This window comes from Juglans microcarpa x Juglans regia, chromosome 1D, assembly GCF_004785595.1.
Source record: "Juglans microcarpa x Juglans regia isolate MS1-56 chromosome 1D, Jm3101_v1.0, whole genome shotgun sequence".
Lineage (NCBI taxonomy): Eukaryota > Viridiplantae > Streptophyta > Magnoliopsida > Fagales > Juglandaceae > Juglans > Juglans microcarpa x Juglans regia.
In genome coordinates this window covers 6,661,403-6,733,491 of record NC_054594.1, presented here as the reverse complement: position 1 = coordinate 6,733,491, position 72,089 = coordinate 6,661,403, and the positions used below count along the sequence as shown (strand labels likewise).

The 72,089-nt window shown below is 34.9% G+C and overlaps 5 protein-coding genes and 1 long non-coding RNA gene across 7 annotated transcripts; 2 read left to right on the top strand and 4 right to left on the bottom strand.

Annotated features, from left to right (window-relative positions):
* Positions 1 to 12,299: 12,299 nt before the first annotated feature.
* On the bottom strand, positions 12,300 to 19,240 carry LOC121264827 (homeobox-leucine zipper protein ANTHOCYANINLESS 2-like). The gene is given in 10 exon segments (XM_041168134.1): positions 12,300 to 13,033; positions 13,780 to 14,147; positions 14,242 to 14,419; positions 16,344 to 16,556; positions 16,663 to 16,764; positions 16,991 to 17,680; positions 17,781 to 17,898; positions 18,000 to 18,081; positions 18,084 to 18,213; positions 18,373 to 19,240. Coding segments are annotated over 10 exon segments (2,469 nt in total). The 5' UTR covers positions 18,565 to 19,240; the 3' UTR covers positions 12,300 to 12,637.
* An 18,610-nt stretch (positions 19,241 to 37,850) lies between these two features.
* LOC121253706 (probable pectin methyltransferase QUA3) lies at positions 37,851 to 52,382 on the bottom strand. Of its 2 annotated transcripts, XM_041153722.1 has the most exons (8): positions 51,774 to 52,382; positions 42,653 to 42,856; positions 42,359 to 42,569; positions 41,911 to 42,172; positions 41,373 to 41,747; positions 40,562 to 40,657; positions 38,204 to 38,443; positions 37,851 to 38,085 (listed from the first exon to the last, which is right to left on the bottom strand). In XM_041153722.1, exons 1-7 carry the CDS (start codon positions 52,197 to 52,199, stop codon positions 38,221 to 38,223), a joined length of 1,797 nt encoding a protein of 598 aa, XP_041009656.1. In that variant the 5' UTR covers positions 52,200 to 52,382; the 3' UTR covers positions 37,851 to 38,085; positions 38,204 to 38,220. The 2 variants fall into 2 exon arrangements, with proteins under 2 accessions (XP_041009656.1, XP_041009652.1); XM_041153718.1 differs by having other exon boundaries at positions 37,851 to 38,443.
* Positions 44,999 to 50,494, top strand: LOC121253727. The gene is made up of 3 exons (XR_005938455.1): positions 44,999 to 45,176; positions 47,354 to 47,356; positions 50,274 to 50,494. It is a non-coding gene; the product is annotated as an uncharacterized LOC121253727 (long non-coding RNA).
* Positions 52,383 to 57,009: 4,627 nt separating the features above from the next.
* LOC121257859 lies at positions 57,010 to 59,524 on the bottom strand. Its single transcript, XM_041159142.1, has 3 exons — positions 59,410 to 59,524; positions 57,895 to 58,047; positions 57,010 to 57,806 (listed from the first exon to the last, which is right to left on the bottom strand). Exons 1-3 carry the CDS (start codon positions 59,522 to 59,524, stop codon positions 57,010 to 57,012), a joined length of 1,065 nt encoding a protein of 354 aa, XP_041015076.1.
* A 1,562-nt stretch (positions 59,525 to 61,086) lies between these two features.
* On the top strand, positions 61,087 to 66,490 carry LOC121257781 (plant UBX domain-containing protein 9). The gene is made up of 12 exons (XM_041159048.1): positions 61,087 to 61,214; positions 61,378 to 61,513; positions 61,948 to 62,009; positions 62,157 to 62,577; positions 62,661 to 62,741; positions 62,807 to 62,920; positions 63,373 to 63,513; positions 63,621 to 63,824; positions 63,909 to 64,007; positions 64,877 to 65,020; positions 65,128 to 65,184; positions 66,057 to 66,490. The coding sequence occupies exons 2-12, from the start codon at positions 61,430 to 61,432 to the stop codon at positions 66,162 to 66,164; spliced, it is 1,515 nt and encodes a 504-aa protein (XP_041014982.1). The 5' UTR covers positions 61,087 to 61,214; positions 61,378 to 61,429; the 3' UTR covers positions 66,165 to 66,490.
* Positions 66,491 to 66,682: 192 nt separating this feature from the next.
* Positions 66,683 to 71,832, bottom strand: LOC121255222 (probable methyltransferase PMT15). The gene is made up of 6 exons (XM_041155502.1): positions 70,927 to 71,832; positions 69,193 to 69,403; positions 68,792 to 69,089; positions 67,871 to 68,266; positions 67,379 to 67,456; positions 66,683 to 67,291 (listed from the first exon to the last, which is right to left on the bottom strand). Exons 1-6 carry the CDS (start codon positions 71,602 to 71,604, stop codon positions 67,042 to 67,044), a joined length of 1,911 nt encoding a protein of 636 aa, XP_041011436.1. The 5' UTR covers positions 71,605 to 71,832; the 3' UTR covers positions 66,683 to 67,041.
* Between the last annotated feature and the right edge of the window lie 257 nt (positions 71,833 to 72,089).

Genomic DNA, 72,089 nt, shown 5'->3' with positions numbered 1-72,089 from the left:
ATGAAGATGAGGCAGATGAGCATAGATCGGTCATTAGGATTCGGTATATGTATATTAAGAATATAAAAACTAAAAAACATACGAGCAAAATAATTAGATACTAAAATATGATATAAAATTATAAATGCAAAAAACAAATAAAGGACAAATTGTGCAAACCATGGCAATGGTTGGTCCAATACAAAGTCATACTGCATCGGACGTAGCTGTAGACGTTGTCTCATGTATCACTATAACAATAAAATTTGAAATGAAATTAATTAATATCAATTAAATGAAAATAAATAAATTAATAAAAAATTAGAAAATAAAATTAAAATAAATACCAGATCCAGGTTAATCACCACCCTCTTCCTCGACGTCGGCCTCCTCATACTCAAAAACATCCAGAACATGAATTGGAGTTCCTTTGATCCAATTCTGCATGCAAATAAAAGCCTCAACAGTGGTAAAAACTAATGAACTCCGAATGAATCAAATACACGCCCTCCGGTGCTAAAGGCTAACTCTGAGGCTACAGTGCTAACAAGGATGGCCAAAAGACTGCGGGCTATCTCTCCAAGGATGGGATATTTCACGGCATTCACCTTCCACCAACTTAATATATCGAAGTCTCGTGAAAGTGGTATTACCTCCGCTGCTAAATATTTGTCTATCTCTAATTGAGCCTCTTCATAATTCCGAATTAATGGGGTCTGCTCAAACCTCTCATCCCAGTCCAATCTACGTCTTTTCCCACTATCGACTTCTTGAACCGATGGGGGGTAGGTGTAGGTGCTGCAATATTACCACCTCGTAAGACGGTAAACTTGTCAAATAATTTACTAAGAGTTTCCCGAACCCTTACTGCAATGAGCTCCGCCCATGCTTGCCCGTACACAAGGCTCAATCCAAATATCATGCCATCCACCTTAAACATCGGGTCAAGGACGACAGCTACAAATAACAAACTATTAGCCCTAGTAAAATCTCCACAATACTTGTCGTACTTTAACCTTATAACCAATACTATCTCCCGGAGCCTATAGTGACCACCCGCGACCATATCATCTAATTCTTATTTTACCCTACATATTTGCTGACAGAATTGATGGGATGTAAGGTACAAAGTTCCTGCAAATGCTAGCCTATATTCTTGGGCTGCCTCCAACATAAAAAATGTTGAGTTACATCGTGTAGGCATATCAATACAAATGCCCTTCTTGGATGTTAGGCTCGCAGACCTTGAAGTAATCTTGAATTTCTCCAACCTCGACGGAGAATATCTCACCCATCTCACAGCAGTCCTGACTCGAGCAATCGAGTCATGAAGATCTCTCAAATCATCAGTAACAATAAGATTTAGAATATGTGCCGCACATCTCACATGCAGACACTCACCACTCAAGATTGTCTTATTTGCCTCTCTAAGATAGGTCTTCAGATGTCTCAATGCAATATCATTAGACGAGGCATTATCAACTGTGACTGTAAGAACTCGGGTCAACCCCCACTCCTTTATTGTGGCCTCTAAGGCCTTCCCATTTGTCTCACCCTTATGATGGGGATTTGACAAAATTTTATAATTTTCTTATTCAATGTCTAATTACAATCAACAAAATGCGTAGTTAAAGACATATAATTAAAATTTTAGACTGATGTCCAAGTATCAGTGGTAAGGCAAACATATTGATCGGCCAATTCACCCTTCAACTTCTCTTTTTCAGACCAAAAATATTTTTTTACATCCTTTGCCACCTTGTGGTGAAAAGGAATATTAAACCTTAGTTCCAAATAGCGAGCAAACGCTAGGAACACTTTCTCATTAACAACTTGAAAGGGTAGCTCATCCATGATAACCATACGAGCTAGGTGTCTTCTACACTCATCGGGATCATACTTAGTATACCCCTCAAAGTTGCACCCCCACTAGTCTCATCCGCCATTTTTTGAAATCCAATTTCTAGCCTAGATTGGCTCTTCTCTTGTAATGATCTTAATATTTGACTTTTTTTACATTGCTCTTCTAAGTGCACTTTTAATTGTGAGGTATCATATTTCTTATAGTGGCATCTATAAATTTTTTCACAATGGTTACACTCGGCTTAGGGGTTACTGGGTCACCACCCTTTGATTTGATGAAATGAGCTCAAACTATAGAAGCAGATTTCTTGTTAGGTTTGGGGGCGGGGCAAGGTGCCGTAGGGGTAGGGGTAGGTGGTGGGCCAGGGGTAGAGGTAGGGGTAGGAGTAGAAGTAGGAGTAGGGGTAGGTGTAGGGGTAGGGGTAGAGGTACCCTAGGCATGGAAATGAGAGCTCGCACTAGAATCTACTGGTATATTCATGAACTCAAGCAAACAAGAAATCTGAAATTAAAGCAAACATGGCAACATGCCAAACAATTATCATCCAAGCATTAACATATATATTGGAAGTTGAAAGATCAAATATCAAACATAAAAAAAAAATGAAATACCAAAATTAAAAACATCAAACATAAAAAAAAAAAAAAAAAAAAAAAAAAAAAAAAAAAAAATTAAATACCCAATTAAAATGAGTTATAAAAGTTGTAAAGAATTTTTACATAAAAATATAAGAATGTGAAAGTATATAAAAAAAAAAAACACTCAATTAAAAACACAACCAAATCATGCTATGACTACGCTTTTGAAACTAAAACAAATTAGATCATTATTTAAAAACATTTAATCATCTCAAATATTAATAGATCATACAAAGATGTTTTTGGGGAACTAAGCTACAATTTCTACTGGCACTAGAATCAAATCTTATCCCACATTAATGTAAATCCTCAAAATTTAATTAATAGCTTAAAGAGTAAATTGATAATTTTGGTAAAAAACTAAAAAAGTATTGATAGTAATTGGAATGTATAATATATATATTTTTTAACCTCAGAACAGTTTAATAGCTCAAAATTTAGTATTGATAGTAATTGGAACCCTAATCCGAAACCCTAAAATAATTTAGGGGTTTCAATCCTTGAAACCCCTAAATTATTTTAGGGTGAATCGAAAAAAATAATTTAGGGATTTCAAGGGTTGAAACCCCTAAATTAATTTAGAGTTTGGATTGGAACTCTAAATTAAAAAAATGAAAAAATCAAACCAATTATGAAGAGATTCACACACGAAGACACTGTACACATTGTTCATCAACCATTCAAACCAGTAAACCAGATGCACAATCAAGTCTCCACAGCACACAATTCACAAAATCTCATCCTTCATCTCCTATTAAACCCCATCCTTCCTCCAATCTCCATTCCATAAAATAAATTTCACAAAAAATTGTAGTAGATTTAGGGTTTCTTACCTTCGGCGACGGAGATGAAGACGGAGTCATGAAAGGCTGCGGCGACAGCTACGGTGACGGCGAGCGACGGTGCGAGACACAGAGAGCGCAGAGACTGGCAAGAGAGAGAGAGAGAGAGAGATTCTGGGTGAGTGAGAGGGTGGTCTCGCGCAGGGGGGATTCTAAACAAAAAACGAAACTACACCGTTTTGCCATTGATGAAACATCGTCATTTCGTTATGAGTATATTTAAAAAAAAAAAAAAACCCAGGCATGAAACAATGTCATTTCATGTCTGGGTTATTTTTTGTTATATGTATACTTTTATATATATATATATATATATATATATATAAAAGGTGGATGGGTATTTTAAAACTATCCATCCACCTTTAGAAACAAAAAAGGTTATTTCTCAAAATAACTTTGTGAATCTTGCTCATCATACGATCGGACAACAGTTAGATCGGATTGAAGAAAATGTTGAAAAACCTGATCCTATTCTTTTGGTTTTGAATATAGATCAACCAAAGAAAATGATTGAAAAACCTTTGATTATCTTACCTGAAAGTCGAGCCAAAATTGAATTTAAAAACCCTCAGGCAAAGACTTTAGACAAGATTGATCAAATGCTTACTGATCTGAAAAAAGAACAGCCTTCTACTAGTGCTTTGTCCAACAAAGAAATAGAAGAAGAAGTTCTAATTGAAACTACAGATGAGTCTTCTAACGATCACTCTTCTGAAGAAAAGGATCTTGATTTACTTGAAAAGAATTTTCAAGATATTGTTTTAAAATCTGAAATTGCCAGATTCTCTTCAAAAGGACCCAAACCAATGAGTCTGACGAAGAACTGGTATTCCAGGCCTACTCCTCCTGATTTACAGTTTGAAGAAAAAGTTTTTCAAAGCCAATCTTCTTACTCTGCAGACAAGGTTTACGAGTGGAATATTGATGGTTTCTCTGAACAAGAAATCATGAATACCATGAGTAAAATGTCCCTTGTTGCAAATGCTTATGTGAACAACAATATCAGACAACCTGATATTGTTAAGATTTTAACACAAGGATTTTTCGGTGTTTTAAGAAACTGGTGGGATAAACACCTAACCAGAGATGCCAAGGAAACCATTCAGAACGCTGTTAAGTGTAATGATGAAGGGTTACCTATTTTTGATGAATCCATTGGAACAGCCCAGTCTGATGGAGTTAATACTTTGATTTATACAATTTTAAAGCATTTTATTGGCACACCATCTGATATAACTAGTCGTATCAGCGATCAGTTAAATAATCTCAGATGTCACCAGATGTCTGATTATAGATGGTACCAAGATGTTTTTATTTCCAAAGTAATGCTTTGGGATGATAGTCAGAAGCCTTACTGGAAGAAGAAATTCATTGATGGTTTACCTCGTTTGTTTGCCTACAAAGTGAAGGATGAACTTACTATTGCTGGGTCTCTTAATTACGACACATACACTTATGGTGATATTTGTGCAGTAATCAAGAAACTTGGTATTAGTATGTGTAATGATTAAAGAATGCTTCGAGAGCAGATGAGAAATAGCAAGAAAGCCAAATACGAAATGGGAATATTTTGTGAACAATTTGGACTTCCTGCTATAGCTCCCTAAAAAATGAAGTACAAGTTTTCTAAACCTCACGGCGGTATCAGGAGAAAACCCCATGATCAATTTTATAAGAAAACTTACAAAAAACCATTTTCCAAGCCATTTTCTAAGAAAAAGAAGTCCAAAGATTCTTCTCAAGGAAAATGTTATATTTGTGGTAATCCAGGACACTTTGCCAATAAATGTCCTCAGAAAGTCAAAAAAGACAAAAAATTTAAAAAGAAGCTTAATCAGTTGAATATCGATAACAATGATAAAGAAGAACTATTTCGACTCCTAGAAATAGCTTCGTCTTCATCATCTGATATCCTTTAGTTCAATTCTAGTGATTCAGAATATCACTCAGAAACTGAATCTCTAGATTCTACTGGTCCCAAGCTAGGTTGCAATTGTAGATACTTGTTGCCAGATAAAAGGTAAGACAATTCATGTCTTAACCAAATCTGAAGAACAAGAAAATTTATTGCTAACCTTGATTTTCCAAATAACAAATCATGAGCTTAAAGAAGAATATATTCTTAAGTTAAGAAAGGTTATGGTTCGCCAAGAACCAGAACCCCCTAAGCAAAGGATTAGTTTTCAAGAAATCTAGGAAAGATTTCAAAAGAAAAAACCCAAGGAAATTTCTACAAATGATTTACAACACGAAATAAATCTTGTCAAAAAAGAAATCGTTGATCTTAGATCTGAGGTAAACAACCTTAAGTCTGAAAATGAGATCTTAAAACAACAATTTTTGGTGTTAAAAATTGATAAACAACTTGATCAGGATATTCCTTCTGACAACGAGCAAACGAATGATTCTGGTTCTAGTCAACATGAGTTAACTACTGATAACCAGATTTGTTTAATCCATCATACCATTCCTCCAAAATGGTTTTCAAGGGTTACCATTGTGGTCGTTCATGATTTTCAGTTTGATGTTGTTGCTATGATTGATTCCGGATCAGATCTGAATTGCATTCAAGAAGGACTCATTCCTAGCAAATATTTTGAAAAATCTTTTGAGAGATTATTTTTTACTAATGGATCTCAAATGAAAATTACTTATGAGCTTAACAACGCTCATTTTTGTCAAAACAATGTTTGCTTTAAAATCCCTTCTGTTTTAGTCAAAAACATGTCTGACAAAGTGATTTTAGGCATTCCATTTATTTATGCTTTATATCCTTTTTTGACTGAAACAGATGGTATTACCACTGACCCCTTTGGTCAAAAAGTCAAATTCAAATTTGCATCTCGACAAGAGATTGATCAAGATAAAGGTTTGAAATCTTTGTTTTTTGCAAAACAAAAGCATCTGAATTTCTTCCAATAGGAAATAAGATATAAAAAGATTTCTGAACAATTATCTTCGCCAATTTTGATTTCAAAAATTGATGAACCACGAGTGGCTCATATCTGGTGCCTGAAAAAACATGAAACGTCTCCAGACAGTTATGTAATCAAAATAATTATAGCTCAGTGCAGAGTCTGAGAGTCTTTTGGGTTAAAATACCCATCCATTCACAAGATTCACCTTTTATATATATATAAAAGTTTGTTAAATCACTAGATCAATTAGCTCATATTTTTACCAAGCCATTGCTCAAGGGTCCATTCAAGCAACTGCAAGACAAATTTGGCCTCTGTTATCAAACACAACCAAGTTTGAGAGGGAGTATAAAGAATGAAGTCAAAGATCAAATTGCCAAAGATCAAGCAAAGAATCAAAACAGTCTAGCAATCACATCAATCAACCATGATTTTAGGGACTTACCTAATGCTGCAACATGATAACTGATGTATAAATTTAGGAAGTTAAAATCTACCCAGTTGTGTACAGTTATTATGTAATTCCTTTATTCTAGCATACTTTCTATATTATACATAATAACTCCTTTATTCTAGCATACTTTCTATATTATACAGATTCCTGAGAATAGAAGTAGATTATACTTGGTCCTATACAGTTGTAAATGATTCAATGTATATGCATGAAAGCACACTCTCTCACTCAGCAGGTGAGATTGTTCTTTTCTCAAACTTCTTTAATTGCAAATTCATTAGTAGTTAGAATAAATATTTGAAATGAATAAAAAATATTAAAAAAGAATATTTAAATGATATAGAAAAAAATTGATAAGTTGATGTATAACCTATTGTAAAAATTAGTATATAAAATATAAAAAAACGATTTTGGTGATGTATTTGTCTCGTTTGTTTTTATTGATAAGATGAGATGAATTGATATGAAAGTTAAAAGTTGAATAAAATATTGTTAGAATATATTTTTTTAATATTATTTTTGTTTGAGACTTGAAAAAATTTAATTTTTTATTTTATTTTATGTAAAAATCTCAAAAAAATTATAATAATTATATAAAATAAATTGTAAAAATAAACAAGACAAATAAAATAAAAAATAAAAAAAAAATTATTGAGAATGCTATTACATCAATTGAACTTTCACGTTATATATATAATTTTTCTTTAAAAAAAAAAAAAAAAAAAAAAAAAAAAAAAAAAAAAACCTCAATCCGATGCTGAAAGATGTGATGTGATTTGATTTGATAAAACAAGAACTTGCAAGCTGCTTCCCGATGGTTTGAGGTGAGAGGAAGAGTTGAAAAAGGTATCCTTTACACGTCATTTGAAGTCACTTTCAATTTAAAGATGGATACTATTTTCTACGTTGAATTGTACTATTCAATTCTATTAATTTGTAATAAACTATTACAACATTAAAAGTATTGCTTCTACATCGAGTTGAATTCAAGTGGGTATGGTAATTCTTAAGATGTGTGAGATCGAACTGAACTACAAATTAAATAGTACTAACTTACCAAAAGTATTTAATGAGGGAGAGATTTGTGTCAACGTGTATACACATGATTGGCTGCATAATCTAAAAGATCTTGGAGTTCCCGACAAAAAAAAATAATATTCATAATCTTAAAGTATACAAATCTCATATAATTATTTTGAAATGATAGAATAAATATAAAATTTATATAAGAAAAATTAATTTTTTAATAATAAAATTTATATTTTTTAAATTAATTGTGCAATAATTCTACAACAATTGTACATCTCTCAATAGGACCCAGCATATGATACCATCTGCAATTGCCACGTAGGCAATTTTACTTTTTTATCTAGCATTAATAATAAAAACTGAACAAGCTTTGAAACTGCCCTTTGCCCTATTGAATCTTTGTCCTTATCGTCGTGTTCTATATTCTGGACATCTTTGGTATGCAGCCATTCTATTGCACATTTGCAGAGAAATCGGATGTGTATATCTCATACAATAATCAGACTTTATATATAGCTAGTGATCTGTATATGTATGTATATATATATATATAATATATATATATGCGCGCGCGCGCAAGTGTTACTTATATTTTCATGAACTTGGATGCAACTTTTTATAAATGTTTATTAATATATTTTATGTCATGTCTAGATTGATGGAAACTGATCTTATTTAAAAGGCATGCATGTTTGAAAAAGATGTTTTTGTCCCACTCCTAAATATATTCTGATCATATCCGATTGAAGATTGTGACAGAAAAAAAAAACAGCTTGCACTTAGCCTAATTTGATCTGTCAACCAATAATAACAACAAAACAAATTAAGAAAACTCCTCCGAATGACATGATCTGTGTCCTGTTTATCAATTAGGTTGAGGATTTGTTTGTACTACTAATATGGTAAAAGCTGATTTTTACACCTTGAAGATTTGATTTTTAAAGATATTTATCATCTTTTCTCTCTACGTAGTCTTTTTAAATCAATACTTTGTATTCAATTATAATTGAGAATAATAAAGATGTAGTACTTAAATTCTTTCTTTCTCTCTCTCATTTTATTTTAAGAAATGATAATTATAGTCATGAGTGTATAAACACAGTACAATCACTTTAAAAAATGAATAAATACAAGATCTATATAAAAAAATTAATTTTATAATAGTCGACCTCATTTTTTTCAAAGTGACTGTACGATGCTTGGACATTCCACGATTATATGTAGCATTACTCTTTTATTTTCTCTGTATTCTTTTATATTATATTGTATTTTCAACCATTCTTTTAAAAGTTTAAACTTAAAAATTTATGAATAATACTAATATGTCCTCTCATTTTATCTCATCATTTTAACCTTTCATGTATTTAATTTTTTTAATTACTGATTAATAAAATGATTATTAGTGTATTGATTTTTTTAATTTTTTAAAAATATTTAAAGATATTAAAATATATAAAAAATAATAAAAAATTTTACCTAAACGGCATGCCCAATAGCCACTATTGAACGACACATTACTCAAAATTTATTGGATTTGACTTATCATATTTCAAATCGATTTGCAGATAAAATTGTTCATTATAATACGAGTTGTTAAATTCGACAGCTGAAACTGGATAATTTTTTTTCTACCATCCTTGATGGTCCATCTTCTTCATGTTAGCCGGGATAAAGATACGTACGGAGTTAAATCCTAGGAATATAGCCAGCTTGCATGCAAACAAACGAGTGCCTTTTATTTTCTGGGGAACCAAACAGAGCGAACACCTTTCAATGCCAACAATTTTATTTTATTTTATTTTTCCCGTTGGATTGGATGTCTCTCAATCTCATACTCAGAATAAGGCTAGCGTGCCCTCTAAAATCTAAATATACACACAAGTGCAAATAATTTTTTAAAAAATATTTTTTAAAAATTCTTAACCATTAAAAAAAAATATATACAAATTGACTAATAATCAATTTCTTAACTATTTAAAAAAATTAAAAAAAATGAATGAAAACATTAGTAGACACATTTAAGATTATAGATAATGTTACATATAATTGTGAATTACGTAAGTGCCGTGCTAAAAAAAATGAGATTTACTATTAAAAAATTAATTTTTTTAAATAAGTTTTATATTAATTTATTTTTTTTAAATTAATTACGCGATATTTATATATTCACAATTAAAAATATAATTTTTTTAAGATTAATTATACTAACATTTTTCCAAAATAAATGCATGTACATATACATATATCTTCAAAAACCTGCATAATTATTCTTCCGTCCGAATCAGAAAGATTTGGCAATTATCCAAAAATCCATAAAAACAAACTTGTCAATCGAAATCAATAAAACGCCGTGAAGACGGCCACTTTTCACTAAATACGAGTAGGGGGCATGATGCCAAGAATCTCCCTCCTCCCCATTGGTGAATCGTGACCTACAAAAGTCCTAAAAGCTCAGACCGCATTAAATATATTTTGCAACACTTTCTCCCAAACCCAACACCATCTGCCTCCCCTCACCCTCATTTAATACTCTTACACCGCACCCAGCCCCCCTCACGAGACCCTTCACCACCACAATTATTCTTAGCGTTCACGAGACACATCCCGCCCTTCAAAATCCCACTTGCAATAGAGTATAAAGATGTCCATGTATAACATCATCCGTGAATGCGACACAAAATAAATAGATTTAGATTAGAATTTTATCGTCTGACCTGTTTAATTAAATTATGAGTCGTATTCAAATTAAATTATATATTTTAATACTTATAAATTCACACGATACAAATACGAATTGTCGCACCTAACTTGCATCAAGTCATGCTTGAAGATTTAAAAATACTTTTTATCTTAAATTTTAGAAAAAAATCTTCTTGCAAACGAGTTCTCGCACTAAATTATCAATAATGACATGTAAGATATCTATTTAATGAAACAATATGAATTAAAAATAGAAATAATTTTCATGAGACAAATGACACTATCTTTTGTCAAAAAAATTTTTTCATTTTTCTTTTCAATAAAAAAAGTCATGTCAGAGTCGATAGATTCGATACGCGATTTGATGCGCCAAACCGCTTGTACCTAGCAAAGCTCAATAAATTTAGATTTGATGTTAATGGATTCGGATAAAAAAAAATCCGCTTGACCTATTAGTGATCCGTTAAGATTTTTATTAAAGATTACATTTATATCGTCCTTAAAATCTAAAAACTAAAGAGTTTTACTATATACAAACAAGTTTGCATACCAATCTGCATACTAATATTGTTGCCTTCATATTCTAAATTCAAATTAGCATTATTTTCAATAAAATCTATTTTCTGACCAATCATATTGAATAGGTACGTGTATTAATACGCATAATCGCTTACAATTAGATTTTTCCAAAACGAAAATACCTCAACCCTATTATAATATTGGATTTTAATTTGGATTTCTGTTTTTATTTTTTGATTGTAGTATTGATTTTATTATATTTTAAAATCTGAAAATATTGATATTTTCATTATTAGTTAGTCTTATATTTTTGGGAGTAATTGTGATTTTAGTTTTTATGTTAAATTATGTTAATCAGGTCAAATGGATTATTCAGATCAGTTCAATCAATTTACATAAAATGGATTGAAATGAATCGAGTCATGTCAATCTAATTTTAAGTAATTAATAATGGATCAAAACGGATCGTGTCATGTTAACTTATTATATTAATGAGTTATGTTAATATTTAAAAATCTAGCCTGTTAGATTTAACGAATTGTGTTCAGATTAATCTATATAATATAATAATATATATTTATATTTATATGACTTTACAGGATACGACCCGTTAACACAATTTATCATCCCTAATTTTTAATTATACTTTCGAGTGATTTATTCCATCTATCACTTAAATAACAACCTCTAGAAAATGCTACAACATAGCAAGTGAGACAAGGCGATAGAGAACATCACTGCTCGTGTAAAAATAATAAGTAACTTTTGAATTCTTTAATCATTGAGTGAATAAATAATAAAGTTACAGAATTTACAAGCCTAATACCTAACACGGTATTTATTACTAAGTCCCATTATATTTATAAAAAGTATCGAAATACCATTATTTTTTAATGCAAGTTAACATAACATGAGTGCTGCACAGTTGGCCATGTCCGCTAGTATAAATTCCACATTCTATTTTATTTTATTTTTTCATATTTTTAAAAGTCGTTAAATATTTTTAAAAAATAAAAAAATATATCAATATACTAAAAGTCATCTCCTTAATTATTTAACAAAAAATTAAAAATAAAATTTAAATACATAAACATGACGGCCAAACTCACGGAACATACTAAAATTTTCGTATATCATTCTTATATATTATTGGTGTATTTTGTGTGAATAAAGATGCTTAAAAATAAATTTATTCTCCACATTACGAACAAAATAATGGTTAGGGGGGTGAATAGCGCCATTTCTTAATTAAAACTTGCAACACTTAAAACACCTAATTTCTGGAAAGTAACAAAAATATAAATAATAATCAAATTTAATAATTAAAAAAAAGACCCATCCTGATTTTTTCTTTTTGTTCTTAGTTTTTCTCAAAGTTATTTAGCAACCTGAGTTAACACGATGGTTGACCTGAGTCAATACCCGAACCACCACCCTTGCCTTGCCTTTGTGTTAAGAACGTGTCCTATGATGCCCCCTTTAGCCACAATGCAAGGAGCTTTCACGCGCGGTTCGTTCTTGACTCAACACCCACCGAACTCACTGAGTCTCACTCACTCAATCAATCCACTCGCAAACAAACTGCTACCCACCCCTATAAATAAAGAAATAGAAAAACTAAATTAATAACGACATCCACAAACGTTGTTACAACAACGTTAAAATAGTAAAAAACACGTGAGTCTCAACTCCCGTCAGCTTTCACACTGTAAAGCAGCCTTGATCTTCTGCACCGTGCAGGAGATCAGATTGTTGACAGTCTCCACCGATTCCACCGTCAATTTAGCCGTAGGAAGACTATTCACCAGTATTTGAAACGCCACCGTCAGGAGTGACCCACTCACCCTCACCTTGTGTGGCCCCGGCCCGGCCCCACCGCTTCCATTGGCGGTGGCTGTACCTGGCCCACGCGACCCAGGTCCATCCGGAACGATGGCGAAGCCAGAGGGAAGCAGTGCCACGTAGGCCGAATCGCCGCCATTCATTACCACGTGCATGGCCGGAATGTCCACCGGCGCGTAGACTACTAGCGATCCAGCCGCGTCTATGCACGTCTCCTGCAGTATTAACATGCTGCTCTGGTTCGTGGCCTGCATCACACAGTTGCACGCAGAATAAATGACCCTCGCTATCTTCAAAATTTACAGGCAACGCCATTTCAGGGTTTTTAGTTGGGAAAATTTCTATTATTTCTATACAGTTCGTTGATGCAGTAAGGTTTAATTTACAAAAAAAAATCATAAATTAAAATTAGAAAATGCTAAAGGTACTAACTTACTTCTCCACGTATTAATTATTATTATATATACGTTAAAAATCATGAAAATTAAAATTCAAAATTTAAATTTAAAATAAATAATAATAAAATAAGTCTTATAAGTACATATGACACGTTAAATTTGCAACATCAATAATATAGACGGTATTTTCCTATAATTATTTATATTTTTAATAAAAAAGATGAGGCTTGAAAATACATTAAAAATAAGTAAATATATTTTCTAGATAAAATAATCTGAAACGTCAAATCACAAAAGATTTAAATCAGTAAAATCTTTATAAAGATATTATTTGGTGAATGATATGAGACAACTATCCAAAATTGACTCTTTTTCAAAAGGGTTAACGAAGCGAGCACCGGGCCTTTTTCTGATCCAAAAATTGTCCTCGTAGATACTTCCAATTTCCAAAACGGTCCTTTTGGGTTCACCTTTATCGCTAAACGACAAATCGTTTGACCTTTTCACACGGGGACCACATTACATTATCTTTTGCCAGCAACATTTTCGAGAAAATAAAGGACATAAAAGTGAGAGAGAGAGAGAGATAGACTTACGCCAGCACGTAGGAGAGAGACGCAGTTTCCGTGATCTTGGCCTTTGGCTATGTGGGCCATCTCCTGCATGGGTCCACCGTTTGATAATATGTCCCACTCGCTTCTCAGCCGTTCATCGCGTAGAAAGTCAAACAGTCTCTGTGGCGAGACCGGTAACCAGACCGATGTCGCTGCGCTCAGCACGATCCCCGGCGGCTCCCCTGGATCGTCCACGCTCTTCCTCGTCATCACCCTAACGTCTTCGTCCACATTCCCGGCTAGTAGTTTGTTCCATTTGTGCACCGTCGACGCACACACGCCAGCGCAGAAGTTGTCGGTCATTCGTTGCGCCAGCTTCAACATGCTTCGTCTCCCACCGGCAGTTATCGCTACAGAGCACACCACAAACATTATGGTTTAGTACGACGAACGTATGCATGCGAAAGTCCGAAAGCAATGGTGGATGTGTTTTCCGTAATTTACCGGCCGTGTGGTCTCGGGCAGGGACTGTGGACGACATGAGGATGGCTAGGCACTCGCATTGCCGTTGAAGGGTTGCGATCCAGCGTTGGGCGCCAAAGCCCATGCCGGAGCTTAGCAATGGCCGGTAGAGCTGATGCACTTGGCTCTCATCGTACTCTGCATGCTCGACCCATGTCACCTGTTTTTGGATTACACCGAATATTAATCGCAAAAACGGAAAAGGAATCAAAACAGAAAAATAAAGAACGCTTGGGGCCTTTTATTATTTTGCTTTAAAAAACATAAAAAGAACTACATGGATTGGAATTTTTCAAGAAATAATACAGCTGAAAATAAATGCTAGAATCCCATTATAAAATCATAGACCCTTCCTGCAGAAGAAGCTGACAGTCAAACTGTGTATGCTGACACATGGCGGGAGACCAGTGATGGAGTGTTGAAATTGTTGTATTAAAACTTAGTTCAATAATTTATTTCAAGAAATCGATGCATAATGTCAACAACCCAAGTTAATTTATATTATATATATAAATATATCTAAGGCAAATCTGAGGAATGGATCAAGAAGATTGAACTCAATCAGACAGACAAGATATCACACAGACCTCGAGCACAGGCATATACAATAATGCAAAAGTGGAAGCCTCGGAAGATTTTCAGAGGAACGACGTGGGAACTGTAGAGGGTGACATCGAAATGTGTACTGGTTTGTGTCTAGCTCACTCTAGATAGTCAGTCATATAACAACAAATAAGCCAGTCCTGGAGGTTTGACTTCGAGGTCTCTCCACTGATAGGTAAAGAAAACTCTTTTTCTTTTTTCTTTTTTTATGGGTGAAAAAAGAGGATGGGAAATGGACATATCAACGGCTGGAACCAGGTCACATGCAGGAACATGAATAGAATAATGATAGGGCCGGGGAAATAACCAAGGCAGCATCAAAGATTGGAATAGAAGCATCAAATATGTATTTTATTCTACCAATGTTGTTTGAAGATTACAAAGCGATTTTGTTAATAAGAAGGATATGATATTAATGTGTCCAGGGTACAGAAATTTTGGGTAGTACGTAATAGCAGCTTCTGTTGATAAAATAATATGTTCTACCCTCGGTTTGGATGCCGTTAGATTGTTGTATAGTAAGTACAGATAAGCAAGTCTAGTTGTTGAAACTAGAAGCTAAATACATAAGTGAGAGTAAAAGCATTACAAGAAAAATGAATTTTTATGACTATTTAATTGTGATGAAAAGATCATTTGTGACCAAAACACTCATTTTAACTGTAAATAATCATATCGCAGAAATTAACTAACCACAAATAAATAATTTTCTTATAATAAAACAGCATCTTCATCCAAGTCAATAAAATTATTAGCCTTTGGAAAAGTCCAGAAAAGCACGAAAATCGAGTTCAAAAGACAAACGATGCAGTGATATTGTAGTAAGTAATCGCTAGACAAATAATGATCACTATTGCATGAGAAACTAAGCGGGCTTTGGAACACGATTGCCTATGATTTTTGATCAGCTGTGCTAAGAGCTCTTTGCATTTACTTTAAGAACTGATTTAAAAAAAAAAAAAAAAAAAGACCACAATCACTGCAAAAAACAAAACATAAAAAGTAAAGAGAATGAGTCACATTATTAAGTAGACACTAAATAAATCCACAATCGGATGTGGTTTGATATAAAACGTCAGATTATAAAATTATTTTTATTGTAAAATAGATCTAACGGATCTTATAAAACTATATCAATTTATGAGTTTACTTTATATAATCTCTTTGCATATGTAGCAGTTCTTTATGAAGTATTTTCGGATTTAGCCATATTGTATGACATTTTGTGATAGAATAAGAATATCAAGTCATTCATCATCCGAGAGTACTTCGAAAATACTCTCGGAAAACTAGCCGCGAACTCAGAAAAGTAGGTAGAAAACTATCTTTAGGAAAAAATCCTAGTTGTTTAATTGTGCAAACACAATTTAAACATAATTTCCTATACATAATTATCATGTTCTAGCAAAATAGATATAAGAGGGAATATATGCAGAGAAAATATTTGTTTTCCAAATTAAGAGTGTAGGTTGTTGATTTACCTTGGAGTACCCATTGGGCATATCTTGCACAACACACCCAGAAGGAAGCCTCCTGCAGCTTACAAATATGGGTGCAGCCGACGTTTCTCGGATGCTGTCAATGGATACATCAACCACAGCCCACACACCCTCTGCGTGCTGCTTGCAGAATCGGAGGAAATTGACCTCTCGAACCGGAACCAAAGGCGAAAGAACTTGCAGCTCAGCATGCATCTGAAATCAAAATTGCAAAATTATCAAGTACAATTGTCAAGTGTGTGTGTGTGTATATATATATATATATATATATATATATATAGACTGACATCAACTTAATTACCAGTTGAAGTGCTCCATTTCTGGTTCCACCCATACCACTAGATATCACATCAGTGGTAGAGGTTCTGGCAATCATACAAGGAAACATCTCTGCCCATCGATTCTGTGAAAATTAAAAAAAAAAAAAAAAAACACTAGAATTAATCTCTATAGAATGTGTTCAGAACTAAATTCGAAGTAAAGATACATGCACTTGATCAAGTACTACTGGTATTGCATGGTTTCTTAGAATTCACCAATTATCAAAGAGATAAAACAAAAAAGAACCATAAATTAAGCAATTTCCCTCACTAATTTTCTCTAGAAAATCGAGCAGGTCTACTGCTTACCGAGTCCATGAGTGTCTCAACAAGAGCCAAACTGTTGATAATGACCATACCAGTCTCCCTAGAAGCCTCGGTGACAAAACCATTTGGTTTCATGCCAATGCAAGGTGTGAAAGTTCTCATATATTCCTCGAGGTTCAGCATTTCTCTCCTACCTTCCAAGCTCCTGACCCAGAGATTCTCATCAGCCTGTGCCATTTTAACCAATTCATCCATGGCAGCCAAGGCCAGCTCTAGAAACATAGACCTCTCGATCGATCTATCAAGGCCAGTCAAACTAGATGGGGGTCTAGCCGGAGGCACCACCGGCAAAACACCGGAAATCCCAACACCGAAATCGGGTCCCAAAGGCAATGTTGTGGGCACATGGCTTAAACCAGCAAAGCCATTGCTCCCTACTCCGAGTTCCAAACTTGAACTTGGCAATGGAGGGCCAATTGCGTTAGCCAATGATGAAATGGGACGTCCCAGAAACTTGCCTGCGAGCGCACAGACACGGTCTAGCTCATCCTTTAACCGGGCGTTCTCAATCCTAAGATGCTGCTCTTCAAGTGAAATTTCACCAACAATTGCCGGACCACCGCAGTTTGAGCAAATCGGATTCCTCATTGCATCTCTGATAGACATGTTTTCGGCCCTAAGCTTATCGTTTTCTTGTCTAAGCAACGAATTCTCGTGACGTTCCAATTGGGTCTGGTGCAAATAACGACAAAATCAAGTTTCATCGATCTAAGCAAAAGTCTCTTGCTTAGCCATGGAGAAAAGTGACTGTAAGGTTGTTCTCGCGGATTACCTTCATTTGGGTACGGCGATTCTGGAACCAGAATTTGACCTGTCTGGTTTCCAAGCAAAGCCTCTTGCTAAGCTCCAATCTTTGTTTCTCATCAGGATGAGGACACTCCTTAAATAGACTGGTAAAAGAAAACGAAAAAAAAAAAAGGCATAAAATCAGCAACCTCTCATAAACTAAAGATTTCTGAAGAGTGGAATTAATTAGGAAGGAAATACAGACGATTCGAGTTCTTGGATTTGCTGTGGCGTGTGTCGGTGGTAACGCTTTTTTCTCGGAGGATTGTCGGCCGCGTCCAGATCGTCCCAGAAGCGCCGTCCATGTTATCGCTGCCAGATCTGCTCTCATGCTCTTCGTCTCTGCTCCTCCTCCCAAGATTAACTTCAAAATTCTCAGCCATTCTAGCCACATCTGCTTGCCCGTCGATATTCGGTTGCTGCACCAAAAACAAGACATAAAAATAGAAAAACAAACAAACACGCCGCCCAGAGGAAGCAAACATCAGTTTTTCGCTTCTTAAACTCGCGAGAAAGAACGATAAACGATGTCAATCAGAGCAAGAAGATCCGAGTAAGAGAAGGTTTGGCGTACGTACAAGACCGAGAGAGAGTCCAGGGCTGGAGTTGAACATGGATTTGGTGAGAGGCGGAGTGACAAGGCGGGGATGAGCAAGTGCACCGGCGGGCATGTTGTGGTTGTTGTTTCCGTTGCTGTTGTTGTAAGAAATATCGGCCACGATTCTCGCACCGCCACCGGTAGTATTCTCGAGGAAACCCCCAAAACTCATCAAAGAAGTTCCTTTTCTTTCTTTTCTCTGCTGTAATCGCTTATCTCTCTCCCTCCTTTCTCTTTGTGGATTTGCTTTCTATTCCTTCTCTACGAATTTACAAGGAAGCGCTACAATCTTATTGACTGAGACGCTTCATTCTCCCACAGTTTTGCTCTCAGTAAACCAAACCAGGAATCACAAACACAATAATGCTTAGAAAAAAAGACCCGAGTCTCTCTCCAACAACCTTTTTAAGCAGGCCAAGTACACAAGTATAAAGAAACAATGAAAGGAAAAAAATCAGAGAGGATAGAGGAGACAAAAGGTTTAAGCCCAAATGTCTCCAACTCCCTCTCCGCAAGAGAAATTGGTTTTAGATTGGAGAGAAAGAAAGAGAAAGAAGGCAAGCAAACACTTTATTCTAAGCTTAGCTCTTCGTTCTCTATCTCTCTCTCGCTGTATCTAAAAGTCTGCTCTTTTTTCGGTTCCTAGGTCTGCAAAATGGTCCAAAGAAGGACTAAAACGAACTGGGTGGGGGCTGGTGGAAAACGGGGAACCCTAGTTTTGAGTGAGTGTTAACCCATTCTCTGCATGCTCGACCAAGCTGAAGCTCCTGGGATTGAAAAATGAAATTAAAATAAGAGAGAGAAAACGAAAGGTTTCGTTTCCACAGAGGAGAGAGGAGAGGGAGAGTGTGAAGATAAAACGCACTATGTGGAGTCTTCGAAGCCTTACAAATATATACCTCCAAAAAGGGATCGGTTGACTATGTGATCTGCGAAAACAAACGAGGTCGTCACTGATCCGTCTCAAAGTCTTTAAGGAATGCAGTGGGAAAACGCACTATCTTATTAACCCCGCTGTTTATAGAGCGCTGTAAGAAAAAGGAGAGATACAATGACAGAGATTCAGATCCATGGCCGATGCCTCTACCCCCCTCTCTCTCTCTGGACTTTCATTCTTGGGATCTGCGAGGAATAAGACCACAACTTAGGTGAAGATTATTCATTATACACAGAAATATTCTCTTATATGAAAACTATACTTCTTCGAATGATACACACGATCAAACGTCTTGGAGCTGACCAAATAAGCAAGAGGTTTTGGCAGTTTAGTCGATTTTGGATGCACTTGGTTTCCCATATTTGTTTTTTCATTTGATTTTTTGCAACTCATGCAAGCATTGTAATCAGTCTATATATGGCTATTTTAAAAGCAAAAATCGCAAATGCGAAACAGCATACTAGAAATGTAGATATATGGATCAATTTCAAGTTCAAATCACAAATTCAATGGTTCAATTATGGTTACTTAATTTTTATTTTTAAGTGTGAGTTCACGCCATATTCTTGTACATAATTTTATCAAAAGTAAAGTATTAATGTTATATATTTATAATTTTACGTACATAACAATATGTACTGACGTGTCAGTAATTGAAATTATAAAGATTTTAAAATTTAAAATTCGAATTGATAAAATGGAGTGGATGCTAATAAATATAATATTATGTATAAAATTATATGTACATATAGCAATACTACTATATTATATTTTATCATTTTAATAACATATATCGTGTCTTCAAGACTACTGAATGTGGCACCAAACGGAGCGGCGAGTAGCCCGCACATGCGGGTCGATGTTCTGGCATCGTTCGGCGCGTGGCCTTCACGCACTACTGGGAAGCCCTCTGCCAACGCCACGTGCGGCGTTTCTGGAGTCTATGAGTCTGGGATCTTCAAGATCGACTGTCGGTTCTCTTCCAAGAGTGGCGCGTGTACTGCATGCGCCACAACAGCCTCTATGCACTGCTTTTCCATTTTTATGCAATGTTTTATCTTTGTAATTTTTTTTGTGTAATGTTGTTTCTAGGAAAATAAAAATCCAAAAATAAATAGTGCTTACGAACTTTGGCCCGAATGGAGTAGTGGTCCCCCCTCCGCATTGACGGGATTTGGTGAACCCTATCCTGCTTAGTCGGGGTAGGGGGCTTTGTAAATTCTGTCATGAACAGATGTGGTATTTTTCTAAGACTTAGGTCTTTAGAGATTTACTGTCTGGACTAGACCATGTCAATCACGAAAGTGTACTGAGAAGCTACTAACGATTGTAATTAGTTTATTTTTCAAGTCAACTTTGTAAGTCCTCTCTTAATGAAAGGTTATCATCCGTTTTATAAAAAAAAAAAAAACATATACCGTGTTAAGAGCATAATTTTCTCTTAAATGATATATTCTTAATATAATCACGTTACTACTTTTATATTAAGATAATAATATAAACTTAAGAAAATGTATAAGTTTTCAATAATGAAATTTATTTCACTGAAGAAAATAATTAATCGATCAACAAGCTAGTGAATATGCTTGGGTTTGTCTAAAATTTAAATGAATTAATCATGAAAACAAAATGTGATTCAGTCACGAGCTCGAGTTTAACTCGTGTTCAAATAATATAATAACGTAACTTAAATATTCCACATTCGATTAAAGTAATTTTGTAGATTAAAGTTGGCTCAATCGTAATTTGACCAGTTTATTTTAAAATAATAGTTGGAATTTAATTAAACTCATCAAGTACATTATTCTAGAAAATCATATATAATAAAAATCAATCCGTACTAGCTAGTAACTTCAGCTCCACATGTTTGCTAAATATAAAATATGTTTTTTTTTTCAGGATAAAGATTTTGAAGAAATTGAATATCTTTCAACTATTTTTTTTAATTCTTTTGAATTTTTATTTTCAGCGCGGAAGAAACAAATTTGTTGCAGTAAAATTAATTTTGTTCAGTTAAAAAGAATTAAATAACTCTAGCTTAATGTGCCATTTCTAAAAAACAAAATCCCAAAAGATAGACAAACATTTGCTACCTGGCTTAATATATTTCAATTTTTTTCCTTTTTGAGACATATAAATATATCTGGTTTGTTTTTGTAAATGAGATGAGTTGAAATAAAAATTGAAAGTTGAATAAAATATTATTAGAATATATTTTTTTAATATTATTTTTATTTTGAGATTTGAAAAAATTAAATTGTTTATTTTATTTTATGTGAGAATTTAAAAAAATTATAATAATTAGATGAAATTAAAAATTTTATAAAAGTGAGCGAGGTCTGGTGAGTACATAAAAACTGAATTTATGTATTATATGAAATCATTTTATTAGAATTACGTAATAATTTTAACTAACGATAGTTTGAAATACAAAGAAAAGCAATGCTACTCTCCACCTTTTATTTTATTATTCTCAGTCACAGTTGCTAAAGTGATATATTTTAAAGTAGATAATATATAAAATTATTTATAATGCCCGACATAAATACTGTGATTGAAAATGATACAATTAAGAATGAAAAACATCATTTCTTTATAAATTAAATCAATTATGCGAATCAGCCTAATACTTATTGGCATTGGTATTGGCATTGGAAGAGCTTAGGCTAGATTTGGATACAAGAATGTTTTTTTAACTCTTCTCATCTAGTCATTATAATTTTCTTAAATTTTCATACAAATTATAATATAAAAGTCACATTTTTCAAATTTTAAAATAATAATAATATTAAAAAAATATATTATAACAATATTTTATTTAACTTTTAATTTTCATTTCAACTCACTATCCAAATCTCGTCAGTATTCTACATATTATCTTATCAATATTTATCATGTATCAAAGATTATTATAATTTCAGCCCCAGTTTAGGCAAAAAATAGTTGAAAAATCACAAGTCTGTTTTTACTATCTGCGTCATATGTTCTTCCATTAATGGCTCACTTCATCAATTATGGTAATAATTCTTGAATATAACAAAATTTATATAACCAAGTTGGTCAGAATGTTATTTACGATTGATATATGTGACACACTGACATAATAATTGGCTGGCTAGCAATTACATTCAACTAATTAAGAATATTGTGTGTGTGTGTATATATTAAATCACAATGAATTAATTGAATGTCAGCTGCTATAAGATTAAAATCTTTTTCCTTTGTAGTAAATAATATCATCCAAATAATAGCCTACTAATTAAATACAAACATATATACATGCTTCATTTATAATATTTGGAGTTTATTAATATTCCAAATTAATAAAATTACTGCTGTAATTATAAGCCTCGGTTTCTCAATCTTTTAGGTAAATAATTAATGATCATACATAGAAGTAAAATCAATGTCCTTACATTATTAGAGCATAAAGTCCCAATGGATTGAACTCTTTATCAATCTTTACTTGTGAAGAAATGAAATCATCTTCTTCTTCTTCTGACATGGTTTAATATAGACCTGTGTAGAAAAATCGCAGACCTGACCTACCCGAATAAACCGACCCGACTCGCCCGATAAATACGGGTGAAAACTATTTTCGGGTCGAACCCGTAAAATGCCGGTTTCAACCCGCCTAAAATCACGCAAATCACACCCTAGCTCTCTCATTACCTCTGTCGACTCTTCCCAACCCAATCCACCCTCTTCACCTCTCGCTTTCTCTCATTTTTCTCAACTTTTCTCTGTTTAAGGATTGAGGCTGCCAAGGACGCTCCGTTGGACGAGTTCACTGTCGATGAGATTGAGGCCGCCGACATCCTGCTCCATCTCCCTCAACTATTCTTTGAGTCCAAGAGTTGCTGCAGATTTCCTTCAATTTATCTGGGTGCCACAAGAAAGAGATCTCTGGGTCTCCAATTTATCTGACAGTGCAGGCAACTGCATGAGCCCAAGACGTGAGATGCTCTTTCATGGCCAGATTGTCGTTGAATGAAGGCAATATGTTTGGATTTTGATCTTCCAACATTGGATACAGTCATGTTTCCTCAAACATCCAGGACTTAGAAACCTCATTCAAATCAAAACCCAAACCAAGCTCTCCTACAGTCTTTCCTTCAATTCTTGCTTCTCTTCCATCTTCTCTGTCTTCCTTCTCTCTTGCTTCTCTATAGGCCTCTGGGACTCCAGAAACTCTATTTCAAGTGGCTCGACGATCTTGGGCTTGACAATTTTAGCAACAAACGCACAACATTTAGTCTTTCTCCTAGAGTCTTTTTCTTTTCCCTTTTCATTTTTTTAAAAGAAAAAATGATAACTGGTTGACCCGATATCGGGTTGGGTCGGACTGATGGTCATCCATGTTCTTACGGGTCGGGTCGGTTTGCGCCAAAATATTAAACGGTTTAGTCGGGTTGCAGCCCTGGTTTAATATAATACATTAGATTCTAAAATTATTTTTATTCTAAAGTATATATAGTGTATCATATCAAGTCACCCCCATGAATATCATAGTGTACCATACCAAGGGTTGGCCTAAGTGGTGAAAACTTTGGTCTTGGGGTATCACTCACTTTAAGGTACAATGTTCAACACTTTATGAGTACAAACAATCATTTGAGACCACACCTCCTAATGAAAAGCTAGCGATTTAATCAGTTCTGTGTAAGAAAACTTCCAAAGATGAGGTGTACAAGACCGAAATTTACTCTACAGGGGTAGGTCTGAAGGGCCTTATCTTGGAGAGGTTCTCCGATATTAAAAATAAATAAAATCACATCAATAGTTTTCTATGACTAAATTATTTGAAGTCTCTTTAATTTCTAGAGGGCAGGGAAGTTATCTTTTAACTATAAATAATTTCTAAAGGCAATGTGTGTACGTGTGTACACACACACTAGGAAATGGCATAGGTGCGTTAGTCTCGGGGTGCACCTAACATAATAATTTAAATAAAAAAAATAAAAAATTCATTAACTTATTTGTTTGGGAAAAGAAAATATAAGGTTAAAGAAAGATAAAAAATCAAGATTAAAAAAAAATTAAACTTTAGCAAAATATGAGCATTGATCTACATCCATATTAAATTATCTATTTACTCTATATATAATAATAAAATATTATTACTTTTTTATTTTAAAAAAATTGAAACAAAAAGAAAAGAAAATGAGCACATTGTCAGAACAAAAAAGACATGAAAAAGACGTCAATTTATGTGTGCCGCGGGACTATTAAGAGTATTTTGATAAAGTATGATCCTTCATTAAATTCTACAAGAGAGCTATATGTCAAATGGTCAAGAGTCGTAAGGACCTTTTGGTAAAACAAGATTTTTCATTAAATTCGACAATAGAACTATATGTCAAATGGTCAAGAATTTTAAGAGTCTTGATAAAACATGACTTAGCAAACTTAAAGAAAAAACAAGAAAAGTCAACAAAAAAATAATAAAAGTTACTATTTACAGTTAATTAATCATTTATTATAAATATATATATATATATATATATACACATGCTTGCTTGCCTTTTTTTTTTTTTTTTTGGCGGAAGTTGGTAGCTAGCTAGGTGTGTTAATATTCTTCATAATACTAATAATAAAAATATGGGTTTTCAAAGTTTTTTGAATCATAATTGCCTGTATCTTTGAATCGATAGAGAAACGTTTTCCAATGCAATTAATTAAGAAAGAAAATTGTGATCGGATCGGATGCTATGTACGTACCAGGAATCTAATTAATAGTAATGGATGGATGGTGGTAATCATGAACAAACAATATTTATGGTACGTTCTAATTATTAATTCATCTTAATTTATTATTATAATTTTTTTAAATTTTAATATAAAATATAATAAATAATTTAATTTTTTTTAATTTTAAAATAATAATAATATTAAAAAAATAATATTTTAATAATATTTTATTATTTCAACTCAATTCAATTCAACATCTAAACACAACGATAGACATTCATTTCCACGAAAATTGGATTCATTGAAATAATTAAGAGCATTAATTATTTTTGGGGGCCTCTATATACGTACATGAATGAAATTGAATGCCTTATAATCATCGATTATCAATCTGGATGATCCACCGTCAAGCGTACTTTTAATTCATCAGCTAATTAATTAATAAATTTATATCCAGCATTAATTTGCTGAAATATATAGTAGGATTACTATATACGCGCGTACTGATGATCAAATTCAATCTCCTTCCCATATAATTATCTACAGTATGCATGTATGCAGCTACATCTTATAACACTCACATGACACACGTACAGAAATTTGGATCATTAATTGGATGAAATATTCAGTTTTAGGGAATGATCTTGGGCTTGATCAATTTGCTCGAATGAAATAATTCGCTGGTAAATTGAAGTTTCCCAAAATATATGAATTTAAAATTACTAGGTATAAGTATGTGTGTGTGTATATATATATATATATATATATATATATATATATATATATATAACATTTATGATTTGTTGAAGTAATTCCAAAACTTGCTACTTACTGATCTAAATCGCTTGATATGTAATTTTGTTTTCATTTTTATCTGATAATGATAAATAATCCAAAGTGTGTAATCTATGTTTCTTATTTTAGACAATATATATGATACTTAAAATATGTCATATGTTAATTAAATCACGACTTATTCTAAAAGTTTAAATTAATAAAAAAAATTAATTATTTAAATTATATATTGACGCGCTCTCACGCGTAAATCGGATTCCGTTAGTAAGTAGACTCACGTGAAAATAAACTAATGAGATAATGAAATGTAAAGCCTGGATTTCAAAAGTTTAAGTTGAGGAGAGAATATAAACTTCAAATTTTAATGAAATCATACCTTCATTGATTTCATAGTATATCCAACTGATTAATGGTCATCTTGATGCCATACTTGGGCGTTCTTAAAGCTCGACTTATCATAATATATGATTTAAAATAGAAGGGAATTGTTAGGTCTATATAGAAATCTTACACAAATTAACAAATTTATAAATTAGTGTGACTTGATATATTATAAAATAGATTTAATATATATACTATAATTAAGTCATGTAAATTCATAAATTTCTGTATATATAGATCAGCCAGTATTGTTTTTGAGTAACACTATAGCTGTCGAAAATTTGTCCTAAATGTGTGTTTCGAAAAGTACATTTCATTTTTTTATTTTTCTTTTCTGTTTTTTATGTATTTTTTAAATCATCATAAACATTTTTTTAAAAAAAATAAAAAATTCACAACGTCAATAAAAGATATTTTCATAATAATGATTAAGTAAAAAAACAAAAGAGCTTCGGGACACACATTCGGGATAAATTTTCTGTGGGTTTAGAATTTCTGATTGTTTTTACACCCAGATTTAATGCCTAGTCTAGTTGTTAGCTTCACAGCTAGAGAAAAATTAATGTGCAAATTTCAACTTTTATTAGGTTCGATTTGTTGACAATAGATAGTTTTTTTCGTGTATGTGTGGCAAGAGGTCATAGCTAGTGTCTTCTGATTGTGTAACATCGACGTCGCTACATCTAGAAAATGGGTACTTAACAATTAATGGTACGTGTGCGATTGTAAGCCTTTGGTCCAGAAGTTTTGGAGACGAGGAAGTCTAAAACCCTAACCCTGAGAGTATTAATATAGAGTGTACGGCTGTGTTTGGATAACCAACACTTCTCAATACTTTTTAAATATTTTCATACAGATAAGAAGACTTCACATACCAAATACGTTTGAAATAGTTTGAACAAAGTCTCCAAACACAGCCTTCGGTAGTTTGAATAAAGTTGCGTGCGAATGCCAGTATGCGACGGAGAGGGAGAAGGAGAGAGAAGTTCGTGGTGGTTGGGTCTGTAAGAGGTGGTAGAGGTGTGATGGCCTAGTGGCCGCGTACGACGGCGCAAGTGGACAGAAATGGGTGAAACCCATTTCGATTGGGTTATCGCAGGGGAGAGAGAGCTACACGTGAGGGAGATCGATAGTGGCTGGCTTGGTCGCCAATGGTGAGGGGTAGTCGCCGATGGTGGCGGTAAGGCTGGGTGGCCGCGTATGGCGACGCAAGTGGAGAGAAATGGGTTTCACCAATTTCGGTTGGGTTACCGCAGGGACGTAACGCTGCGCGTGGAGGAGATCAGTGGTGGCTGGGGGAGTCGCTGATGGTGGCGGTGAGAAGGGGCGGCACACAGCGGCGTTGGGCTGGGCTCAAAACCCATTTCAGGCTGGGGTGAATCGGCCAAAGGAGAGAGAGAAAGTGAGGAAAAAAAAATTCACTATAATATTTATCACTATTATATATATAAAAATAAAATTACTATAATATTTATCACTATTATGTATAAATTAAAAATAAAATCATTAAAATATTTATCACTATTATATATAAAAATAAAATAAAATTACTATAATATTTATGGGACCCATACTTTTTTCAACTACCTATCCAAAAGTCAACAACTCAATATACTTCACACATCCAAACAACTCAAAATACTTTCAATGGGACCCACAAACTCACTATAATCTCCACTCATAACTATTCACAAACATTCTCAACAATTCTCAGGTATTCTCACTGTCCAAAATAATCAGTATCAGGTATTCTCAACACAAAATATAATAAATAATTCAACTTTTTCAAATCTCAAAATAATAATAATATTAAAAAATAATATTCTAACAATATTTTGTCATCTCAACTCAACTCAACTCAACTCAGTTTAACATCCAAACGCAGCCTAATATTGATATTTTAAAACTTCTATATCACATATTGTTTATGTGATATAATTTAATTTAAAAGATAAATTTTAAAAATTGAATCTTACAAATCAGATCTTATCATTTAAGTGATGTGAATAATAAACTCTACAGATCGGCCCGAGAATAGAATATTAATCCATTAATATATATTTTTATCTTTAAATAATATAAAATTATACAGAGAGTGGGGGTTCAAATCTGATTCTCTTATTTGGAGATAAGATTTTATTCTTGGCTTGAGTAATATATAATTAATAGTGGGATCAACACCTCACACTATATATTTAAATCAATTTCCATTGATCTCGTGTCAACATGCATGAACGAGGATGTTTTTCTTTTCTTTTTCCATTGCTAATAACAAAGGTTGAAACACTAAGCTTCAGGTTCCAATACGAGATCCATTAAATAAGGTTTAAATTTTGAATAATATTATTCTTTATTCTAAATTTTGTTACATCTAAATATATTAATTGGTATGACACATTTTAAATGACTTCAAATGTTAACCACTTAAATAAGATGTATTACATTAATAAAAACATTTAACTTAATATGATTAGATAAGTGAATCAAGTGCAAAGTGTCTCAATACTAAACATATAATATATATATATATATACACACAATCAAAATGGTGACTCTCTTATTCGAAAAAGACTAATCAATAGTCTCTTGGAAGTAGTGATTGACTTGTGGTACAACTGGTATGCCAATGTGCCATCACTTTACAGTAACAGAAGAAAGAGTGAGATTACTAAATAGGAGAGGAAAATGTTAAACCGAACCGGTTTTATACCATCTTATTTTATTATTATAATTTTTTAAATTTTTATATAAAATATAATAAATAATTCAATTTTTTTAAATTTTAAAATAATAATATTGAAAATTTAGAATTTCTCTTAATATTTACCATGAGAATTCGAGCGTTGTTTGGTAAATTTAGAATTAAAATATTGTCTCTTGCGAGCGAAGATCATGACAATGGTTGTTAGAAGATATGTACATCAATCATGCGCGCATGATATATATATATATATATATATATATATATATATATATATATCCCCAGATCCGATACCGATAAATATCTTTAAGCTAGCTAGCTAGGGGCTAACATAATTGATGATTAGTGCCTTCAATTATCATTTATCTCACAAATCTAATTTGATAAAAATAAATAAATAAAATTATTTCAATCATATTTGAATAATGATACATTTTTTTAGTAATTTTATTTTTTAATTTCTTGTGAATTAATTTAACAGGTGATGATGTTACCGTGCATTCTAATTATGGTAATTTTGGAAGTCAAATGCTTTAAAAAGGACATACTTTATATTTTATATTTGAACAATAAACTATATATATTTTTAATCAAAGTGGCAGTAAATAAATTAGATGTGCAAAAGGATCGATGTGTAAGTGATCAAGTGTACCAAATATATAGAAGTCATCACATTATAGTTAGTGAAGCATTTAAAAGAAAAATAAAGATAAAAAGGGTAAGTGACAAAAGTTCGAAACCCATGTTCCTTGACAAAGCAAATTAAGCAGATGATCATGGACCACCAAAAGATGTGGTTTGTTGTAGTCGAGTAGACTACTGAAAGATTGCAATCGCTGACCGCAACCATGCACTAAAGGATCGTAAACTATAATTAATTTGACACTTTCACTACTTAATTTCTTGTCCTCGATCGTTCAAAGAAAGCATAAACATATATAAAGCAATAAGAGTGTTGTTACATTCATAAAGAAATTATACAAAAATAATCATACAAACTGATATGGTTTCATCTGATCCGTTAGATCTACTATATAACTATATAATAAAAATAACTTTATAATTTGACGAATCATATGATCAAATCACGTCAGTTTATGAAATTATTTTTATATAATCATTTTGTAACTAACTAGTCTATTTCCCAAACGATAATATTTAGGATTAGAAAGTGTTGATCTTTTGGTATCATCCAGCAAATAATGCACGAGTCAACGAATTGGCATCATGTGTCGAGCCAACCTTAAATATTCAATCCCAAGGAATCCATCAATGCATGCCTCGCATATCTACTCTATTATAATAAGTGACTATCTAATTATAAATAGTAATTTTTATTTTTTTCTGTTAACTTTTCTTGTTTTTTCGTTAAGTCCGTTAAGTCATGTTTTACCAAAAGGCCTTTAAAACTCTTGATCATTTGACGTATAGTTCTTTTGTAGAATTTAATGAAAGATCCTGTTTTACCAAAAGTCTTTAAGACTCTTAACCGTTTGACGTGTAGCTTCATTGTAGAATTTAACAAATGATCAAGTTTTACCAAAAGACTCTTAATAGCCCCGCGACGCATATGAATCGACGTCTCTTTTTCATGTCCTTTTTGTTTTAACAGTGTATTTATTTTCTTTTCTTCTTGTTTCATTTTTTCTAGAGAAAAAATTAATAATATTATATTATTATATAGAGAGTAAATAGATAATCCACTATAGATGCAGACCAATACTCATATTTTGCTGAAATTTAGATTTTTTATCTTTCTTTAATATTGTATTTTCTTTTTCCAGATAAATAAACTACTGACTTTTTTATTTATTTTTATTTAAATCATTATGTCAGGTACACCCCGAAACTAATGCACCCGGGGCCATTCCTTAGTGTGGGTATATATATAGGCATTGAAAGCCTAATTTTGCAACGGTTTGTAAGCACTGTGTGCTAGTTTGAGAGCAACATTAACTCTAGTATTTTCTTGCAAATTGATGGTACTTGAGGAATATAATGGTGTATCGCGCGTAGAATGTAGATGTCTGGTGGTCGGAAAGTGGTAGATGATCAGAACATTTACAACCTAGAGATCATCAAAAGGATAAACAAAGAGAAAGAAAAAAAAAATCATGGGATGATAGACAAGACAGAGATCAGGAAAGAGATGATCAATAGGAGAGGGAGGAGATAGCTGTTTTTTGTTTTATAGAAAAGGGAGACAATATTTTAGTGAGAGAGTAGAAAGAAAGAGATGGGATAATACCACTCTTCATGTGTTGTTTCAGTCATTTTGATGGCCATTGGCCCTAGTCCGCAGCCACAGCTCACAAGATCTAGTGAGATGAAGGCCGCAAGTATGGAGGAGAGGAATTCAAGGAAAAGATCATCAGAGGGGAGAGAACATAGCTCACAAATCACTCACACTGAGCCAAGGTTTCTCACTTGGTTGTTCCCCCTATACCCCACTACTTTTTATTTAAAGGGCCACATCCCATGTCTGCTGACTGACAAATTCATGGCCTAATTCTTTTTACTCAAAAGGGCTATCATTATTAATTAGAAAGTTTTTATTTTACAGAGAAATTATTTGCGAATTGTCTTATAAATTTATATTAAATGGAAGGTATTTTTGTAAAATATGTATAAAATAGTTATAAGATAAATAACCTTTTCAATTATTTGATAACACATCAATAATTGATGAATAGATAATATATAGTTAACAATTGACGGATAAAGGTTAAGAAGATGAAAAAAATGCAACGTGCCTTGATGTGATCTTTATAATGATTGCACATTTTATTTTTAGTTAGTTCAAAAGGATATAATGATTACAAATTTTGCTATTCATCGGTCACTATTTATTTTTATATCTGATAATTTATTTTTATAGAAAGTAAAATATTTTTATAAAATATAAAATGTAAGATAATAAATAATAATTGATTAAAAGAATTATTCTGACGATTACACCATGACAATTTGTTCATCATGTATATACGAAGATTCAAGTTGGGGGAACTTGTCTGTACGTTGAGCACAATGCCAATACGTACCCTAAAATCCATGGACGTGACATTAAATTGAGAACAATATCTCCCATTCCATTAGAGCAATGGATAATATTCGAGGGAACACACAGGTACGTACCATAGCTGTCAGGCAACTATGATTGATCACCTACACTAAAGGCTTGGCTTTGTCGTTTACAAGCTTACTAGCTTACTGTTGATATTACAGTTGGTCGTCAAGCTGCTAGATCTGCGTTTAAATCGTGAATTGACATAACTTGAAACATAAGATTCGCAAGAGAGGACAAAGAGATATAATTCTCGGATGAATTTCAGAGGGAATCTCTAACGTTTGGATTACGTTTGTGTGTGTATGAGATTGAATTTTACAAAGGAAACGTAAAGGAACAAAAGAAGTTATGATGGATGAATACACTTTTATTGTAACATCGTATAGTTGATCGAACTACCTTGTTAGATAATGGGATGCCACAACTTTCTTTAACCCAATAGTCTTGCTTGCTATTTGACAATTATAGCTCAAAATTGAATGCAGGTAGGCAGTGATGCTCTAGCTGATTAGCAATAGGTCAAATGTAGATAGGCGGCGAAGTTGATTAAAAGATGTCGACATATTATTTTAAATAATCATTTATTTTAAACTGTTAAAAATATGTGGATCGAAACTGGAGATGTCAAGTACAATAAATGGCAAAGAGGTCGAGGAAAAAGTCTTTCCTCAATCTCTTTTATCATCTGATTTTTTATTAGATAATTTTTTATTATTAAATATATTATATTTTATATAATAAAATAAAAATAAAATGATAATACAGTGTGTAGCATTACGATTTTGAACAGAATATTAAATAATATATAACATATTAATAACTGTTAGATAATAAAAAATATATAAAAAATAATTATTTAATAATAATAAATATATTATATTATATTTAATGAGATGAAAGTGAAATCATAATACGAGATATAGAATTTGTTTGAGAAAATGAATCACACTTTCAATCTGACCAAAATCTGAACAACTTTTGACTCAATTCACTGCCTACAATTAGGCCGTATGTATAGAGCACCACTTGTGTGGCTCGAATCTTCCCCTCTCGAATCTAAATTAGGCCTCGTTTAAAAGTCATTAATCTAAATCATTCACATTTTATAAGACCTTTGAGAAATTAAGTTCCAAACACTCTCATGACATGCAATTATTTTGATGACATTTTTGTGATCATGTAATTACCCAATAAACTGGTATATTAAACAAAGAAAAATGTTAGTTGAAATTTAAATTTTTACTTACATAATAATAAATGCTAATGTGTCAGTTATTAATATATTGAAGATTATAAAATTTAAATTTAAAAAGAAAACTGATAAAATGAATCATATACGTAAAATTATAAGTACATACAGTACTATTTTTATAAAAAAGTATTTTTTTTATTTTTATTTTTTTCTCAAGTAGTTCATTTCATTAATTTATGTCTTTTCCTCTTAATAAATAATTAATTAGCATCTTCATTTACACATAATGTTCCCTTGTGTGCAAACAACATAACGCTTAAAGGGATTGAGCCAAAAAATGGAGTCAAGATAGAGCTACTTTCGGATTTGGAAATTAAACATAAAAAGGGGAGAGTCCCACCAAAGTCGACGAGGACATGGATAGGAGAAAGACATTATGAGGGCAAAAGGAGGTGGGTAAAGGTTACGTTACCATCCGCAGACCCATACCCTAGCATGACCTTTCACAGTCAAATTTAGCCGTTCAGATCTTCAATGTTCTGTCCATCCAAACCGACTATTTCATGAGTCTTGACCGCAGGTTGAGAGAGAGAGAGAGATGGGTCTTTGATTTCACACTAATTCAAACGGTTAGAGGAAGGACCCACAACACCATTTTGCTTTTGCTGTTGCATTGATGGCATTCCCGTTTTTCAGCCCACACCAGCCTCCCGCAACCGCGTTCACATTTAACGCTCTGTTTGATCTATATGTTGCTGTGTTTAGCTATTGAGTATTGCCTCTCCATCTGCCTGTCACTGATCTGCATGAGAAAAAGACCATCAATGACTCCAAAAAACACCCTTTTTTCCCGAGTCTTTAAAGTTTGGAACTTTGTAACTCCATCCTTTTGTTTTTGTTCAGGGTTTTCTTTTGGACATTATACGTACGTTGAACAAATCTCATTTTATATGGGACTCGTTCACACTTCATTTCTTGACTACTAGATAATGAAAACGAAAACTAAAAAAAAAGACAACACAAACAGCGTATTAATTTGTTCGTTTCTCAGTCTTCCTGTTTTCACACATATAGGCACCTGAATCAGAAATGAATCTGCAAAAACAGGTGGTAAAACGTTTCTGAATCTTTTCCAATTTCCATAAAAGTAAAACATGATAGACCTTAGGCCGGGTTTGTGGTCACGCCCATACATTGCGTCATTCTAAAGCAAACAATACAATTATCGATCAGCAAGAGTAGTATCAGTGTGAGTAGCATTATCAGAGGCTCCAGCTCAACAACCTCTTAAGTTATCAGGTCCCCCGACCCCTTCTCTTTCATCAATGAATTCAATACATTGAATGGCTATTTGCCCACCCCCACTCCCCTTTCTCTCTCTGATCTCTCAATGACATTAATATATAATATATAGGAAGTTAAGTTATAGGCCAGGGCCCTTCGTGGGGGGGCTGTCTGTCTTACTTGCAATATTGCGTTGCATGGCTGTACACGCCACAACTCCTGCTTTTTGGTCCTGCCCTACCTCGACAAGCCTCTCCTCTTCTTCTGCACACGCATCAAACTCGGCTGTTGTGCCAATGCGTCCTTTTATTTACTTTTTTATATGATCATATGTATATGTACACACACACATACACTTAAGAGAAAGTATATGAATCGACCAGCTTGGTGCAAAGACCTATTGAATCTTCTTGGTGGGTATGCTATAAAACTATCTATCTCTTCTTCTTTTTTGGGTGAACGCAATCAAAGGAATTAAAGAGGGGAGGGGGTGAATAAATGTTATCCAAAAGAAAAAGCAAATGAGACTAGTCAACTTTTGAATCAACAAGATCCAGGGCATATATATGAATTGGGTGGTGGTTGGTTTCTTCGATCATCACCAAGCTAGGGGGGTCACTTAAAACAAGTTCATGTAGTGAAGAACGTCCCGGATTTGAAGCATTGCTATTATATTATGAACAATATTGTTACCCTTCATCCAAAATTTCTATACCATTCTTAATCATACCAGTTAATGTGTTATGCGTAGTTTAAGTAGCTTCTTATATTAACTGCTTAAGTGAAAAGTCACTTACGAAATGTCTTAGTAATTGGTGTGACTGAAAATGACAAAATCTATATAGCGACGATCTTTTACTACAACAAAAATGACCTTTTGCGACCATTATAATTTTCAGTCAAAATACGTTTATTTTCATCGCAAATAGTTATTTTGTCACAAAACAATGGCCTCAAATACCTGTTTTTCTTGTGAAATTTAATGGGTCTTATTTGGTCGAAGCTAGCAAACCACAACCTTTTATTATTGTCTATTTATAGTGGACCCATCATTTATACAAGTTATCTATACTTTTCGGAAACAAAACAAAAAAGAAACGATATTTTCTGTTAATTCACAAAAAGATTATTAATTAACTTTAGCAAGTGAAGATTTTTGAGTAATTAAATACTATAAGATTCATTTTATGTATTTATCTCTCTCACTTGAGACCCTCAAAAGATCGAATAAGAACCTAAAAGGATCTTAATCGACCCTTGTTCAATATCACAACATCCACCCTTTTATTTTTAGAGTAAGACAACATTGAGACTAGTTAGATTACTAACTCGCGCCTCACTTGTATATATTCAATGGGAAGATATATATATAACAACTTCTTTGGGCATTTTCCTATGATCTATCTTGCGCGTACAATGTATGTTCAATTGCATTTAAATTAGCTCGATCCCCATTTCATAAAACTGCATGAGTGCTAAAAGGATTACATGAATCTGGTCGATCAACACAAGTGCTAATAGTTTAATTTACATATTATATCATTATAGAGAGCATAACATCCTGTGCCGAAAGGATGCGAGACTGAATAAGATCATGCTATAGTACTATACTCATGTGGCGGTGGCTCCAATCAGCTGTATCAATAGTACTGTTAATCCATACATTTTTATTTTGTGGTGAAAATGAGTTTTAATACATGTCTTTGTCTTATGCAGTACTTTGAAATTAATTCTACCAAGACAAAAAAAAAATAAAAATAAAAAATAAAAGAAGGGTGATGGAGATTTAAATTCCAAAGATGATAAAAAAAGAAACTTCTGGAAGAGATTAAAATTTGACAACCCAAATTCATGCTCCTTCGCCATAAGGAAAGACCTGTGTCAGAAAGTATAATGATACACTTACATCTCATTTACTATTTAGCTTTTTTCTTTTTCTTTTTTCTTTTTGCACTTTGAATTTGGAATTTTAGAACATGACATACTTGCATAATCTAAAAGAAAATAAATTCAATAAACTAAGGTACGTAATCATGTAACTTAATTAAAAATAAATTCAATTTTATAAAAATTGTCATTATTTTGCTCTGAGTCTATTTTTATAAAATTGAATTTATTTTCAATTAAATTACATGATTGATTAACTTAGTTAATTGAATTTATTTTCTTTTAAATTATGTAAAAAAGACATGTTCTGAAATTTTTAATTCAGATTTAAATAGTAAAAGGAATAAAAAAATAATTGGATAGTTGGTCTTGGAGGATAATTTTGGACCGGACCAATTTTTTTGATCTATCAAAAGTCCGAACCAGACTGCTTTGGGTCAGTGTTTCGTCGGGATGTTTCGGTCCGGGTCCTTTACTTTTTAAGTTTTTGTCAAAACATTTATATAGAATAAAAAAAAATTAAGTGAATGATTTAATTTAAGTTGTCTAAGTATATACTTAACCAATTAACCATTTTAATTAAGTAAAATAAATTAACAATGTTTATAGTATGTGTATTACCAATAATTAAGTTAATACCTTTCTTAATCTTTAATATTTTATATAATTTAAGCATGAATAATTAGGTTAGAAGAAGATTACATAATTACTTATAATTCTTGTTTTCAATTTATATAATTACTTTAAAAAATTATAAAATATCCTAAGATTTTAAAAAAATTATATAATTAATTCGGTTGGGTTGGGATGAAAAAACTCCACCCAAAACCGGACTGAAAATCAAGTTTTACTTTCTTGGACCGAGATCGACCGGTTGCTTAATAAGTCCGGTCTGAACCGACCAAAATTCTTATACCCCTAAGTTAACACGAGATTACAAATTTGATAATTTCTCCCTCAGAAATCGAATTCATGCAAATCTTGATGTTTGAACCGTATATATAGGATATTAATGAGCCAATTTTAAATTCCTAAATTTCTTTTTGATTAAGGCTTCTAAGTGTGTTTGAGCACTTGAATTTTTATAATTTCTTAGATGTGATGGCTTACAAGAAGCCTTACCGAGTCAACCTTCCATTGATTGCCATGTCCTTGGTAATCCTTTTTATGTTTTTAATGCTTGATATATTATGTTCCCAATTGATTCATCTTTATAGATATTGTTTTATTATTTACAAATTGATTGACTATATTATATGTCTTGCCTGAAATAGATAAAGAGTAGTAGGGGACTACTCTTCATCCTCGATCTTATCAATTCCCGTCAAACTTCCTGACGTGGCTTCTTCCATCCACCACTTAAAAATAGTACTCACTTAAAACGTGTTACATGCAAAGTGTGATCGTAGATGATAAAACGTTACTGACTTATTAATTTAATTGTCTGTGAGTCAACCTCCGATTTCGAGTATTCGCTTCGCGGCAATCTTATACTTGGGAGCATTATTAAAGTTGCAGCAACAAGCACAAAATGTTTTTTTAAGCATAGAAGAGGAGAATGGCAGTAAGGATAATAATTCAGAATCCTTAAATAACTGATACTAAGTAGCCACTAGCCACATGAAATTACAATGACGGCCGACAACTAAGTGTCTAAGTGGATGTGTAATTCCCACCAGCTTGTGTATTCTTCTCACATAAACCTGCACGTCCTTCCCCCATCTTCAAATTTCCAACCCATTCTAACTTTACTATCTCCTAATATAAACATACCAGATAAAGAACATGAAGAAAGAAAATTGCATACATTCGATGCATTGAGATGACATGAACTTGGCTTTGAGAAAAAAGACAGAGAGAAGAAAGGAATACCTACAATGAACAAAAAGCCGTTCAGTTTGATGCTGAAGAAAGCGTCCAGAAGTTTTTGGTTGCAACAAGTATTTTTTCTCTCCCATGTGATTCAGGTTCTTTCTCATGAATGGAAGCTGTCCATCTCACAGCACGAGCTAGGCGACCTACTTTGTCAATCACTTCAGGGGAATCTCTAATCACAACAGTTCCCTCTGGACGCAAAATTCGATCCATCTCTACCATCAAGTCCACAAGGTTACACCTGCAATGAAGTATCGAAGCAACGATCATAGTCACTTGTCCAATAACAGATTAAGCAATCTATCAAATTCTATGGCCATATCATCTCTTCAGGATTGACAAGAAACCATGTTGCGTGGGTATGGTGTGACTAGCAAATTCACAGAAAGATGAAACATGCAAATTTGTTGTGTACAGGAACTTTTCATAGGACAGCCCAGTGGGAAGCTCATGGAAGACATTAACTCCTAGGTTTTCAGAAATTGAAAGAGTTTTTAACAAACTATGACAGATTAGCAATGATGATATACAATATGCCGGAGGCAATAGAAACTGCTTCTTATATATTTATTGTCTATCTATATATCTAAGCATAAACTTGATAGTCCAACGTGGAAGTCCACCCATTAATATAGGAGAAAAGTGGAATCAAGGGTTTCAGGGACTTGTAACCGAACCAGAACAAAGTGCTCGGAAGTTTTTTAAAAATATTTTATTTTTTATTTTTATAAGAATTATACCAAAATGAGGTGTGTACAGGGAGAACCAGGCTTGACAACCAAGTCCAATGTTTGTGAACTTATACGTTCACATAAGTGGACATACTTAATTACATAGGCATCATTAGTGTATGGATTGTCTATGAAGTGTGTATATTTTACATATAGCTTTTTACTAACTGTCCATATATGGTCCTACAAAGGGTCTAGAGAAAGTCTACCGGATGATCCCCCACAACAATTCTTTTGGTCCAAGATTGGGCTTGGCAAAACTTAGATAGTCAAGGTTTAGCGGTTGGCAGTTTATCATTATTTCTTTTGTTGGTGTCGAAATAAGATTGTTGATGCTCCTACTGCTATGCTGAGAACTTGGTTTTGCAGGTGCTTTGCAAATCATATGGATCGAATCTTTAGTGTTCTCTTATTTATTACTTGTTAATGATCCTACTGCTATGCTGAGAACTTGGTTGCAGAGGTGCTTTGCAAATCATAATCTCTGCAGCTCTCTTATTTATTACTTGTGTATATCTAGCTAAGTTTGTATCCTATTTTCACTGCCATCAGTCTTTGCAGTTTGAGGACAAAGCAGATAACTCATATTTCAAGAGGCTTTTCCGAAACTTATTTGTTTGAGAAGGTGCATGTTTCGGATAGGAGTTCACAAATATATGCAGACTTAGCCTCGTTTGTTTTCATAGATGAGATGAAGTGAGCTGAGATGAAAGTTGAATAAAGTATTGTTAGAATATATTTTTTTAATATTATTTGTTTTGAGATTTGAAAAAGTTGTAATGATTAGATGAGATGAATTGTGAAAACAAATGAGTGGCATCGGCTCTTTTGAATACTAAGAATATCTCAGAATATCTATGAATAGTGAAATAGTTTGTAAATAGTAGTGAAATAGTTTGAGTTAAGATGTTTTATTGAGTTTTGAAAAAGGATAGAGAAAAAATTGAATAAAAATATTATAAAGTTAAAAAATTGTTTGAATATTATTTTTGATTTGAAATTTGAAAAAGTTGTATAGGTTTTTCTGTTTTGTTTGGAAGTTTGGAAAAGTTGTAATGCTTAACTTAGGTAATGATTAGATAAAAAATTTGAAGATTTGAAATTGAAAAAGTGTTGTGTTTAAGTGATGTTTGGAAAGAGAATATTTGAGAATACCTGATAACAATTGTGTTCTCAAAGGGGCCCTTATTTTTCACTTTGTTGTCTATAGTTCAGTTAAATTTTTCTGCACTCATTGTAATTGAGTTTTGATTTTAGATGTTGAAATTATTCGTAGATCTTGAAAAAAATTAAAAAAATTATAAATTAATAGATGGTAAGCCAATAGTGTAAACCATAGTGTAAACCTGCATATAGTGCGGGTTATAGGTTAGTGTATATTACAATTTTATAAAAACAAATCAATTTTGTAAAATGAAGCTGTAAATACTTGTGATTTTATTTCAACTAATAGGTGTCTTTTGGAGCCTTTTATTTACAGAGGATGAAAATAAAAAGAAGTTAGCTTAAGCAGCCAAGAAATATTATCAGTACAGTGATCATCTTTACAGATATAATTTACGATTTTTGAATATAATGAAGCAGATAAGAAGCTAGCAACAAAGGATGAGATTACAAGAGAGACATACCTGTTCTTCCCCGAACCTGGATATTTTATGAGAGATTCAATCCCAGATACGTGAATGAGATCATAGGTCCTAGGATATGTTGAGAAAGGCTCACACCTGGTACCATTAATACATTAGCGCCTCCATAAATGTTCTCCATTAAGTCTATTATAATTCTAGAAAGACAATCAATGCATCAAATCCTAGAGAAAAGTTAGGAGTTTAGTATGTGTTTGTGTAAAAACAAACATGTTATGTTAGGCGAATAGATAGAGCAAATTAATAACAAACTCTTAGTTCGATTCATGAAGTATGTATCTCTTTTCTATGAAGGAAACCTTGTTTGTGGGATTTTTTCAGAAATAATTTAAAGGGAAATAAAGCTATCAAAAGCGCACAACAGGAATATATGTTGTTTCCAATAAGGTCATTCAAATGGGCATCTTAAGTTGGCACATTAAAAGATGTGAATACTGGTGAAAATCTCTGGTTACCGAACCAGTACAGAACCATTTATGGCAAAAGGTACCTTTTTTTATAAGTAAAACAAATTTAATTAACACATTTAGGGCAAAAGGAGTCTTACTGGATATCAATTCTATAAACTCTTACGAAGCATCGTATCACTTGAAAACAATGGAGGCCAATTAATGCATACTAAACATTGATAACAAAACGTTCAATTGTTTATTGTTGTGCACTTCTAAAGAAGATAGGAATTATGAGTCACTCCACAAGTAATATGAACACTTCACGTGATGGAGCAACCTTATCCGAGATGGCCCTATATGCATTTCTGTTTAATATACGAGAAAGACATTAAAATACTCACCAATCATGGTAGACTCCAATAAGGCCTCTATCATAAATTACTGCCAAAGTTGAAGGCTTGCGAGCAGGAACCACATTCATTACCCACACAGGATCAGACTTCAGAGCTGCTGCAAAGCCTCCAAAAAATGCATTCATGTCCATAATGTTTCGTACAGCTGAAGTTCCGAGCTTTAGGCTTAATGAATTTTTGTAGTAAGCAACTCTTCTCACCCACCGTCGAGTGTCAGCCTCAAACACATCAATGCCGTTTTTCATGACTGCGGCCCTTGAAGGAGTTTTTGTTAGCCTTTCTGGCCACTGTGCAATTGTCCCAACAGCAAGATCTCCTTTGACAGAAGAGATTCTACTCACACATTTCTTTAATTTGAAGTACCTGCAAACACATTTGAGCTTTACTTTTTCCGGATCCCCACTAAATACTGGCCTCTCAATAACGGTATCAATAAACCTATAGTATTCTCCCTTGTCCCCGCTTAAAATAAAAACAAAAACAAAAAAGGGCTTAGAAATGGAGGAATCATTCCAGGAACAGTTACCATGCATTATCTGGGTCCTCTGATTCATCACACAACTCTAGACCAAATTCATTTTGGTTGGAGAGACATGAATCTACCACTGGCTTTTTCCAGATAACGGTGTTCCCATCGACAGCAAGAAGCTCATAACACAATGCTCTAGCCACAGCCTGCAGATCTGCCCATTCCTTGTCTTGATTAGGCCATTGTACAGGGGGACCAGATATGACCAGATATCCTCCTGGTCGAAGCAACCGATCCACTTCCATGAAATATGTTGCATCTGCAAAGCCAGATTTCCTTATGATAAAAACAAGTAGCAGGAGGTAGCAGAAGTGGAATATAGGAGAGACCATATTTGACAAAGAACTCTCTCTCTCTCTCTCTCTCTCTCTATATATATATATATATATATATATATATATATATATACACATATTATAAGTAATAAGAAATACAAAGAACTCACTATAAGCAGTAAAAGGGATTAAACATCGAGAACAGTGCACCAAGTCAAATGAGAATGCAGGAAAAGGGAGTCTGCGAGTTCCAAGCATGGCTACAAAAGCTGGAATCCCTCTCTCCAGTGCAAATTGTATCTGGGATTTATGTGAATCTCTTGGTGCGAATGACATGGTTAAAATGTCCTCTCCTAGCATATATCCACCAAAACTGGCCACCTGCAAGAGCATTATGTTTTGTGATCTTGAGAATTATTAAGTTCTAGTAAGGCCTCAAAGACATACAGGAATGCAGCTCTTACCCCACAACCCATATCAAGAGCAGTCCTTAGAGTGCTGCCACTTATAGGGATGTATTGTCCAAGTTTTTCGATATACTGTATTGCACCATCTGGGAACATTGTGCCACCACCAGGGAAAATGAAGTATGGACCTTCCCTTTTCATCCATCCCTGATGACCTTTCCTGTCCGCAATTTTGTTGTGTGGCATGTTGCTGTGCCATATCTGCGCATTAACATAACAATACTTCAGAATAAACGGATAGATAACTAATCAATTTCTGAAAAGAGAAAATGACTTATTTCCTCACACATCTGGGAATATTTGGAAACAATTTTCTTCCCACACGCATTTTGGGTGGGAGTAATCATCACATTACAACACATCAAAATTTACAAAGGAAAAAATTAAGATAATTAAATTGTCAGTAGCTAAAGGATAAATAACTTAAGGAAGCTAGATATACGAGATGCAACTTGTTTGTCCCCCTCAAGTGTCAGCTCAAGCCCAAAACTACACAGCCACAGAAAAGATAACATAATTGAGCTGCACTGTGCTGAACTAAGTTTTCCAGTTCAAGGCATATGAAATGGTGGATATAGCCAAAAACTTGCTGTCACCATAGTTTCATTGCAGTGCCAAAAATATATTCTCTTTCCCTTGTATTTTATATGAGCTGCACATTATCATCTCAGTAAGGGTGCTGTTTGAGCTGCATTCCAAAGAAAGTGGGCTTAACTTTTCACCTTTGAGATATGTATGGCTAAGCTATCTGCAGTCTGTTCAAGTTATTAAGGCATGGAGCAAATTTAGGCGTGATATGTCTGGAGCCCTAGTGCATGGCATCCGTGTTTTTTCTGTCTCTCTTTTTTCTTCCAACATCATTTTCGTACTTCTATACTCGCACCATTCCTAACTTTTCCTTAAATTTCACTCATGCCATACCTTTCATTTCAAAAACTCTCCAAGTGTTACAGCCATCACACTCAAATTTGCTGCTTTGTATCTTCATGCTTATTCAACTAACAAGCATACACATCTTAAAACCACACAAAACATGTTTTTGTATGAAAACTTTAAGTTTGATCAAAGCGATTCCCCCCCCCCCCCCCAAATAAAAATTTTGGCTGGCTTCGTTCCTTGGGCATCGCATATTAGTCTCTCTGCATTTGAAACAACATGGAATACATATTCTGATAGGTTTGTCGAACATCATAGCATGCTCTCTGATAGATTGGATCACCGAGTAGGGGTATTACAACTGTTTCTCACCTGTTGTTTGCAGATGATACGCTTATCATGTGTGAGGCTGATCATGCTCAGTTGAGGGCGGTGAAGGCATTGCTGCTGTGTTTTGAAGCAGTATCTGGCTTGAAAGTGAATTATGATAAATCCGGGTTGGTACCGATTGGAGAAGTTCAAGATATCAGGGATTTGACGGGCATTCTGGGGTGTAAAATTGCGTCTTTACCTATGACTTACTTGGGATTGCCGTTGGGTATAGCACCGAAGTCTCGTATGATATGGGATACAGTGATTGAAAAAGTAGAGAGAAGATTATCAAGGTGGAAGAGAATGTATTTGTCGAAAGGGGGTCGGACTACTTTAATAAAAAGTACACTTTCCAATCTTCCCACCTACTTTTTATCCTTATTCCCTGTACCGGCAAGTGTGGCGGGTAGACTTGAGAAGTTACAGTGAGACTTTCTGTGGGGGGACTTGGGAGATGAGTTTAAATTCCACTTAGTTAAGTGGGAGATGGTATGTCGGCCTATCTCCAATGGCGGTTTGGGTGTCAGAAATTTGAGAGTTTTTAATCGGGCTTTACTAGGCAAATGGTTGTGGAGATATACCAAGGAACCAGAGGCCTTATGGAAGACTGTGATTGAAAGCAAATATGGTGATCTAGGGGAGGGGTGGTGTACCAGAGAAGTTAGAGGAACAACGGGTAAGAGGTTATGGAAATACATTAGAAGAGGATGGGAGGTTTTCCAGCGATACACTAGATTGCACTTGGGGACAGGTGTCAAGATCAGATTTTGGAAGGATGCATGGTGTAGTACCAGTGTTTTACTAGATCTGTTTCCGTCTCTTTTCTTGATTGCAAGTAACAAAGATGCCACAGTGGCGGAGGTTATGGAAGTCTCAGTCTCAGGTAGAAACATTCACTGGAACATCAATTTCAACCGGGCGGCACAGGATTGGGAGATGGAAAGTTTTGTAGAATTTTATAGCCTCTTATATTCTGTTCGACCGAACATTCAGCAGGAAGATGAGTTGTGGTGGCATCCTGCAGGGAAAGGGGTATTCTCAGCTCGCTCTTTCTATAAGGTTCTCACACAAGAGTCAGAGATACAGTTTCCTTGGAGAAAGCTTTGGCATCATAAGGCTCCTCCCAAAGCCTCTTTCTTTGTGTGGACAGCGTCTTTGGGTAAGATCCTTACTACGGATAATCTAAGAAAGAGGAGGATAATTATTGCAGATTGGTGTTGTATGTGTAAAAGCGGGGGTGAGTCGGTAAATCATTTACTTTTACACTGTGAGTGTCAAATACTCAGAAAACCAAGAGAAACCAAGAGTTCTTTTCCGAAAAATGATTCTGTTTGGAATCCTGCATTCATCGTCGTTCATTCCATCTATATACAAAGGTACGTGCTATACATGGAGTCTAACTAATTCCTAAAAATCAGCATCTATATATGGTAACATAATCTATACAGCTAATAGCTAATATCGTATACGGTAACATCCCCCCTCAAATTGATGCTGGTAAGTCAACTAGCAACAATTTGCCAACAAGAAATTGATGCCGTTGTCGAGTCATAGCTTTGGTGAAGACATCAGCCACTTGGAGATCAGAAGAGATGTGAGGAAGAGATATCACCCGCCGTTCCAAGGTGTCTCGAATAGAATGACAATCAACCTCAATGTGCTTGGTGCGTTCATGGAAAACGGGATTGGTGGCAATCTGAATAGCACTAGTGTTATCAGCATGAAGAGGGGTAGAAGTAGTCTGAGGAAACCCAAGCTCCTCAAGAAGACCGCGTAACCATACAATTTCAGAACAAGCAGTAGACATAGCACGATACTCTGCCTCAGTAGAGGATTTAGACACACGATCTTGTTTCTTGCATCTCCAAGAAATTAAGGCATCACCTAAAAACATACACCAACCAGTAGTAGATCGACGTGTATCTGGACACCCAGCCCAATCAGCATCACTATAGGCAACAAGTTGAAGTGAGGAGCCGGTAGGAAAGAATAACCCACGAGTAGGTGAACCTCGAAGATAGCGGATGATGGGTCGAACGGCAGCAAGATGGAGATGCCGAGGAGAAGACATAAACTGACTAACCTGATGAACAGCATAGGAGATATCAGGTCGAGTAGTGGTCAAGTAGATAAGACTCCCAACCAGGCGCCGATAGAGAGTAGGATCATTCAAAAGATCCCCTTCATCTTTCCTGTATTTGACATTGACCTCCATAGGAGTATCAACAGAAGAAGTGTCCTCCAAACCAGCCAAAGTGATAAGATCTTGAATGTACTTATGCTGGTTCACGAAAATACCACTGGCCTGATGATGAACTTCCAATCCTAAGAAGTATGTGAGCTGGCCAAGATCTTTCATATGGAAAGTTGCATGAAACAGTTGCTGAAGCTTAGTAATCAAACCACAGTCAGTGCCAGTAATGATAATATCATCCACATAAACCAAGAGAATGACTATACCCGACGCAGATGTGTGGAGGAAGAGAGAAGAATCATACTGACTTTGTGTAAAACTGAATGAAAGAATTGTACTGCGAAACTTCTCAAACCAAGCCCGGGGTGCCTGTTTGAGCCCATACAGGGAACGCCGTAGCTTACAAACATCATGAGAAGAAGAAGTAATCATACCAAAGGGGAGCTTCATGTAAATCTCCTCTTGGAGATCACCATGAAGAAAGGCGTTCTTCACATCCATCTGATGCAGTTGCCACGACTGTGAAGCGGCAATAGCTAAGATGGTTCGAACCGTGGTCATTTTGGCAACAGGAGCAAATGTTTCCTCATAATCAACCCCATATTCCTGCTTGTTACCCAGAGCTACAAGGCGAGCTTTGTACCGGTCCAAAGAGCCGTCAGAGCGAAGTTTTACAGAGAAAACCCATTTACTCCCAATAGGTTTGACTGTAGGAGGACAAGGAACAATATCCCAAGTGTGATTCTCCTCAAGTGCTTGAAGTTCTATTTGCATTGCATTTTGCCAACACTCATGTTCCATGGCCTGTTTGTAGCAAGAAGGAATGGAAATAGAGGATAAAGTAGCGACAAGAGAGACAGGAGAATAGAAACCATACCAATCAGGAGGTTGAGAAGTACGAGTAGACCGACGAAGAGTGGTGGAAGCAGGAGCAGGAGCAAGAGCAGAAGCGGGATCAGGTGTCGGGTTATGATCGGGAGGGGGCGCTGAGGAAGTGGAACTAGACTCATGTCGACTACGTCTTCCATACACAAAACCAGGTTTAAACCTTTCCACACTTGTCGGGGAATCAGAAAAATTAGGCAAAAGAGATAAAGATGCAGATGGCGGCTCAAAATGAGATGGAAAGAAATATTGATTTTCAAAGAAAACCACATTCCTAGAAACCCTTATACGACGAGCATGAGGATCATAACAAACATAACCCTTTTGAGAAATAGCATAACCAAGAAAAGCACACTTAACAGACTGAGCAGTAAGTTTATGTCGTTCATGAGCAGGGAGATGCACAAAACACACGCAACCAAATGTACGAAGATCAGAATATAAAGGAGAATGACCAAACAACTTAAAGAAAGGAGAAACATGATTTAACGTAGGAGATGGTAAGCGATTGATCAAATGAACTGAAGTAGAAAGCGCCTCACACCAAAACCGAGGAGGAACAGATGATTCAAGTAAAAGAGTTCTTACCACATCAAGGAGGTGACGATTTTTTCTCTCAGCAACACCGTTTTGTTGCGGTGTTGAAGGACAAGAACGCTGAGAGATGATACCTTTGCTTTGGAGAAAAGTTTAAAACTCATTAGACATGTATTCACCTCCAGAATCAGATCGCAAGATCTTGATGCTGGCAGAGAATTGAGTCTCAAGAAGGGCAAGGAAGCGCTGAAAGACTGAAAAAACTTCTGCCTTAGCTCGGAGGAAGTAAACCCAAGTAAAACGACTAAAATCATCAATAAAAGTAACAAAGTACTTATAATGCGCATGAGAAACAACAGGTGCAATCCCCCAAACATCACTATGAATAATATCAAAACATTGTGAGGCACGAGATGCATGAGAAGGAAAAGGTAGAACTTTACTTTTGCCAAGTTTGCATGTTGTACAATCAAAAGAAAGATCAAGAGGAGAACATGCTTTATTGTCCAATAAACCAGAATTAAATAAAGTACGTAAAACATCTGAGTTTGGATGGCCTAGACGTCTATGCCACATCTTATTTCCAAGACTAACAGCATTACATGCAAAGGAAAGTAAAGGAAAACTAGGGATAAATGGGGAAGGTGAAACATTGAGAGGAAAGAGGCGTCCCACTTTAGGCCCCTTCGCGATCATCTTCCCGGACACTTGATCCTGCACAACACAACCAGAACGAGAGAAATTGACATTACAATTATTATCAACCAATTGACCAACAGAAAGAATATTTGTGGAGAGAGCAGGAGACACAAAAACATCAGTGAAGGAAGAGGAAAGATCACCAACAGCACTGATAGGCAAAGAGCTGCCATCAGCGGTGTTAATTTTCAGATTTCCATCATACTTTTTGACATTAGAAAGGGGAACAACAGTATTGGTCATATGATTAGAAGCTCCAGAGTCAAAATACCAAGGTGTAGAAGAAACTTGATGATTACCTGAAAGCCCAAAAGCAGAAAAAGCAGAAATGATCATTTGTTGTACCATTTCAGGAGTGAGTGTGTTCGGGTTTGCTAAGGCTGTAGGAACAGGAATAGGAACAACCGGCGAGGCAGCAGGCAATGCAGCAGAACTAGAGGCACCAGTGGAGGCATGATAAGCAGTACCCTGCTTCCGTTCAGGTCGAATGGGACAAGCAGAAATGATATGACCTTGTTTCTTACAGTAGTTACAAAATTTCTTGGGACAATCCCGAGCAATATGACCAAAAGCTTTACAACTAAAACACTGGACAGCACGCATGTCTCTCCCCTTATGCCTCCCCTGTGCTGCATAAGCCACAGAAATAGGTACACTAGCAGGAGCCTGATATGCCATAGAAGCTTGAGTGAGTAAACGCTGCTCCTCACGAAGAAGTTCACTCAAACAAGCATCCAGAGATGGGACAGGAGCACGATTCATCAGATTAGACCGTGCAATTTCAAAATCGGGCCGTAGTTTCATCAAGAATTGATCTCATTTGCTGGTTGCATGCACTGCTTGGACAGCAGAGAGAGCTGCAGCAGGAACATTAGCATAAACAATGTCCGAATAGTCAGCCCAAAGAGTTTGAAAACCAGAAAAATATTCCTCAATTGAGAGACTTCCTTGTGTGAAATTAGCCATCTCATACTCCAATTGAAAACGCCTAGCAGAGTTGTCTTGATTATAAACCGTATTGAGATAATTCCACATATCAGCAGCAGTTTTATAAGGCCTCAAATTGAGAACAAGATGAGGCTCAACTGAACTAAGGATCCAAGTCATAACTCGAGCATCCTTAATTTGCCACTTAGACAAAGCCTCGACATCTTGAGGTGCAGGAGTACTCCCATCTATATGACCCCACAACTCTTTTCCCATAACAAATAAACGAAATTGAAATTCCCATGCAGAGTAGTTCTTACCCGTGAATTTCACAGCAAATGATTCAAAAGACATTATGCCCGTAACTATTATAAAGTATAACAAAAATAATACCTGCCCACTCTTCCACTGAATATGCCAAGAGAAACACACGGTCACACCAAGTGCCGATAGTCTAAGAAACTGTCACCTACGGACCCACCACGCAACGTAGAGCACTAGCGCAGCCCACAGTATTAACAGCACCTGCCGAAGCTCCTCAGGAACTTCCGAGAAATAAATCCACCACAAAACCTTTCAAGCCCTTCATAAAACCTGCCGAAAGCTGCAAAAAATCCTCCCTCTCGAGAACCACGACCACGACCACACTCACTGGCAGTGCCGAGAACCAAAAAAAATGCCAAAAAAATGGCGTAGCCCAGCAACAACGAAGGGAGAAAACTCTGCAAAAAAAACTCTACAACGTAGCCCCAAAACTCTGCAAAAAACTCGCCGACAACCCACAAACAAGAGTCTGATCTCCAAGAACTAGAATCACCAAAAACAATCCCAGACAGTCCCGATGGTGGGAGAAAACTATCACCCACTAATTAAAAAAAATGTTGCTGCCCTCAAATAACCTTGCTCTTGATACCATGTCAAATACTCAGAAAACCAAGAGAAACCAAGAGTTCTTTTCCGAAAAATGATTCTGTTTGGAATCCTGCATTCATCGTCGTTCATTCCATCTATATACAAAGGTACGTGCTATACATGGAGTCTAACTAATTCCTAAAAATCAGCATCTATATATGGTAACATAATCTATACAGCTAATAGCTAATATCGTATACGGTAACAGTGAGATAGCTAAGGCTATTTGGGACGCAGTGTTTAAAAGGATGGATATGGCGTGGGTGATGCCGGAAACAGTTTTGGATGTATTGGCTTGCTGGAATTCTATCCGTGGGGTGAGACAGATTAAAGCAGTGTGGAAGATGATCCCTATCTGTATTATGTGGTGTCTATGGCAGGAACGAAATGAGAGGACTTTTGAAGACAAAGAGAGATCTGTGGAGGAGCTAATATTGTTTTTTTTAGAACTCTTTGTACTTGGGCCATTGCTGTAGACTTAAATGGCATGGACCTTCATGAATTCCTAGTTTCTAACATGCCTACATAAACATGGCATTTTCTTTGTATCGTGTTACTTTGGTGATTTAATAAAGTCTTATTTTACTTATCAAAAAAAAGTTTATTGTCAAATTTTCTAAGTTTCATGCTGTGTTGAATTTTGACAAGAAGCAAATGAAGACAAGTTTGCTTCACTTTGAAGGCTGACTTATTTGTGACTTCTTGGGAATTTATACTTTGGCCACTTTGTAATCAAACCCAAATCCAAGAACATAAGAACCAAGCATTAGCTTCACCAGGATTACTTCTAAATAATCAACAGGGTAGCATGCAGCTGCACTAAGTGCAAGGGGGGGGGGGGGTATCTAAGAAACATCAACCTGAAATATAAACCAACATAATCTGACAATAAACTTCGAAAATTTACAGTGTGCTACAATATTAACTGAGCTTCCTACACCTTAATAGTTAGTTAGAAATGCGTTCTTTCGGCTCTTGTCACCCACTGCAATTTAAACGTTGAAGGAGTTAGGTTTTTACAGCCCATTAAATTCACAGTTTATGGAGCCTATATATATGTATATATTCTGAGCAGACTCCCAATTCTTGTGACGGCTAGTTGAAGTTCATAATCATCGAGAAAACCCAAACCCATGTAGTATATTCAATGTATTTACAGTGAAGTCACCTATAAAAAAAAAAATGTATTTACAGTGAAGTCCTTCTTTGATACTTATCATGCTCTTCGCCCCAAGGTTTGGCCCTACACCCACTGTCTTGCTGAAATTCTGTTACTTGCCCAATAAAACAGCACAGAATTACACTTCAAGAAAATTTTGTGCAATCTCGCACCATGCGTTCTAGTACTTTAGAACCTGAGTAACATCAAATTGAGGTCATAATACCAAAAACTAAAAGGGGAGAAAATTAGCTCCAGCTCATTAAGAAGCTAGCCTTACAGATATGTTTCATCGAGCGGTGACAGGCTTTTGGAATGAATCTGCACAATCCAAAATTAAAGTACTGGCTAAGCCTATTAAAAAAGGAAACCCATCTACGCGAATCTCCTGCAAACGACCTTGACCACCTAAATCTCAGCTCCTAGATCGTAATAATTGTTAATGCCTAAACAAACACTAACGCCTAAGGCATATCGCATTCTTACCTTATCTAAACTAGGAGTTTCAGCTATTCTCAACACTCCCGACAACTAAACAGTGTGAATTACGACATTACCTTGTGCAAGCTGTCAGGCCACTGCACCGAAATCTTGTACCCATCGGGCGGTGGAATCAGACAAAGCGGCGTCTCATCGGGCAGCGGGCAATGGCGCTCTCTGTAGAAATTCATTTCCCTGCTCAACTGGCTGTTCCGCCTGGGATCCTCACATGGCATGTGGTCCACGGACTCAGCGGGGCAAGCCTCGATGGCGGCGGACTGGGTCCCAAGCTCAACCAGAGCCACGAGGCGGTGGCGCTGACGTGGATCGGCGGTGGAGACAAGGAGGGCCTGGCGACCGGAGGCAGCGAGGGAGTCTCCGAGTGGGCTGAAGACGAGGAGGAAGAAGAGGAAGACGAGGCCGAAGAACGCCGCGGAAACGATGTCCAAGAGCCGCCAATGACGCGGGATTCTCTTCGATGCGGGCAAATTCAGGTGACCCATAACTTTTCTCTTGGGTCAGATATCAAATGGGCATTTGTGGGACTCGATTATTAATGTTTTCTAATCTTGGAGTGGGGTTTGGATGGAAGAGATTTGAGCGTTAAAAGAGGTTGAGGGGAGCAGCATTCCAGCATCCAGCCAGAGGTTTTGTTATGTGAATGGAAAGATTTTGAGATAATATAAAAATTGAGAAAATATAAAAAATACAGAGAGAGTGGACTGCTGTTCTTTCTTGTATGATTGTATCTGATACTACGTAGTAGATTGATTCACATTCCATGTCCCATGTGATGGACAGCTGTGATTGATTGTGAATTTATACATTCCCGAAATCGTTTTCGTCTCTTTTTTAATTGGAAAGTTCTATATAGACAGATAAAAGAGACATTTAAAATTGACATCTATTTATTTATTTTATTTAGATTATATTTAGTTGTTAAATTTAACTTAATTTATCTCGAATTAATTATTGATAAAATTTATTATTTTTTTAATTTTTTTATAAAAAATTAAATTCATCTCAATCGAATTTACAATTGAACTCATCTTAAAATTCAAACGTAACATAAATATAATTATAATATTATCTATTTTATTATTATTTTACTTTTTTATTATGTGATTTATAAATTTAATATAATAAATAATTTCTAATAACTTAATACGAAAATAATAATGGTAATAAAAGTAACATTATTTTAACATAATATATATTATGTAAATATCAATTTATAAATTCAATTTTATCTCTTTTTTTTTTAATTTTTTAATTTTTTATTTTTTAATTTTTGAGTTGGGAAGTGGGGTTGTTGGAAGGTCAGGTGTTGGTGCCAGCGAGTAATCAAAGGTCCACGATGATTCAACATAGAAGGAAGAGCATCATTCCACTAAAATAAGCTTTTCTCCATTGCTTTATTTGCAAGTCTGTTTGTGTTTCTCAGATGCAAGCTAAGTTGAAACACCCCCACCGACACTATAGAAAATGTTATTTAATTTTTCCTTAAGTGCGCCTACAGCAGCAGCACGATGCCTTTCACTAGTCAACAAACATCAATGCAGCCAAGCAATCATCTTACTAACTTAGGAAAAGAAAAAAGGAATTAAATTAAGCATATATTAGCATAAAGATCTTATCGATACTAAAAATATATGTGAATAGTAGTAGAATAATAGTTTGAAAGTATTTAAGAATAATTGTATTTTCAAACAATTTTTAGTCTCGTTTGGTTACACAAACTATCTCATCACGTTTAATCATTATAATTTTTTTAAACTTTCACATAAAATATATTAAAATTTTAACTTTTTTAAATTTTAAAATAAAATAATAGTAAAAAATAATATTTAACATTATTTTATACAACATTCAACTCTCATCTTATCTGTATGGCCATAGTTTATAAATTTTGTAAATAGTAATAAGATAGTTTGTTAATAGTAGTGAGATAATTTGAGTTGAATATTTTTTAGATTTTAGAAAAGAGAGAGAAAATGTTGAATAAAAAATATTATAAAATTAAAATATTGTAAGAATATAGTTTTATAATAATATTTTTGTTTGAAAACCTGAAAAAATTGAATTATTTTTTATTTTTAATTTTAAAATTTGAAAAAATTGTAATAATTAATTTAAAAATTTTATATTTAAATTATGTTTAAAAATAAAATAAAATGAGATCAGATAAAAATTTTATGCCTCATCTTAGACCCTAAACCTGCAAATAACACGAGGTACTTATGGTCTAAACGACCGGAGGGAACCTACTTTGCTCATCCAACGAGGTTGAAAAATGTAAAAAAACCACTACAAGCAACGAAAAGGGAACCAAATAACAATGAAAGAATTCGAGGATATACAAAACAGTAACCATTTATCTTTTGTTAATTGTTGCAGAAATTTCTTGTCCTGTAATCCCGAAATACAAAGAGAATAGATGCCAAGTAGCAGAATCGCTTTGAGATTTCCAAGGTAATCCAGGCATAGTGGTTGCAATAACAAGGGAGATGATTCTGTTAGATGAGGTAAAAGCGGAAAAAGAAAGACGGAAAAAAAACACAGTCAAGCATGGGGTGGGTTAATGGATAATTGATCCATAGACCATCAAACAATGCTAAACTAAGGAGAAGAATTAGGTTTAATAATTTATGAGAAAATATATTTACAATCGTGAATTGTGCAACAATCGTATAATCGCTTTGAAAAAAATGAATAAAATATAAGACCCATATAAAAAAATTAATTTTTTAATTGTGGATCCTATTCTTTTTCAAAACGATTACGTGACGTTTACGTATTTCACAGTTGTATGTAGAATTACTCATAATTTATTAACACCCAAAAACTCATTTTCTACCTATTCAAATATACATAATATAATCCTTAAAAAATTGTCCTAATTTTATGAATCATTCTGTTCTTTATCTTAAATTTTGTCATCCTCAGTCATATTTATTATAAGACACATTTTATAATAAATAAGTTTTTTAAGCTGTTTAATTAGAAGCAGCCATTTGAAATATGCCTAGTCAATATGTGTGAATGGGAATGACAAAATATAGGATGAATACTGACATTCCTCAATTTATAATTTTATGTTGATTTACAGTTGTTACAAAGTATAAACACAAAAAACAAAGATAACGTATACATATGACCACTTGAAAGTTTTATCTTCAGAGCACGTCTTTATCTTTGCTGCTACTGAGTTTATCTTTATCTCTACTGGATTGTGGGGTATCTATATCCTTTATCTTATCACGCTCCTGCAACTTTAATGGAAGGATGGACACGTTGAGCTTGGAACAAAGATCACTAAACTCGGTCGAAACTACAGGCTTGATTAGAACATCATGCTGGATAGATACCAAACTTGGAGATATTTGTTTGACTTTGATCGCGGACAAAGTAGCAGTTAATCTCTATATGTTTAGTCTATACGTGTAAGACTGGATTAGTTATCATGTATGTCGCTTTTTTTTTAACTAGAATTTAAGGTTTTAAATGTATGTCGCTCCTATGTACATTATCATGCCAAAGAGTAGTACGACTTGTAACTAGAATATGGAGCTCACAGGGTATAGAAATTTAGAAAAATTATAATACTTATATAAGATTCATCTCATCTCGATAACCAAACTAAGCTTAGATGTAACATTACATGTATTCATGAAAGAATGCAAATTTGAGATGTTTTTTTTTTCTTTCTTATTTTATATTATTTTTTTTATCACTTTGTGAAAATGCTATTTCTAAAAAAATTTCAATAGACTCTCATTTGTTTTCGCAGATGAGATAAGTTAAGATTAAAGTTAACAGTTGAATAAATTATTGTTAGAATATATTTTTTAATATTATTTTTGTTTTGGAGTTTGAAAAAATTGAATTGTTTATTTTATTTTGTGTGAGAATTTAAAAAAATTGTAATGATTAGATGAGATGAGTTGAAAATAATTGTGAAAACAAACGAGACTAATTGGTCAAACTTATAATCCAAGTTTCACCTTTCATTAAACCATGATGTTGGCCATGTGAAGGGAGTAAATCCCTTGGGCGAGTAAACCCCTTGGGCCAGGCTAAAAACAAGGCCTGAGTTAGAGCCCAGATGTAAGGTCTGGGTTGGGTCGAATAAATTAGGAAGTCTTATGTCAGAACCTGGGTATAAGACCTGGGTCGGACCATGCTTACGTCAAGAACCAAGTCAAAGGATAGATGAGAGGCTTAAGGAAGAATGAATGTTGCATTCAATGCGAGTCGAGAATATATAAGGCAATTCACATCAAGTATTAATGAGATAGGAGGAATCCAAAATAGAAAGCACGCCGCATTCAATGCAGCCCAAGGCAGAAGGCATGCCGCATTCAATGCGACCCAAGACCCGAGCAACACACAACGACCCTGAGCACTTCATAGCTCAATGAACTGACGGCACAAAGGTAGCTCGGCGAGTAGACAGTGCGAACATATTATCTCCTACTATACAACACTCCACTACCGTGGAGACTAAGTCGACAAGTATAAATAAACACAACCTGCAGCAGACAGGTAGGTGATCTTACACTCTCATCTTCACTATTACTCATCTTCATATTCTACACTATAACTAACTTAAGTATCGGAGGAACAACGAACCTCGAGGTCTCCCTTATTACTGTGTAGGTGACCGCTCGAGCATTGCCAGCGCAAAATTGCCCAGGTTCGCAATACTTGACATCAACAAGCCACACAAATAGGGAGCGATTCGAGCCTTCCATATATAATAAGTAGATGCCTTTGATATGTTTAATGGTGACATGGGAACAAAGGCTGACGGGAGAGAAATTGTGTATAGTAGTGGAAGACACGTTGACCATGTTAAGATAGAAAAACAAAACAACTCAAGTTTGAATTGCATTTCGCGTATATTCATAGTGGGAGTGAACCAGACTATATATAGTTGTGGTGGTTACATTTGTCACAAAGGAATGAAGGATAAGCACATGAACGAGATAATCATATGTATATATGTGAACACTTGAAAAGTCTTATTTCCACAAAATGTCTTTATCTCGCTCCTCCTTAATGGGTTGCTGGACATCTATATTCTTAGAGTACGTTTGGATAGTGAGGTGATTTTAGATGATCTGTAAATAATAGTAAAAAAAATAGTGATATTTTTTTTTAATAAACAGAACTTCATTCAAATAACAACAATACATTAGTTGGTATCAAACCACAATGCATGCCTAATAAAAGAAGGGATCTGCTCCCACCAAACATTATTATCATCAACATTCCATGCATATCTAGCTAGAGAGTGAGCTACACCATTTCCTATCCTGTTGTATGTTGAACTCGAACTTGCTGGAAACGCCTCATTAAATTCTTGGGTTCATTGATCAAATTACCAGCACTTGCAAATGACTCTTCTGTTGACTGAAGCTCATGAACCACATTAAGACAATCACATTTAATGACAAAATTCGGAATACCAAGTGGGAGGCATAGCTGAAGTCCCCTTAATATAGCAATGGATTCAATAATGGCTGCCTCATCCACTTCATCTTCATTCTTGCTTGCAGCTATCACAATTCTTCCACTCATATCCCATAGGACTATCCCAACTCCAGCTTTCCTCAAGTTAGCAAAAATTGTACCATTTACATTTATTTTGAGATACCCATCTGGTGGAGCTTGCCATTTAGAAACCTTAAGCAAATCCTTTGTAGTTGTTATTTGCACATCATTGAAAGTTTTGCAAATTGATAAAGCATGTTTAGCAGCTTGGACATGTTGTATCAAATTATTTCCCATCTGCAACTGATTTCGCCTATACCATAAACTCCAGCACAGAATAGAAAACATGGTTAACTTAGCTTCACTTCCTTGCATCATAACCATTCTCACAGTATCAATAAAAGTCAAAGAGGATTGAAAATTTTGTAACATTGGAAGAAATTTCTGCCACAAACTATAGTTGGAAGAACAAGTGAGCATAGCATGACTAATATCTTCCTCATAGACATGGCAGAAACCACATTGAGTCTTCACAACAATCTTTTTCCTCTTGAGATTAGTGAGAGTAGGCAATATATCTATCTTGCATCTGCAAAGATGTTTCTCCATCACATCTGGCCATTGAATTCTAAATCAGCTTATAAGCACTCTTGACAGAAAATATGTCATTTGCTTCCTTATCCCAAATCCATCTATCCAAACCTTGAGTTTGTAACAATCGAATCCTAAGGATCGCCACTACTATATTTGGATTAAAGAGAGCTCTAACCAGCTGTGCATTCCATGTTTTAGTAGTAGCATCAATTAAATTGTCCACAATCTGTTCTTCATCAACAATTTCCCCATTTCTGCCATCTAAAACAGGTTGTAAGAGTCTAAGCCCATGTAACCAAGGGTCCTTCCAAATCTTCACTGTTTCTCCATTACTAACTCACTATCTACATCCTTCCAAAGGCCATCTCCTTGCTTCAAAAATGCCCCTCTAGGCATAGGATGGATTATGGCCTAAAGAAGATTGGAAAATGTACAATTAGGGTAATATTTGGCCTAAAAAATTATTAGCCAATAGAGACATATTAAACATGTGTAAATCCCGAAACCCCATCCCATCTCTAAATTTTGACACACATAATTTTTTTCAATTTAATCAATGGATTTTCCTCTCATTACTCCTTTGCCCCTACCAAAACCTCGACATCATCATTTCAAGTTCCCGACACAAAGTCAAAGGTAATTTAAAATAGCTCATAGAGTACGTGAGTATGGATAAGGCCACTGCTTTTACAAGAATTTCTCTACCCCTTGAGAAAGAAGTTCTTCTTTCCAACTCTGCAAATTAGCCCATACCCTTATCTTAATACCTTCAAATGCTTGAGTTTTATATCTCCCTACAAAATTTGACAACCCTAAATATTTTTCATACTGTTGAAAAGTATTAATACCCCATAAATGCAACAATTCTCTTTGTTTAATAGCATCCACATTTTTTGAAAAAACCATGGTTGTTTTCCCTTTGTTAACCTTTTGCCCAGAAGCCATTTCATATTTGTCAAACAAACCTTGAATAAATCTGGTTGTATCAACATTAGCACAACAAAAAAGTATGCTATCATAAGCAAAGGGGAGGTGTGTAACCATTGGAGCCCCTCTACAAACTCTCACTCCTATCAGATTTCTCTTTACCACAGCATCCCTCAATAAGGCTATTAAACTTTCAGTGCAAAAGAGAAAAATGTAAGGGGAAAGTGGATCCCTTTGCCTAATGCTTGTAGGCAAAATGGGGCCATGAACATTCACATTAATTAAAACTGAAAAAGTGACAGTTTTAATACATTCCAAAATAAGATTAACAAATTTAGTCGCAAACCCCAATTTGCGCATGATCTTTTCTAAAAAACTCAATTCAACTTTATCGTACGCTTTACTCATGTCTAGTAAGAGACATATAACCTTTATTTCCATGCCTTTTATTCCTTAGGTAATTCAATAATTCATAAGCTGTCAATACATTGTCACTAATCAAACGCCCCCCGCAAATGCACACTGAGATTCAGAAGTGATAGCAGGTAAAAAACCCTTCATTTTATTCACAATGACCTTAGAAACAAGCTTATAAATCACATTGCACAAGCTTTTTGGGCGACAATCAAAAACAAGTTCACAAGTTTTCTTCTTAGGAATCAAACTGTGTATGATTGAGTTAAGAGGGCAACTTACCATTATTGAGAGAATCTAACACTGCAGCTGTAATGGAATCTTCCACGATGTGACAATATGACCGGAAAAATACAACAAACATGCTATCAGAGCCAAGTGCCTTGGTAGGGTGCATTTGATTCAAAGCTTATTTAACTTCATCCGCTGCAAAGGGCTTAGCGAGCTCAACATTTATTTCGTCAGTTACCCTTCTTTCAACAAAACTCAAAACAACCTCCTAATCCCCTTGTGTTGAGGTTTTAAAAAGGTTCTTAAAGAAATCAACAACCAACTCATCATGATGCACACCCTCATGCCATGTTCCCCTCTCATCCTTAAGAACCTTTATGAAATTTCTTTTCTTCTTGAAGGATGCATTTGAATGGAAAAATCGTGTGTTCCGATCCCCCTCTTTTAACCACTACACTCGAGATCTTTGTCACCACATCAACTCTTCTCTCTCAAGCCACAACTGAACTTCCCTTCTAGCATGACTAAGACTGCCAGGATCTGGTTCGCTTCATTTAGTTTTTTTCTGACATGCCCAAAAGAGACTTTATTCCAAACTGTCAACTCTTCCCCACGTCACTTAATGAGTTGAAGAACCTCTTCCATCCCAGTTCTACTATCTCTGTTACCCCAAACTTGTTAGTAATGAATAATAGTAAAAAGTAGTAAAGAGAAAGTGAAAAGTAATGATAAAATCATTCAGTTGCCCCAACACAACCTTAATCGTAAAAATAATTTTTTTTGTAAGAAAAAAAAATAAACAATTATATATACATTATGGGAGCTTCAGGAAATAGAGGAAAATGATAAATTATTTATTTACATCTACAATATTAATTATATACACATTCATCTCTATTATATTTATCATTAGTTGTTATAACGATAATATGTACTTTAAGGTCCTTGACATCGATTAACATTTAAATGTCAAACTCTAAAATGAAATTACGGATTTGTTTATGATCATCTTAAACTGGATATATTTTTTAATTTATACTATGGAGTAAGATATATGGTTAAGACAAATTTAGACCTCGTTTGTTTTTACAACTCATCTCAACTCATCTCATCTAATCATGACAATTTTTTTAAATTTTTATATAAAATAAAATAAACAATTCAACTTTTTTAAATTTCAAAAAAAAATAATATTAAAAAAATATATTTTAATAATATTTTATTCAACTTTAATTTTAATCTTAACTTATCTTATCTCATATGTGAAAATAAACGAGGCCTATTATAAGTCATTATACAAATCATGGAGAGAAAACTTAGTCTATACATAGACCTCACAAAAATCAATTTTCAAGTTGATCTTATTTGATAATGATACGTTAAATAATAAATTATTTTTTATAATAAAATAGATCTGATATATTATTATATTAAATTACGTTAATTTATAAATTTATTTTTATAAATTCTTTTTATAGAGCTAATATTTCTTAATAATAAACCATTTATAAAATAAAAAGAGAATTTTGTAATGTTAGATGTGCGGAGAGACATTTTAGATGTATCATTTATGTAATATAATATGAAAAGTTGTAATTTGGTGGTGTATAAAAAAAGAAAAAGGGCAATTGAGACAGGATAATGTAAAAAATTCTACTGAATACATGGATTAAATATTAAACTTTGGATATCAATTTCCACGTGTATGTCAAGCGGACTCCCACCGCTGTAATGCACCTTCTGGTTGGAAAGTCGAACAAGAAAAAGCGCGCAATCTCCGTTTTCTCTCTCTCTCTCTCTCTCTTGGAGCGTATAATTTCCACCCGTACATCTGACAGTCCAGAGTCCCCACCTACGGACTTATTTGTTTTATAAGATAATTAAATTTAAAGTTAAAAAATTAAATAAAATATTATGAAAAAATTAAATTATTTATTTTATTTTATGAAAAAATTTAAGAAAATTGTATCGATGAACGAGATAAAATAAAATGAGAAGTTTGATTGAAACAAAACGAGGCCTATATCTCCCTCCCACCGTCTCTGAGCATTTTTTTCTCTGAACGACGGCAATGGCGAGGCCATCACAGGAAGCGATCGACACGTTCATGGCCGTCACCGGCGCCTCCGAGTCACTCGCGCTTCAAAAACTGGAGGTGCTTTTTTCTGATCTTCCATTTTCGTCCTTATCCGTCTCGTTGTTCCTTCAGATCATCTTATACCCTTCTTGAGCTCATGTACGGACTCTTTTCTGTCTAGTTTCCTGTTTCTTTCTTTGATTTGTAGTTCTAATGATTAGTACTTAAATTGTCAAGAATGTGATACATAGTGCGGACATATTTGGAGATTTATGCTTAGATTCATCACTGTTTACGAATTTCTTTTGTACATTCTTGTTGAATTTCTGGTGTTTCGGTATTATATGGTATATAGGTTGTTTCTACTGATAGTACTATAAATTATGATATTATACTAAAGGATGAAAAGAAAATGAAATATAGTCTATCTATTCTAAATAACAGACTTTCCTCGCCCTATGTTACTTCCATGTCTTTTCTGAGTTGTTTGATATATTTTGATTGCTAAGCAGGAACATGGTGGCAATCTCGATGAAGCTATTAATGGACATTTTGGTGAAGTTGATACACACAAGTATGGCATATCATTTTGTTTCACTTGTTTTGATTTTGGAGTCTCTATTATTCTTTTGACTAGGTTTCTCTCTCAAGTTTCCTGTAAGTTGATTTTGAATTCTGCAATTTTTTAATATTTGTATTACTTTTGTGCTTCCGTATCTAGTGCAAATGCCAATTATGCAACATCTGCTGCTTTCCAGCAGCATCATCAGATTCGAGATGGATCACGTGGACTTTCACCGCTTCTCGCTGCTGTGAGAAGTTTTAAGCCTTCATTACTGCTTGACCCTAATTACAGGAGAGATCTCTATAAGCGGATTGGTGCTTCCGCGTTCAACAGCCGGGGGCCATTTATTTCACATTCAGGTCAAGTAGGGGAGCTTCCTCAGCGCTTCAACAGTGGGAATGAACAGCCTTATCATTTGGGACCAAGGCAGACCGATGATGTGAGTGGAGTTTCATTATCCTCTGGTCAGGGAACTCATGGAAATCATATAGAAGAAGAAATGATTCAAGCTGCTATTGAGGCTTCAAAGAAGGATTTTGAAAGGGGTTATCAAAATCAGCAATTCAGTGCTCCCAGTGTATGTTAAGGTTAATTTTACTGCCTTGTATTGTATGGTAGTTACGCATTCTTGAAGTTTTTATTATACACGTATCCATGCAGGATTCTTCCAGTATTGGGCTTCCGCAAGGGCAAATTCACACAGAAGATGACTTTTCTCGTGCAATTTCATTGTCATTAGAGGTATTTTAGCTCTCATTTTTCTGTTTATTACTTGTGCTTTTCCTTCTAACATGAATTGAATTCAGACAGCAGAACAAGAGAAAGCAATGCGGGAGCAGCAAGTGATTAATGAAGATCAGGATATCGGATACTATGATTTAGGTGTTAGAAATGAGAAAGCCAAGAATAGTGGATTGAAGGTATGCACTTCTTGTTGCTTGTTTTGTTTGACTGTGATATAATCTGACACACAAAATACTTGCATATACAGTGTAACGATGATGTTGCCTGTATCTCTAATGCCATTTGAGTTGATAAGCACCACTTTGATGAGAAATGCAAGCATGACCCTAACCTTCATATTGTGTATCTAAGAATTGATATGCTTGATATCGTGGCAGAATGCCTATGTAAAGTTATAAGTTAAAACATATCCCTTTGGTTTGGCTCATCTTTGACTCCGCGGAGATGCAGGTTTATGTTAGGTCTATATCGTGATTTGTGTGCATGATACAACTCTTCCCAAAAAACTAAATTGTAGTCTGTAGAGATATTAAAAGCTTTTGGGAAAGACTGGATAAAATTTCTTATGTTCCTCTTCCCCTTTTGAAGACACTGATGTGGTTCCTCTAACAAATAGACATTTCTTTAGGTTATGCCAGGAAGTTCATCATCATGCCACAGTGGTGCTGCACGTATGAAACAGCCATTAGTGAGTCCGGGGTCCAACTGCAATACTACTAATTCTGGTAATCGTCCTCCGCACAGCAAAGATGGTTTTTATTCTGAAGAGGTATCATATTTCTGTTGTGAGTAATCAAATTGAGTTACATAAATAAGAAAATAAAACTGTAAGTCTCACAAGTCCTCCATTAATTCCTCTATCTTTTCATAATGAAGTGGGGTGAAATTTCTCCGAAAGAGCTTGATGAAGCAGTCATGCTTGAATCTGCACTTTTTAGAGAAATTCCTGAAGAATTAAAAAATCGCTTCCATGATGCACCTCATCTGCAAAGTAATCAAGGCAAAATTTTCAGTCCTCATTCTGGAATGCATCCTCCATCAGCCTCTCTAACAGCTCAGCGATTTCTAAGAGAACAACAGGTTCGGAATACTGACTTCCTCTTTGCAATGACTATATGATGGTAGTATTACATGTGGCTTGATTGGGTAAGTTTTTTTCCGCAGGATGTTGAGTATATGGCATCCCTTATGGCTGATAGAGGAAAGGAAATAAATGCTCTCAAGGAAGCTGACTCTCATTCCTTAAAGAAAGAAATCATGGAATGAGTTACTTGAGGAGGTAGTGTGTCTGTTGGATTTGGTGTTACTATTAAATCAGCCTAGTGTTTGCAAACCTATAATTTTTTGACACTTGATATAAAGTTGTAGGCTCCTTTTTTCCATATATCACTACAGTGAACAGGATTGCTCATAATGAAAGTCACCTTTACATACTCTGCAGATACAGCGTTGGAGTATAAATTCATGATGGCCTCTTTGGTTCTCATTGTTCATGTCCTTAACAACCCCCCCTTTTTTTTTGAGTAGTTCTCAGGTTTATATTCATCAGTTTTTTTAGTGGAGCATCTCTGATATCTTTATCTACTGCCTGAATTGTAGGTTGAGAAATTATGTATCGGATAAAATATTAACCACGGTCCACCTCTTAATGAATCACTCATAATGGAAATTTTGATGCGAAAAATATAGGATTTGAATTGCGAAAATGGTATATACTACAGTCTCATCCTAATCCTATCCTATTGTGTTGATGTGGCATTATGCATTAACACTTGAATTGTCAGGCAAAAAAAGAGCTGATCTAATGGCTGATGAGAATGCCACATCAGCATAGTGTTTTGGGCGTAGAATGAGAGTGTAATATGTAACATAACTCTTTGCTTCTTTAAAGGTAATGAAAAAGCTTTTGTGTATTGAGATATTGATTTCTGCCAACTCTTCTCATGTAGTGCTAAATGTGATGTATTTTACCACATCAATATATTAAGATTGTCGCAGCCTTGGATATAATGCTTAAATTGTAAGTGATAATTAAGGAGTTCTGTATCTGTCATTTGACAAAGAGATAGCACCATCATAATTTGTGAGGTCATGCTCTCTCTCTCTCTCTCTCTCTCTTTCTGTGGTGACAGGATTTGGAGAGAAGTCTAGCTATAAAAGAAGCTTTGCTTCCTCAGGAACCAGCTGCAGATGATGAGAATATAGTAACTCTCCTAGTTCGGATGCCAGATGGAAGCCGTTATGGTCGTCGCTTTCTCAAGTCTGACAAGCTTCAGGTAAAAGTGATGTATATAAAATTTTAGGTTCATTTTCTATGCTGGCAAAAAAATTAAATCATGCATTTTATGCGGGCTCAACTGACTATGGTGTTCATCCTCTGTAGCTTCTATTTGACTTCATAGATGTTGGTAGAGTGGTGAAGTCTGGCACTTACAGAGTGGTAAGTGACAACCCCTTTTCTCTAGATTTCTGATTGCCTTCCCTTGAACTGTTTAGTTTTCCATTAGGATGGCATTTGTATCCATCATACTCAGCATTCACAGTGGAGAAATTTGTTATTCGCTCTGTAAAAATTCAATTTTCATTCCCATAACTAAAGTGCTGGCTGCTACTAACACAGTTTCAGAAGTGGTGCAGTGGTGCTTTTGCTCTGTTTCCTGGATGCAGTTTGTGAAGGATAACCATAACCATTGTAGTTGGATACGATCCTTTATATCTGGATATTTTATTGGGTCATGATTAAACATGTGAATTTAGATAGGATTGACTGCCGTAGTTTGGTTTAATCCTGTGTCACAAATAGAATAAGAAAGAGGTAACAACATATATAGAACAGAGAACTATATTGTAATAAATACTGGGAATTTCAGTTAATGGATTATACGTTATAACAGAATCTTTATCCTAATGTAATGACCCTTACCCTTATTTGAGGATGCTTTATAACATTATCAGTGCAGAGATGTTTACTTCAGAGGTAAATAACATTTTCATTTCACATAATCCATGAGTGCATGCGGTGTTGTCCATGTGGTTGCCAGTTGAGCTGAAGTTCTTAAGGTTTTTAATTTGTTTAATGCTAGAGTGAGTTGAGCTTCTTTTAGGAGTGGGGTTCTTTTTTGGCTAAAAAGAATCATGGTTGTCAATATAACTACTGTTTTGCTGCTCTATTATGTATTGTGTTAAGAGAGTGGCTTGCGAGCATTTTGAAGATGGAAAAGTGATTTAGGAGATCAAACGTAATGTGAAAATTGGAGAGTTGTTATTGCAAGTGTTCCCGATTCTAATTGGCTTCATTTACATGATGAACAGGTGAGGCCATACCCCCGGCATGCTTTCAGCTTTAGTGACAGTTCGTTGAGTTTGAGTGAACTAGGCCTGACCAGCAAACAAGAAGCCTTGTTTCTGGAGTTGATTTAAGTATCATTGCTCTTCTGTCCCGAAAATCTTAACTGCTCGCACGTAGTTTCAACACAAAATATAAGCTGTACTTGTTTGTGGTTTGTAAACTTTGTTTAGAATGGCTAGAATCAGAGACCTGGGTCACCCTGCAGAAACTCATGGGCATCAAGTGCTAAACAAACTGAGGGGATCTGTTATGCCTGGTGGTGATGATGATGATGATGATGATGCATAGTCTTTTTCGTGTGTTTGATTTGCTTTATGACAAGTAACCACCGATATGTTTCACTTGCAAATTCACATGGTACCGTGTGAGATGATTAAATAAATTGAGTTATTTTATGAATCAGTCACAATTTACTTTCATATTCCACACTTGTAGTTTTTTTTTTTTTTTAATTTTTTTATAGGGTGTTGGATGTGAGGTAGTGAATAGTGACTAATGAGAAAAATTTTTCAAATAAATTACTTTTTCAATAAATTATCCACTCCGTTAGTAACCCAACTTAAAAAATATATATATAAAAAATAGATCGAGGCTAAACGGAGTGTTCCATATGATAATAATGATGTAACGTTTGTCTGTTGGGTGAATTTACATGCCATTTGCAAAATCAATTGACTTATATTCAGAGCGTAAAAGTAGACCAGTCCAAATTTTTGGGGAAGCAACTCAAATTCTCCAAAATCTTCCACCTCTCGTCTTTAGAACTCTCTGAGACAATCTTGTCCTCCCTCTTTCAAAGTCTTGGAGAATATTGAGCTCGCCTCCAAGGCTTAATTTCTGTATGCTCCTGCATGTGAATACATGTACTTTCCCTAATGGGTGCCAAAGAATCAGCTTCTGATGAAAATTATTAACAGAAAAATGTAAAGAAAATTGAAGTCATATTATTCATGAAGCGCTTATGGTTCCCTGTTGATTTTGGTCAGGGGCTGGAGCTGTCCAATACTGCTTTACTGCCATCAAAATCTTCTCTCTTTCCAGAGGTCCATTTTCATGGTCTACAATTCTGCTATCCCATTGCATTGCATCTAAGATGCTCTTGATTTTCACCAAGTAGTCTACATCGTCCCGGAAAATCGCACTCCCTTCTGGCCGTAAAATCCGATCCATTTCAAGCAAGATATCTTCCATATCACATCTGTAGCACAATTGATTCAGGATTAGAGAAACAAAATTATGTTCAGGGTCTAGTAACCAAGACAAATACTACAAAACTGAGGAATACCTGTCCTTGTAGAGGCTAAAAACAGAATCAGCATGGATGAAGTCGTAAGTTCGAGGGTAAGTTGACATGGCCTCACACCTAACAGGAGGGAGACAAATTACTAGCAACCTTTGAAAACTACTGATTGAACGGCAAACTTTTAGTTATAAATTAGGTAATGCCAATAGCGTGCCAAACGAGGAACAACTTTTTTTGTCTTTAGCAAAGCAAAAAAAAAAAAAAAACACAATCGAAGTCACTTTCTTCTCAGAAACTTCTTTTGATATTTTTATTTTTATTTTTAGATAACTGTGGGTGTCTGGGCCAGCTTACGCGCACCTCAACTAATCCCATGGAGCCCTGAAGTTATTGATCAGGTAAACCTCCAGTAGCACTAAAGGGACTTGAACTGGTGACCATTGGGGAGCAAAAGAAAGGCCAGACCAACTGATATTTGCCAATTGACTGAACCACTGTATAAGAAATTAGTAAATGAAGAGAGTAAAAGCATACCAATTTTGATATGTTCCAATCAATCCTCGTTCATAGACAACTCCAAGTGTGTTGACATCAGCCTCGACCGGGACAACGTTCATAACCCACACAGGATCATTAACTACTAATGCAGCTGAAAATCCTCCCAAGTAGGAATTCATATCCAGCAAATTACGATACCTCCCGCGCTCTCCTAGTTGATGGTCTATGGTCTTGTAATATGCTACTCTCTTTCTCCATAACTCTGTATTTTCTGTGAAAGTTTCAGCTGTAATTCCCTTCAAAGTTCCTCTTCTAATCCTCGGTGGAATTGAAGTCAACCTCTCTGGCCAGTTTGCTAATTCCCCACCTGCCACTTGTTTAATGTTGGAAACGTTAGGCAATGGGGTTATACAGTTCTCCATTTTAGTGTACCTGCAAAAGAAGTGAAAGATAGAATACTGTTAGAACAGAGATTAAAAAAATTTAAATAGATGCTCCATCAAATGCATTAAAAAATATTTAAAATAAAATATATCTTTCAAGCAACCAAACACAACATGGAGTAAAAGACAAGGCAGAAGAAAGGATCCAATAAAACAAAAGCTTCAATGATTGGATAGAGTAACTGACAAAAGTTTGAATTTCAGGGAGGAAAAAGAAACATTTAACTAACAATGACATCTAATTCCCATAGCCTTTACCACACACTATGGTTTTGGTATCACTGATAAAGTCTTTTTTGGCAGTGAGAAGAATTTTCTTAGGCCGTTTGCTGGGAGCTCCCACAAAAAGAAAAGGTCAAAAGTATAGGCAATAACTACTAATATATCCATGACTAGAAGTCAATCTTTAAATTTATTCGAAAACTCAAACGAACAATGTCGGAAAGAAAACATCAATTTGATTTAAAAAAAGACTACAAAAAGTGTAGCTTATTGAAATTGAAAGCTGCATTACCATGCTTTGTCTGGATCCTGTGCCGGACAAAACTGTGGAAACTTGAAAACCTTCCTGTTCATCTTGCAGTGAACATGGTTAGTTGGCTTCTGCCAAATAGCAATGTCATTCTTCTGCTTTATTTTTTTCCAGCATAGGCTCCTAGCAACATTCTCAATTCCTGTCTGTTCTGCCTTGAGATCTTCAGGAGTTCTTTCCCAACCTCTCCAGTGATTCTGCCAGTTTATTGGTGGCCCAGACAAGATCCAGTACCCACCAGGACGAAGAACTCGATCCACTTCAATCAAATAATGCCCATCTACACACCCATTATAAGCAATATACAAGTTCAGAAAAAAAATTGAATATGATAAGTACAACAAAATTCTATAGGGAGAAGTAGAAATGGAGCTTGGGATTACCATACTGGCCCCAAGGAATGAGACAACGTGAGCAGTGAGCCATGTCAAAGGCTCTTGAAGGGTAAGGAAGCCTAATCGAAGCAAGAACTCCGATCAATGCCGGAACTCCTCGTTCAAGAGCAAATTGGACCTGAGCTTCATGGGTGTCTCTTGGTGCAAATGACACTGCAAGAATGTTACGAGAAAGAAGGTATGCTCCCCAACTTGCAACCTGAATATATTTTCAAGACCAAAATCAGAAAACATTTGTCAAATATCCACACTTTTCATAACACTGATCAGCTTGAATTCTACTTTTATTGTTTTGGGTGCGAATTTAAGTATTTTTAAAAAAAAAAAAAAAACTTAAGATGCAGATGAAACCACCCAACAGTGTAGATAACGTGCCTAAACTAAAACTTCCTAGACCTGTAAATAACTTGCGAGTTAAGAAAGTGTGAATGGAGTAGTTACAAAGTGCCATGATTATGGGAAGATTGATCCAAGCTAATGTTTTGCTTCCTCGCCTGCACTCTTTTAAAGAATTAATTAGTGCTTTAAAAACGTAGTAATAAAGATGATATAATGACAAAGTGCATTCGATAAACCTTTTTTAAAAAGGTTTCTTCATTGCAATTTGAGTAAAACTAAAACCTCCTCTAACAATTAAGAAACTTTTAAATAAAAAAGAACCAAAAAACGCAAGAAAGTTCATACCTTTCATGCATTATACTTTACTTCAATTTGAAGAAATTGAAAACTACCTCTGCATATAATTCCAAAACCCTTTTTTTACAATTTACATGAGGACCTCCGCCAATTTTTCTTTTATTAAAAAGAAAGTGGACCAACTTATTATCTTCACAGCCGTCCTAAGCTTCCTTTATTTGTCTTTTTATTGGGAGAAGATAAGTTTAAAAAAAAGATATATATAATTTTTCTAAATTCACACAGTGAGCAGTGAGAAAGGGAAGAAAACCAAAAAGATTTACTATGTATCAACCATTATTCACTCTCACACCTCACATCATATAGATGTGGGATATGGTATGGGGTACTTCTAATAGAGTATAGGAGTATTTTTCATAAGACGTGAGATGTAGAGTGATGAATAATAGTTGATAAGAGAATTTTTCGGAAACCAAATTTGCTCGAGTTATCAAAAAATAAATAGAAAAAAGTGTACCCCTAAAAGCATTTATTATGTTATTAAATTTTTTTGGGAATGAACAATGCAGAACTTTAGAGATCAGAAAAAGACAAAAAATCATATAATATATTTTTCTTAAAAAGTGTAACGAACAAAAAGAAACAAATAAAACTCTTAATTATATTGATTCAACCCAACCCAATTGCATTTTCAAGTGTAAATCCGAAGCAATTTTCAATTCTGAATCAAATTTCACAAAAGCTCAGAAAAGAAAAGAAAAAAAAAGATAAATGAATTAAGAAATAAATATCAAATTTTAAAAATAAAAAATGCTAAAAATCTTTGAACTCCATGCACCAGACGGTTCATGGAGTCAAATATAGAGTGCAACCACCGCACCTACAAATGGCAGCCTCTATCCTTATAGACTCGTATGCCCATTTCAATTATATACAATGAACCGGCTGGTCCAGAGTTAACTATATATAATGAACCGGCCGGTTCACACAGTAAAAGTTCCGGCCATCCCGCCATCATTCAAGAAAAGTAGGAAGAAGGAAACAAAGTAGGAAGAAGAAATTAAGGGAATTGAGAACTGTTTGTACCCCACAACCGGTATCGATGGCGGTCCTTATAGACCCGTCTTTCAGATTAATTAGCTTCCCAATATCATCAATGTAGGCATCTGCACCATTCGGAAACATTGTCCCGCCTCCGGGGAACCTGAACCGGTCTCGCTGGAACCTGACCCAATTCTGGTTCTTCTTCTCCACCGTCAAATGCTTGTGTGGCACGTTAGCAAACCACACCGAGTCCCGACTCTCCGGCCACCGGAACGGCACCTTGTAACCGTAGGGCGCTGGGACTCGGCACTTGAGCACCTCGCGGGGCTCCGGGCAGTGCCGCTCCCTGTACACCAGCATATTCCGGTCAAACTTCAAGGACCTCTCGGCGTCCTCGCACGGGGTATACTCAGAGAACTTGGCCTCGCAGGGAGGGATGTGATTAACACGCGCCGCCGTAGGAGAGGGGTCGGGGGCCTGGTGGTGGGCCGAGAAGTCAAGGGCGACGACTGAAACGGAGGAGACGAAGGTGGAGTTAAGGGACTGGTCGGAGCATGAGACGCCAGAGAAGGAGGAGGGGATGACGGCGGTGGAGGAGTGAGACCAAATTCCTACAAGGTAGCAGAGAGAGCAGAGGATGGCGACGAATATGAGGTAGTAGAGGTTAGCTCTCTTGGTTTTGAAAACCCAAAAATAGTGAAGTGGGTTTGCGAAAGCCATTGAAATTTGAAAACCAACCAGCAGAAGAAATCGATCCCCACAGTAGAGAGAGAGAGACTACATATACGTGTGCAGTGCAGTGCAGTGCAGTGCAGGGGACGCGCATGGGCTCGTGAAGGGGATGAATATATAGAAAGAAAGAGAGGAAGAAAAGAAAGACAAAAGGAGGAAGAGAGGAGAGGCGCTTCCACGGGTGTTTCTGTCAGAATCAATGCGCGCGATCTCTCTCTCTCTCTCTCTGTTGTTACGTGTACTTCATCTCTCCTCGTTTTTTCTTTGCAAGTTTCTAATTTTGTATTGTCTATTTAATTTTTTTCTAATTTACAAAATATAAATATAATAACTAAATCTCATTATATTTAATGTTAACATTTATACTATATTTAATATATATATATATATACAGACAGTATTTATTGATGTAAAGTCACAAATTGTAATTAATGCAATTTCCTTTTTTTATTTTTTAAAATATCCATTTCATC

Coding starts and splice junctions, on each gene's coding strand:
- LOC121257781 (XM_041159048.1), top strand. CDS start 61,430: ATGGCGAGGCCATCACAGGAAGCGATCGACACGTTCATGGCCGTCACC. Junction 62,010..62,156: donor GGTGAAGTTGATACACACAA/GTATGGCATATC, acceptor TTCCGTATCTAG/TGCAAATGCCAATTATGCAA. Junction 63,825..63,908: donor GATTTCTAAGAGAACAACAG/GTTCGGAATACT, acceptor TTTTTTCCGCAG/GATGTTGAGTATATGGCATC.
- LOC121257859 (XM_041159142.1), bottom strand. CDS start 59,524: ATGCACCCTACCAAGGCACTTGGCTCTGATAGCATGTTTGTTGTATTT. Junction 58,048..59,409: donor GTTAGATTCTCTCAATAATG/GTAAGTTGCCCT, acceptor AACCTGTTTTAG/ATGGCAGAAATGGGGAAATT. Junction 57,807..57,894: donor TCGATTGTTACAAACTCAAG/GTTTGGATAGAT, acceptor TTCAATGGCCAG/ATGTGATGGAGAAACATCTT.
- LOC121255222 (XM_041155502.1), bottom strand. CDS start 71,604: ATGGCTTTCGCAAACCCACTTCACTATTTTTGGGTTTTCAAAACCAAG. Junction 69,090..69,192: donor CATTCCTTGGGGCCAGTATG/GTAATCCCAAGC, acceptor ATGGGTGTGTAG/ATGGGCATTATTTGATTGAA. Junction 68,267..68,791: donor CAGGATCCAGACAAAGCATG/GTAATGCAGCTT, acceptor CTTCTTTTGCAG/GTACACTAAAATGGAGAACT.
- LOC121253706 (XM_041153718.1), bottom strand. CDS start 52,199: ATGGGTCACCTGAATTTGCCCGCATCGAAGAGAATCCCGCGTCATTGG. Junction 42,857..51,773: donor GGCCTGACAGCTTGCACAAG/GTAATGTCGTAA, acceptor GTTAATGCGCAG/ATATGGCACAGCAACATGCC. Junction 40,658..41,372: donor ATTGGAGTCTACCATGATTG/GTGAGTATTTTA, acceptor TAATGGTACCAG/GTGTGAGCCTTTCTCAACAT.